This window comes from Dipteris shenzhenensis, chromosome 27 (assembly GCF_047967505.1).
Source record: "Dipteris shenzhenensis isolate YYH24624 ecotype China chromosome 27, Dip_SZ_1.0, whole genome shotgun sequence".
NCBI classification, from domain to species: Eukaryota; Viridiplantae; Streptophyta; class Polypodiopsida; order Gleicheniales; family Dipteridaceae; genus Dipteris; species Dipteris shenzhenensis.
In genome coordinates this window covers 37,732,041-37,801,420 of record NC_141622.1, presented here as the reverse complement: position 1 = coordinate 37,801,420, position 69,380 = coordinate 37,732,041, and the positions used below count along the sequence as shown (strand labels likewise).

The following is a 69,380-nucleotide window of genomic DNA, read 5'->3' as shown; positions in this document are numbered from 1 at the left end:
CTCATCATTCACACACCAGTGGTCTTTACAAACAGGTTTGTTTGCAAATACATTTTTTGCTCCGTGTGTTGGACTTAGTGATTGGGACCATGGTTTTTAAAACCGTTTGTTCCATTGCATTTTGGAGGCCCAAAAACCCCTATTTATAGCTATTCGCACCTTATAAGGGTATGTGCCTTTGAGGCAGCACTAAAATCTTCATATACTCTCTTGATGTGGGCAACAAATCTTTGGGTTAGAGATACATCGGCTTTCCTTGGCATGATACAACATCGGCTATGTTGGATTTGGGATAATGAAGATGATGTTCACTTGGATGAAGGAATTGCGGGATATTGGCAAAACGAACTCCTCGTGTCCCTCATTTGGACAACACAATATTTGGGTATGATGAGTGGCAAGCAATGTTTGTTGTCTAGTCCTTTGGGTAGTGGGCATTGGTGGTGGCTCAAACTCCTAGGTCTCTTCTTTGTGGCTTTGTTCCTCCTTGAGTTCTTTGATGATGTTGTTCTAGTAGCAACTCCACTTGGATCACTTTCCTTTGCTTTTGTTCCCCACCTTATTTAAGATCTTCTTAATTGGGGTGTCATTAACACAAATATATTTTAGGGGTCATTGTGGTGGATGCCCGGTAGGATGGTGATAGAGTTACATGTATCAAGGAGCAACAAAATCCTACATAGAACTAAATGCAATCTGAATTAAAAAAGCCAAGATTATAGGGATGCTAGATACTTGGAAACAATCGACCCCATAAGGTATAAACAAGTCTTAAAATCCAATACATTAGAACTCAAAGAGTTAGAGAACGAACCCTCTATCTATCAACTTGTATCAAGTTTCTCCTAGCCCAGAGAGTTAATAGAAGGTAGTGGTCCAATAGGTCAAGTACAAAGGGAATGAAAATCCAAGCCAAAGTAGCTAGTATACACTGGTCCTTCTAGATCAAGAGGACTAATGGTAGTTATTAAAGGAACACAAGTCACTTCCCCCTCTTTGAGCATATCCATCTCCTTATGGAAAATGTGATCATCATCACTAGTATCCTCTTCTTCCTAGTGTTCCAATCCTTCCTCCTTGGAAGGACTTTAGGTTGGACTCCCGTCTTTGCATTGGGTGGAAAAGGATTTTGCAAAGATGTAAGAATCTCTACTAGGGTGTGGGATTTATGATCAATATTCCTCTTGCCTCTGGCTAAGAAGGCAAGAAAGTGAGACCTCATTTGTCTTAACTATGGGAGGAGGGATAAATTCTTGCTCATCTATGGGTGGAGTTGAAGACATCCCTAGTAGTGAAGGTCTTCTCTACATAAGCCTCAATCTCTTTGGAATAGGTAGAGATGGGGGTGGAATCTCATCTTCTCTCAGGTGGGTGCCTAATATGGAGGACTTGGGTGGCATGGTTTAGTAACAAGGAGTTTGGAAGAAAAAGATGATATGCTACCCCCACCTCCCCCTATTCCAAAGAGATAGAGGCTTGTGAAAAGAAGATCTTCACTAGGAACGTTTATAGCTCCACCCACCAATGAGCAAGAATTCCCCTCTCATCTCAAATTCAAGACAGAGGAAGTCCCACTTTTTCCGCATTCTTAACCATAAGGCAAGAGGAATTCAATTGTGAATCTTGCATCCTGGTAGAGATTCCTATATCACTGCATAATCGTTTTCCACCCAATGCAGAGGTGGAAGTGTATCCTGAAAGACTCTCCAAGGAGGAAGGATTGGAAGATGAGGAAAATGAGAACTAATGATAATGATTAGCCTTACACTTTCCATGAGCAGATAGATACGATCCAAGAGGTGGAAGCTACTGCAAAGGATTTGAATAGAGTGTGCGTGACCTCGATGGAAGGGAGGCAAGATTGATTGAGCAAGCACAATTGATAGTAGGCAAGTTTGAGAGCTATACTTGGTAGAGGAAGACAATGCAAATGACATCCAAAGATTGATTAAGGCAAACTAACAAATTGGGGAGATAATGAGCCATCAAGCTTGGCTATAGTAGGTCAAAATGCAAGTGCGAATTACTCATGACTAGAACTAGAAGACCTGTTTCAAATCAATGGAATTGCAATTTGAGTGCCCCAAGGAGGAACACATTTTGTAGGGGAAGGGGATTGTGATCCTTGAAAAGTAGTTCAGGAGGATCACAAAGAAGATTCAAGTAAAGAGATCAATTGCTACTAGAGAGAAGCCAATGAGAATGTCAATCATCCAAGACAATGTTGGCCATTACGCAATGATAGGTGGATAGTCCTACAAGAGGACATTGTGAAGGCAAAGAATGGACAAGCTCCTCTAGAGTTTGAGTTTAATTCAATTTAACTTGAGTAGGATGAATTAAAGGACAAGATCGTAGGCATTGAGAGAAGTGTTACAATAGCTTCTCCCGACTTTGGAGTAACATTTCATTTTCTACAAATATTTATCATTAAGGTTAATCGACATGTTGTAATGATGCCGCCTGTGGTGTTTGATGGTAACAATGCATGCCTGTAGGTGAGAATTTAGATAATTGATTGCTCATTGCTCTACAAACTACTTTTATGTAGTTTTTCAATATTATGGTATTCCTTTAATAGGATTAGCTAAAAGATACTATGGTATCCATTCAATAGGATAATTGATTACTCATTGTTTCACAAACTACTTTCACAACTTCGTAGTACTTTTGTATCACTTTTACAATACTATAGTATTCATTTAATAGGATAACATAAGAGATCTCTATCATCAGACTCATCCAAGGAGTGCAAGGCTAAGCACTAGGATGGGCAAGTGTAGGAAGAGTAAGCGAGACTTGAATCTTCTTATCATTGATCTATGTAGACCTAGTGGTTGCAGTGTCAACTGAAATTGAAGAATTCATTATAACATACATTTCCTTTATCAAATTGTTAGATCTTTAGTGCTTTGCTTTTGTCTTGCATTTGTCAAGTTACTAAATTAATGTTTAGTTGTGAATTTTTGCATTGTGCAACTTCAAATTGGTTTAATTTGATGTGGTGATTTTGATTTGTCAGATGACTAGGAAGTAGATTTGATGTAGCATATTCATATTAAGAGTCTTAGAAGGAAATTCCATCTAATAGAGCAAGAGATGTCTTTGAGTCAAGGAGCATATAGAATCCTTTTTTCCTTAACTCATAGCATAGATCTTTAAATGTTGAAGAGTTTTGAGGCTAGACAAGTAGTGAGATTGGCTTTCTCAACTATTGTAGAGGTCCTTGCCTATGTTGAAGAGGCATTTTGCCCTCTCTAATTATCTAATTCAAGTCTAAGTAATCAGAGTGTGTTGGAGACTTTTCCAAGATTTGGTGTGTTTTCCAAGGGTGCATACATCTTGAGCTTGGTGATGTTGTTGGATGACGGGCCATAGACTCTCAATCCCTTCCTCCCTGGAAGAACTAAAGAGGTTTTTAGAAACAATGTGCTATTATTCATCTTTTACCCTTGATAGTCCTCAACACTTGAGAACTTTGAGAATCACACTCTCGTTTTCAAACAATTCGCGTGGACCTTTAAACCCAAATAGCTTTCAAGGCTCTGACTAAAGGAGTTATGGGCCTGATATGAGCGAGTGATGATTGATGGTGAATTAGACCCTTCAACCCAATGAAGGATTCAACATGAAACAGAGAGCATTGATCCATGATTTCTACAATATTTGAATTTTTAGAATACTTTGGCTGGGATAGGCTAGCACATATGTCTAGCTCCAAAGATGAACACCCTTTCTAGAGATTCAATCCATATGAAACGTTTGAGAAAGGAGTGAAATAACCCTTTTTGAGCCACACATTCACCATTTGATCAAGTTAGGAAACCAAGAGAAGAGGAAAAGGAAGCCAATACACCACCAAAGATGACCTCATTGAATCAAGCACTCCCTTGTAGTTCATTTAGTTCCTCCCAGAGTGAGCTCATGTCCAACACCTTTATTGACAAGAATGCCAAATCCCCCCAAATCCAAATCCACTTGCAAATCCTCCTATCATTTGGCTATACCTTGAGTCCTGATAGTACTTCCACCTATGATGCCTACATTGCCCAAGGATCTAGCTTTTCCATTTCTAGGCTTTCATGGGGTTGTAGGGGAATTATCCTCATCTGCATTTAAAGGTGTTTAAATACATCTATTAGTCACCGCTATTACCAATGATATACACAAAATGGTGTATATGGCTCAAACACAACATTTAAAGACCAAGCCTACTGCTAGTATGTTTGAATATTACCTAGATCATTGGTTGATTTGTGGAGTTTCAAAGCTCAATTCAAAGATACAACTATAACTATGCAAGGCTTATTTTCTTGGTGGAACACCTTGGAACAGGGGCCCACATAACGTGTGAAAGACTATTCCCACAAGGTACAAGAATTGGTTTGCTAGAGTGCTGGTTGACTTACTCTTGAAGCAGCCATAGTTGCTGAGCTCTTCATCCGCAAATTGAAGAGGTGGATGTTTGCTCAAAGAGAATATTTTCAACCACTAGTAGATGCTATTGCTAGTGTAGAAGCTAAACAGAGAGGCACTACAATTTAATGATGGAAGTAGGAGAGCAACCTAGTCAAGTGGGTGCTCTTGTAGAAATTCTTACACCGCTCGCCTTGATAGCTATGAATCCTTTGATTTAGCATCCTCATCAGGCATATCTGATCCCACCTTATGATAATACCATGAATGAGAAGAAGAACAATCAAAAAGAAATTAAACCCCTACTAATGTAAATGCCTAAAGGAAGCACATAACACAACAAACAATAAAAGGCTAGATGTTCCCAATGTGGGTGTTACATGCTGAGCCTATAAGCTAAATAGCTACTACTCATACAAATTCCACAATATAATATGTGGATATTGCTTGAAATCAAGTCACAAAGAAGAGCCCTATAAGAAGAATAAATATGATGCAACAAAGAGTGAAATAGGGCCTATCAACCATATAGCAAAACATATTGAGATAGGATCAAATATGGACACCATATTGAAAGGGAAGGTGATCGATGGAGCCTCTAGTTCATATTCGATGCCTATCAACTTTGTGGGATGTGAACTAGTCATATCCAACCACAAAAAGTAGGCTCAATATAAAACTAAGAAATTGAATGATAAGGACATTTTATTCGAAGTTAAACTAGTAGAGATCATGAACAAGTTGACTATAATCATAAAGGATCTCCCTTTAGAAATGCAGGGTGTACAACCAAATGAGAACCCCCTCTGAAATGGGAAAGATGCTAGACCTCATGCAAGGAGAGAGGTGCCTAGAAGGTTGATCCATAGAGCCAAGGGGAAGAGAAAAGGTAGTCATTTGATGTATGTGAGAAAACCTCTATCAAATTTTATACTAAAAAGCACAATTTGAAGTATAAGACTAAGCAATCATGCAACAAATCTTCAATGGTTGGCTTGCTGATGATCATAAAGTTCTTTGTCTCAAATCTATCGCATTTTGAAGAGTCACTTGAAGAGGTATTGTGAAGCTCTCTTCCATTCAAATGAAGGAAGAATTTAGGTTGATGCCGATTTTTGATTTAAGCAGCAAGGAAGCACCTCTTTTGATGCATGTACCCAAAGGAGAAGACATACTTCATCAACATAGAAAGATAATTTCTTGTGAGCAAGAAAAGCACCTTACAACAATAGTGACATGGTTGAGCTAGCCCATTAAAGAAGAAAATAGCAAGCAACTAGAAAGAAGCTACCAAGGGTAGGCAAAGAGAGTTCGTGATCTCGCAAATCACACAAAAATCAGAGATTGCAGACATTGTGTTTAGTTGACACGAAGATATAGTGGATATGCTTTTAGGAGTTTATGCCTTGCAATTGGCAGTGGCTATTACGTTATTGCTTGAAGAATGTCTATGCCTTAATCCATGCCTTTCAGTTGAATTTTTTTAATAAATATCAATCCATTGAGAGGTGTCTGCTCGATAAATTGTTGAATTTGGACTTCTTGTCCTTATTGCACAAGCTGCAAATATAATTTCAAAGAGAAATTTGGTGACTCACACACATTTGACAAGTATAATAGATAACTCTGTGCAAATAGTTGTGGTAAGAAATTGGACTGCATGGACTTCCTAGCATGGAAGTCTCAAATCAATCATTTTCTTAGAGAAAAAGACTAAGTAGAATCTTGTTACAGGTGACAACAGTATTACACCAACAAGGACTTCCTAGCATGGAAGTCTCAAATCAATAATTTTCTTAGAGAAAAAGGCTACTAGAATCTTGTTACAGGTGATGACAATACTACACCAACAAATCCTACACCACAACAATTGGCTACTCATAAGCAATGGTCTATTTCATATATTCATACTTAAAGGCTATAGCTTTTTAAACAAATATAGCAAAAGTATAGACAATTATCAACACAATCTCTCCAAATACAATTGCTACATCAAATGAATATAAAGGCATGATTCCAATCCAAATACCTAAGCAAAAACAACCTTTTGAAAATCTTGATATCTCACATAACCCCCTTTGCATTCATTGCCTTGCTATTGTGGTTGGCTAATCCTTACCTAAGTGTGCCCATCTTATCTCTCTCTCATGGAGTTTCTTGTAAACTTTGAGCCTCCCAAGTCCCTAGTTCTTACACTCCACGATATCTCTTATGAACACTATCACTCTTGGGTCTACGAACTCTATCTCATAGGGACATGGTTTTCTTACCACATTCATTGATGCCAACTCGGATTGGTCCTCCTTGGTTTGCCTTGTGCCTAAGCAAATTGTTCAGGTTATCACAATAGAAGCACTTCTTTTGATTCTTTCTCTTCTTCTCCTTCTCACTATTAGGAGCGTCCCATTATCACCCTTTGCATCCTTCTTTTTCTGTGGCTTCCATTTGTCGCCCTTGCTCTTCAAGATGAGAGCCTTCATTTTTGCCATTGTCATTGTCCTTCCCATCACACAGGTTCATTTGAGCTTCTTCCTAGAGAAACAATGGGTTCAACTCCTTGAATGTGAGTGCCTCATTTGCTCTCCAATAGTGAGAAAACTATGAAATGGGACCATTGTTATAGGAATCAAGGGAAAAATAAATACCCATAGTTATTTTGGCTTTTAACACCCTTTTATAACGTCATGAAGTAGTCCTTTCAAATTCATTACCCAAATGTACCCCATTAACCCACTCTAAACCATCAATCATGGAAAGTCGACTAGTGTAATATGAAAACCACAAATCAAGGATGTAAATCAAAGGGGAAAATGGATTTCCATGCTATTTTAGACCTCCAAAGATCTTTCTCCCATCACAACACTTGCACATCCATGGCCCAACTACACCTTGTTAGCCCACTCTAAACTAATACTTAAAGCAAAATGCCTTGCATCATGTGAAAACTATGAAATGTGGCCATGCTTATGAAAACCAAACCTTATCCAATCATTGGTATGATCATTTTGATCATGGTGGTGATTTGGTATTTATTAAACTTTATCCAATCATTGCATAGGCAGATTCACATCCGTGGCCCAAATACACCCCATGCACCTATGTTAGACAACCCCATTCACCCACTCTATACCACGCATGTATAGGAGATGGCTTGTTATAGTATGGAAACTAAAAATTGAGACCATGGTTAATGGTTCCGATGGCGATTTAGCCTTGCACTAATCCATAAAGTCCTTGCACATCATTAGCCCACTCTAAACCATTAACTTATGAAAAAAATGTATAGAGTAGTTTGAAAACTACAAAATGAGACCATGGTTACAGGAATAAAAGAGGAAAATAGATTTTCGTGTGATTCAACCATGCATTGACCTTTTCTTATCATATCTTAGTACCTTGTACATCCATGACCTATTCCGTTAGTAGAATAAGGGGAACTACCCTATTTGATTGTACAAATACCAATTTTCTCTCATTTAAATGTATTGTACAATCAATTGTGTATGTATGCCCTCGTCTCTCTTTCAACCCCTTCTTCTAACATGGTATTAAAGCCTTATAAAAATAGACTTCTAACATGACCATTTTTAAAGGGGGGAAAAAAAAACATGGTATCAAAGCCTTCTTTGTGAAGGTGTGGATTTTCTAATCCCTTTTGGGATAAGCATTGTGTGTTTGAACACTCCTGAGTAAATCTGAGCAAGCTATCACCTATAGTGAATGTAAGGAGTCTCGTTTCTTGAGCTTTTGTGAGTGCTTGCAAATAAGTATTAGTGTTTCAAAGTGAAAAAGAGATGTATGGATCTTATCCATCCCTATACAATGTCTTGTTGTTTTTTTTGAAGCTTTTATTCGCTTTTTGATCATTTAACGCAAGCTACAATATGCCAAGGCCCCAAAATTAAATTTTCTTAAGAGCTTCATAGTTTTGAAGCTTATGAAGCTTTTACATTGCATTTGAAGACTTTCTCAAGAAGATTAAACACCCATAAGGAGAGTAAGTTCATTAGGTTCATTGACATGCATCATCACTAAGCACGATGTCCAACGAAGGGCTCATTTCCTTGGATTATAATTCTTTCCGAAAGGAAGTGCACTTCCTCTGCGCCCACACTATGTTTGGTTATAATAATTATATTATGTATTTATCATACAAATATATTTACTTCCTCTTTCTTAGGAAATGTCCAGAACTTTGTCCTCTTTTCTTTTCCAACATATATTTGCTTTCATTTCCTTGTGTGTCTTGAAATGCTTGCGATAAGCATATGCGATAATAGCACTTCATGTATTAATGTAACCACGATTCCAACTACATGTCTTCAATTGATTGAAACATTGATCAAACACAAATTTTAATGTTTCAAAGACGTTGAGATTAGTACAAAACACATCTCTCGTTCATTCTTTCTTCTTCCTTTATTTATGTCGTTACCCTAGTTTCCCCATGAAGCCAATCCTTATTAACTAGGTTTGTTGCCCATATGCGATTAATGATCCTGTGGATTTTTTCCCTGTTGGCACTTTGACAAGTGCCAACAGCGGGGTGAGCAAGACTCAGGACGGGGACGGGGCGCGCACACGCACACGTAAACGCTCCTAGTGGTGCGGTCACACGAACGCTAATACACCAGATCCCATGAGACCCTGTGGGTAATTGTAAAAGTAATTGATTCTCTCTTACAGTGCCACAATCGTTGAGGAAGAACGCTGATTCGAAGCCTTTGTGGTCTGCAACATGCGTGATCTCACAGTTACTCCAACAGCTGAACTTGCTCACAGTGATGAAAGGTTGGCCTTCCCAGTTCGGTCGCTTACGCAATCGTGCGCAAAATAGGTACACCAAATCCTTCATTCATGTACGCATTTGCGCAGAATTAAACCCGTTTGGCACATGGGACGGTGATCTTGTAATTAGACGTAGGTTTCATCAGGAAATTCGCTCATCTCCATCTTTTTCTCCTCGCATGCAGCCCCAAGAGTATCGGAAAGTCAGCAACTGAGAGACCAGCTATTCAGAATTTGGAGGTCTCCTTCGATCGATCTAATGAGGAGAGAAGATTGCAAGATCCTTTACCTTTAGAAGAGACGCCTCACGGGCAGGATGGGCGAGCTTCCTTGCAACAGCCTCCGAAAGTCGCGGAACGGGACCCTGTGGACGCCACGACTAACATTGTGCCCGTAAATCCGACGCACGTGCCTAGGTCCGAGGTTGCATCCGGTTCCTTTTTCGATTGTTAGTATGGCGAGTGTTTGAGTAAAGACACAATTTAAAACTTGAGCACATAGAAACTTCGGTGTCGGCCGTGAATGTTGGTCTTCGTGGGCATGGTATTGCTGCATGCATTGGAGATGGAATCGGTTTGAGAATCGGGTGGAAGGACTAAGAGACAGAAATTCGTCTTATCAAATTACGTTCAAAGGCGTAGAAGCGAATGCATCGTCTTCTTATGGTCTTTATCTACTGCTGTCAATCACGGATGCTCATCAATGATAGGGGCTGGGAGACCAGCTTTGTCCAAGTTGTACATGAAGAAGCTGTATGAAGATTAGCGAAGGACATAGAACTATGCCTTCAGAGAAACAAATGCGGACACACACATCTAGCAAAATTTCCATCTCACATTTGGGCTTCAAGGCTTAGCTCAATCAATGAGTTTTCCTCCCACAGTCCTCGTGCAGGTGCTGCATATCAGTAGTGACTCAAAAGCAGCTGCGTATGACCTACAGCTCTGATTCCATATAAACGAAGGCTGTGAGGGGAGAAGCAAGCAACCTGCACACACACAAGTAGGCACACATATATGGGATTAGGGAGAGGATAAAATGAGAGCACATGGCTCTTGTCTTCTTCAGTGCCTTTTTAGAACTGTAACGTCGTAATGATCCATAAAATGAGTGGATGAAATGAGAGAGACCATGGCTCTTGGCCTCTTCGGTGCCTTTTTAGGGCTCTAATGTGCATAGAACAATATACACCCATATACACACAACATCTCTATATTAGCCTCTTGAAAGTGTGTTTCACATTAGCACTCAGATGCTCATTTGGGAGAGACTAAAAATAGCAGTTTTAGCTTGATTGAAGAAATTTTGGACTACTTTTTGATTAGTCTTCTCCTTTAGTGATAGCCTATGTCATGGCTGAGTGTGCCCTTCACCTCCGATGCCAACAGAAACTTAGTACAAACACTCGGTATAAATGGATGCTCAAGTATGTGTGGGTGTGTGTATTTGTTTGTGTGAGAGCATATGGTTATACTATGTCCTACACCCACTGTTGGGCACTGATGATGTCAGGGGGATGTCATAGCAGCTAGTCTTTCCTAGCGTGATGGAGTTAAAGGTGTTCAACCTTATGAGTGACTATCATGAGATTGAAACTGCTCTATGTTGTGTTTGTAGAGGATGAGTTTGGGCATGTTCCATACACACACACACAACAACTGCACTGGTTCAATTTTAGTGCGGTGGTTGCACAAAATTAAACATTTTCCCTCGTTTAAAAGCTAATCCTTAACGAAGGAAATACATTTTTCTTTGTTTTAAAGTTAATCCTAAACGAAGGAAATGTGTTTCCTTGTGCAACCATCGTGCTGATTCTATTTTGGTGGGGGTTGCAGTTAATCATAAACCAAGGAAAGTGTATTTCCTTACAACCACCACGCTGGTTCTTGGAACTATTTTAGTGCTGCTTGCTGCTGTAGCTAATTCTAAAACCAAGGAAAATGTATTTCCGTGTGCAACTTCCACGTTGGTTCTATTTTAGTGTGGGTTAAACTAAGGAAAATGTATTTCTTTGCAACCACTGTGCTATTTTAGTGCTACTTGCAGTAATCCTAAAACCAAGTAAAATGTATTTCCTTGTGCAACTAGTGACTGCTACCAGCACAACGATATATGTATGTATGTATGTATGTATGTATACACATACATATACATTTTATATGTATGTATACATATACATACATATATATATGTGTGTGTGTGTATGTATGTATGTATACATATACATATACATGTACATATATCTACACACTTTTTTTTTTTGGGGTGAAATCTTTGATTGATTATATTATATGAGTAGCAACCTCAAAAAAGGTGCTACAATTACATCAACTGAAAATTTCGGTATATGCCAAAAAGATCTCATGATCTATGCAGTGGGTCTGCAAGCAATCAAAGAAAGATTGCTGTAGAGAACGCCTAAAAAAGCCAAACAGAGAGAAAGTAGGATCACCAGACTTTACAATTCCTATATGTCCATAAAGTCCATAGTGCCCAGTAGCGAACCCAAACGAAGAAAAGATGAAACTGGTCTGGATGGATGAAACCCAAATAGCCAGAAGAACTTCCCAAACGGAACAGATGGGAAATCTCGCTCGCAGATGCTGTCGAAGCAGATAAAAAAACTCACGAGAGCACGGACAATGCAAAAACAAGCGAGGCACAGTCTCCGAAGAAGTAGAACATCTATGGCAAAGTGCAGGAGCAATGTGTTGATGAGCTAATAGCTGTCCAGATGGAAACTCCCAAAAGAACTCGCTAAAAGAAAACTTGTTGCCGAAGTGGTACTTTATAGGCTCAAAGTTATTGTAATCTTTTCCTCCACTTTAATCCTTTCCTTCACTACTTCGCTCGGTGATGCATTTGCCAAACAGAATCACCTCTCTTTGAAACCCAAGGTTGAGGTAAAAGGATTTTATACAATGCAGGTACAATAATCTGAGATAGCCTCAAAGGACGAGAAGAGGACCCTGGAGAAGTCAAAGTCCAATCTTCCAGCCAGTCCTGGAGTTCCAAAGGAGGAATCGGAACAAAAGACGAAAGCATAGAAGTAATTTGTCGCCACAAAAGACAATAATGAGAGCCCAATCCATATGTAGTGGCTGCTAGAGAAAAGGGGAGCACAGTACCAGCATCATCTATAACATCAGCAACCGAGGTGATGCCTTTAAACGAGACAAAGTAGGAACGTGGAGGTTTTTGTAAAGCCAAGGGAGGCTGAAAGGCTTTCGACGAGTGAATACTTTCAGCTCTCAAAGGATTCCCAAGCAAAGATTGCCGTCCATTCCATTCCAGATGAGAAAGAACATGCTTCCAGTTAAGAAGCAAGCGGGAGACAAAAGGGCAGCCAAGCAAAGTGCCATCAGTGCAGCCAAAAAATAAATCCCATTGATCGAGTTGCCAATGACCAAACGCAGAAATACTGATATGAGTGACCAGAGTCCTAATCATAAGAGCCCAAGGCTGATCACCTTGCAGAAATTGCAGCAACATTTCCCCCCTGTGGGCAAGAATATACACATGAATATCCGTGATGTTCAATTCACCATTCATCTTAGGAGAACAAATGTGATGCATCGAAAGCAGCTTGAGACTTTTTCTGCCATGTTTGGATTGCCATCAGATTTCCATAAAGACAGACATGAAAGATGTAAGATCTGCCTTAGTGAACATGATCAATGGCAAGTAAAATTGAATATATGCTACAAGGATGGATTGCACTATTCGAAGACGAACGTGCAAAGGCCAGGTTGCCAATTTCCAATACTCAAGCTTTTTCCGAAGCTTAGCCAAAACCTAATCAGTTTGTTGTCGGCGAGTGAGTTCCCACCCCAAAGGGTAACCCAGATGACGAAAAAACTGAGTGGGTGGAATGATATCCCCGGGCCATAATAGACTATGCCAGTCTTTGGAATGCAAAGGGAGCAGCTTGCTTCTGAAAATTAACATGAAGACCAGCTGCCAAACCATAAACAGAGAGGGCTTGCATCAAGGCACCAAGATCACGGGGCATATTCTTCGTGATAAAGAAAGAATCATCAGCATAAGCTTGAGCAACCGTGCTGCGATTAGCATGCTGCGATTAGCATCCAATTCCAACCCATGAAGTGATCCTGTAGCCACAAGATGATCAATATATTGCAGCATAGGATGAGTAACAATGGCATACAGTAAAGCACTGAGAGGGCATCCCTGGCAGACCGAACAACGAAGAGTCCACTCATCAGAGATATCCCAAGAAATAATGCAAGCCGCATTGCTATCTCTGTAAAGCCAGTAAATAACATGCTGCATTTTTGGTCCAAACCCCAAAGCTCGCATAGTTTGCGAGATGAAATCCCATTGAACTATGTCAAAGGCTTTTGCAATATCTACCTGCAAGAGTAGAACATCTTGCTGCGTGTATTTGGCATACTCAATCCCAATATAAGCATTGGCAATGTTATCTGTGATATGGCGACGTGGAACAAAGCCATATTGGGAGGGATGCAACCCATCATGGAAATAACCTTTAATCTGATCAACCACCATTTTGGCAATGATCTTGTAAATGACTGGCATGAGCGTGATTGGCCTCCAATCACCAAGTGAATCACATAGCTGCTTTTTTGGAATCAGCTTGAGAAGACCCTTTTTCCATGACACAGGCATTTGCTGATTTTGCCATGCTGTATTTACCATTTGCAGCAAGGTGAATTTAAGAAGATCCCGGAATGCAAGAAAAAATTCAACAGTGAGACCATCCCATCCTGGAGATTTCCATTTGCCACAGGATCTCAGTGCATCAGACAATTTCCTTTCAGTGAAGGGATGTTCAAGTTCCAAAGCCTGAGCATCAGACAGAATTGGATGAATATGCTGCAAAAGAAGCTGACGTGCAGACACGACCCGAGGAGAAAGAGTATCCAGATGCCCAAAGTGAGTGGAGAAGTGTTGCACACATAAATCAGCAAGCTTTGAACGAGATGTTGACCAAGAACCATCAGGCATCCGCATCCGACAGATATTGGCAGCCTGTCTTTTGTAGTGTAAACTCCGCGATCATTGGATTGAAGAGAGAATTGAGCCTGACATAAGAGCATGCTTTCCTCTGAAGACAAAGGTCGAAGATGAGCAAGCTCAGTCAAACTCTGACTAGTAAGTTTGGCATGTGCTACAGTCTCCCTTGTGGCTTGCATATAGGATTTGCCATAATCTCGAATAACTGCTTGCATCCGAGCAACAAAAGCCTGCCAGGCATAATCCAAACCAATGCGTATTTGACGAGAGAGAGGTTGAATAGCATCAGAGACCAAGGCTTTAAAGTCAGCATGCTCTAGATAACTATTATTAATCAGCAAAAGCCTTTGGCAAGGCAATCTGTCAGTGGGAAATTCATGTAAGGAAAGCCTCAACCAAAGAGGAGCATGATCCGAATGTGTGAAAGCATGATCAACCCAAATTTGACAAGTAAAGGCATCACAATGCTATGGATCAATCTGATACTATGTGTCCAGGCGTGCCTGATAAGACGATTGAGCATTATGCTGAAAGGTATAACCCGGAAGCATCGGCTGTAATTCCTTCCAGAGATCAACCAGGCGCAAGTGAAGCAAAAAATCAGACCATGCTTGTGTTTTAGAAGCCAACATATGAGTGTGGCTTGAGGTGTTGTCACCTGATTGAGGGGCATTAGTAAAGTCAGCACAAATGAAGGCATGTTGTCGCTATGGATAAGTATGCATGGCAGCCCAGATCAAAGCTCTATCACGAGAAGACGCAAAAGTGTGTTAACATGGGAACGTTTTGAACACGTGCTCCGTAAGCAGTTCATACCTGCCAATGCGGACTTCCAAGCACGTTCAAAACTCCGACAGTTGGAGCAAACGGGCTCCCTGTCTTCCTACATCTCTCAGTTCACCACATTGGTACTGGAGATTGATGGTTTAACTGAGGATGATCGCCTTCATGCTTTCATCTCAGGCCTAAATCCCTCGTTACGCATTGATGTTCTTAAAGCAAACATCACCACCACAGCTGGCGCTATTGCTTACGCAGAGCGCATTACAGATTTCCAAAACACAGGGAAGCAGAGTGCTAATCGTACATAGAACTCTACTATGGCCAAAGGTGCTCGCCCTCAAGATAACACCAGGTTTCGAAAAAACTCCGGTAATCAAGGTCAGCGACAGTCTCAAGATCCCCAGAAAACTCAGAAATCATATGCTGGATTCCAACAGAAGCACTCCTCCAAGGATCGCGCCTCTTCTTCTTCACAAAGTCATTACCGACATCCCCAACATAAAGGTGCGGCCACTGACAAGAAGAACAACTCCAGCACAAAAGGACTTTGTACCATCTGTACAGGCGACCATAGATGGTTCGATTGTCCCAAGTGACCAAAGCAAAATTCCAATATGGAACCTAGCACTTCCCAAAGAGAAGATGCTACCCCAGCACAAGACAAGAAAGGCAAAGCTGTTCGAATGGCAAATACCATCCACCTGAGCCTTGCCAGCAACCCCGAACCTTCCCTGGCCACTCAAGTACTTTGTGTTCAAGGATCAATTCGTGAAACAACGGTCACTATCCTCATCGACAGTGGCTGTTCTCATAATTTCCTAGCTAGTTCTATGGTCGACAAACTTCGGTTGACCACCAGTCCTAGTCTCATGGACTATCAGATTGAACTCGCAAATGGAACTACTTTCTTCTGCAACACCAGGATCAAAAACTTGTCTTTTCGCATCCAACATTATACGGACAAGTTAAATTTCGACATCATGCCTCTTTCTCGGTACGATGTCATACTTGAACAACAGTGGCTCTACGACTATGATCCATCAATCAGTTTTCGCAACCATACTATCCAGTTTGTCCACCAGGGAAAACTTATTGAGCTAACTGGTTCTAGGGACTCTCCTTCAACCCCGGTTGCCTCTGCCCTACAAGTAAAGAAGTGGGTTCGTAAACGCCAAGTAAAGACTTCACTTCTGTTGGTTACGACAGTCAAGGAGACACCAACTAAGTATCCTCCTGAATACCTCAACCAACCTTTTTTCCAGCCTTACCTGGATATTTTTCCACAGGAATTGCCAAAGCAGTTACTACCTCGACGACCAGTGGATCACCCAATCGAACTTATTCCCGGCAGTAATCCACCGTCGAAACCTCCTTATCGGGTTTCTTACACTCAAAATGAAGAAATCCAAAGACAGGTGACCGAGCTACTCGACAAAGGTCACATTCGGCCCAGTCGCAGTCCTTTTGGATCTCTTGTACTACTTGTGGAAAAAAAGAATAAGTCAATGCGCCTTAGCATCGACTACTGAGCCCTCAACAGGCTCACTATAAAAAACAAGTATCCATTGCCTCGCATCGATGACCTCTTCGATTAACTTCTACATGCAACACAATTCTCAAAGCTTGATCTTCGTTCAGGTTATCATCAAATTCGCATACGAGAAGGCGATGAGTACAAGACAGCTTTTCGAACAAAGTATGGACACTATGAATGTTTGGTCATGCCCTTTGGGTTAAACAATGCCCCGGCCACATTCATGACACTAATGAACGACATCTTCAGGCCTTTCCTTAATAAGTTCGTCATCGTTTACCTCGATGACATTCTCGTTTTCAGCAGATCCCTACATGAGCACAAACAACATCTTCACCAAGTTTTTGAAGTTCTCCGCGCAAATTCTCTCTACATCAACATTGAGAAGAGTGAGTTCTTCAAGATCCAACTCGAATATTTGGGACATGTTATTTCAGCTCAAGGCATCTCTGTGGATCCCAAGAAGGTCGAGGTAATCCAAAACTGGCCTACTCCTAAGAATGTTCATGATGTCCGCTCTTTTCTCGGATTGGCAAACTTCTACCATACAAAGGTCTATCAGCTTTCCAAAATCGCAGCTCCTATGTCCGAATTATTGAAAAGCACAGCAGTTTTTCAGTGGCTTCCCGAAACAGAGTATAGTTTCCAACAACTCAAGCAAGCACTCACTACCACACCAGTTATGGCTATTGCTGACCCAAACCGTCCGTTTGAGGTCATGACCGACGCTTCCGATATTGCTACAGGAGCAGTCTTGATGCAAGAAGGCAGAGTTATTGCTTTTGACAGCCATAAACATTCTGATATCCAAACCCGATACCCGGTTTATGATAAGGAGTTTCTTGCTGTTGTACATGCTTATCGCTCTTGGAAACATTATTTCATGGGAGCCGACTCTGTGGTCAAGACAGATCATCACTCTTTAAAGTATATCTTTACTCAGCCAGTCATGAACGCTCGAGATCTGGACGACTCCGACGCTACTTGGCAATCTGATGAAGACTTACAACAGTACCCTGACATTTTATAGCAGTATTTTCAGAATTTACAGTGATATCTTCTACATCAGTTCATTATCTCTACCAAGGTCTTATTTTGAGTGGGAGGGGATGTCACGATCTGTGACGTATTCCTTTCTCTATTTCTAGACTTATGGATGGTTTGATGAATGGACACTTGTGGAAGGGTATGCCCTTTCGACGGGACACTTCCTATGAGGCACAACCCTTGCCCTTTCGACGGGACACTTCCTATGAGGCACAACCCTTCACAAGAGACATTCTATGAAGAGACATTTCTATTGTAATGTACCCTCTCATCAAGGGTCACACCCTTCACAAGGGGTACACACCTCTTCATGCACATACCCTTTGGAGTACACACCTTTTCATGTGTGACTCTTCACTCTCTATATAAGAGAGGCCCAATTGTATGGATGACACTACATCTACACTACAGACATTCAAGCAATACAATTATTCCTTGTTCTCTGCTATCTCAGTCTCCTTTCTGTTCCTTAGCACATTTCTAAATATAGTAAATCTAGGATTTCTTACAGGTTTGGTGTCGGCAGTCTTGAAAGGCATCTACTTTTTCTTTCAGCCTTTTCCTGGTTTTTCTCCATACTCAGCACCTTCGGGCTTGCTGTTTTGTATGTCTTCCTTTTGTTTTTCATAAAAGTTTTTGTTTACCTCCTTTTTCTTCTCTTTCACTTTTTTCTTTTATTTTATGTGTAGATTTTTTATCTTTAGAACAACAAAAAATCTAAATTTGTATGATTGGACTTATTCTAGTCTTACAAAGGTATATATGCTGTTTTGTATGAAGTTTTTCAAGCATTAATGGAAGGTTCCTTTCTTTGAAAAAAAAAAGAAAAAAGAAAAAAGAAAAGAAAGGCAATCTACTCTGACATGCGACTTTCTAGGCTTGTGTATGATTCAAAAGTTGAATTCTTGTAAGAACAACCTCCAATGTACCAGTCCTCCATGATTGCCTATTCTGTTGATTAGATATAGCAATGCTTGGTGATCAACATAGAAAATAAAGTGGTTGCCAAGCAGATATTGCAGAAATTTTTGGATACTATAAACCATGTAGAGAGCCTCTTGCTCTGTGGCGCTATAGTATCACTCGAGGGGGGAGGGGGGGGGGGGAAGGATGGTCATCATGTGGTTGGGCATAGTAGATCGGGTAGTCCATTCAGCCATCTGGTTGTGCCAAGATGATAGCTGTGACATATCCTTAGGCATCAACATGTATGTGAAAGATCACATCCCATCTTGCCTTGGCATAGAATGGGTTTGGTTGTCGCTTGGTGTTTCAGGGCTTGAAATGTCGAAGACAAGTTTTTATTCCAAAGGAATTTCATCTCCTTTTTTTTGTAAGCTTGTAAATCAGTTGCTACGACCTAGCAAAATCTTTCACGAAGCTTCTATAGAAATGAACAACTTATGAATGAGTGTAGTTGGGTTGGATTCTTGGGTTTTGGCATTTGTTCTATGGCTTCTATCTTTGATTGATTGGTTCTGGTCCCATTCCTAGAGATAACACGCCCAAGCAAAAAGTCAACACCTACGCAAAAAACACACTTCGTTAGATCCCTACTTCTCGCTACTTCTTGAAGACTTTTTCGAGGCAGGGGAGATGACTCATTTCTTTCGTGTAAACACAAAACTCATCTAAGTATTAAGTAACTTGGTTAGATACTCCTTGAAGTGTTTTCACTTTGGATTTTGATTGTACATTTAAGATTCTAAACCTAAACCCCATCGGACATCCGAGCTTTGAATCAAGGCTGGTCCCTGCGAATCCCTCACGAAAGCATCCTCTAGGGTTTAGACCGCAAGGACTCGGCCGAAGATAAGTCCGAGCGAGTGTTAGCCCTTGGCAACCACACGTGGACTGGCTATCGACATGGATGAGGTGGCAACCCGGGCAACCATGTGCGGACTCACACCGAGTGGCGAGGGAGTTTACAAACTTAGAAGTTGGCAGAGGTGGTGCTGGAGCATAAACAAGCAGTACAGACGAAGAAGATGAAGAAGCCGGTGTAGGAAACACAATTAGCTCATGGGCAGAGGCTGAACACACCCTTTAGAAGAGAGAGGGGGTGGGCAACGACTAAGTGGAGGCTAGACCTTGAGTGAGAGCTAGTGCTCGAAGGATTTAACCTTAAATGCGTTCTCTATTGCACCAAGGTGAGATGTTCGCACAGAGCGCACAACCTTAGGCTGTTTGTAATTGGGCCCAAAGCCCCATCTATAATACAACTGAGCTTTTCCTTTGGTTTATGATTTATTGTTCATTTTGCATACATCTCCATAGCGACGCTCCTTTTGTTAACACCCTACGGAGCATTGGTATTATCACTTGGTGTATAAGCTAGTTGGATATGTGCGTGTGTGCGGCTTGCACCGTGTGTGTAAATGTATGTAAGGGAATTTTAAAGTTAAAAATGACTTTCTTGCCACTAGCTTACAGAGAGTTTGACTGCCATATGTTTTTCAAGATTTCTCCTTGACAATTATGGTAGTAAGAATCAACTTTTTTTTTCTCCTTTAGTGCTAGCCTTCGTCATGGCTGAGTCTACCCTTCATCTCCGGCTCAAGTATGTGTGGTGTGTGGATTTCTACGTGTGAGAAGCATATGTTTGTATTATGGTATGAACGACACCCATTGTTGGGCGCTGATGACATCCGTGGGGACATCATGGTAGCTGGTTCCTACTATGCATGATGGAGTTTATGGTTTTCAACCTTATGAGCGACTATCATGACATCAAAACTGCACACTATGTTGTGTTTTTAGAGGATTAGTTTGGACATGTTCCTGGATTCATCTATATATATGCTTCTGCCGTATTAGCGGATATGCAAATATCACCTTGTGAAGTCTTCGTTCATGTTGTAGCCTGCTGGTATTGCGATAATTCTTTCTATCTTAAGTGCTGCGTTGCCCTATCAGCTAGATTTAGATGCTTGTCTGAGAGACTTGTTTAGTCGTAACAAGCAGTTGTAGCTTGAATGAAGAGATTTTGGACTACTTTTTGATTAGCCATCTCCTTTATTGCTAGCCTTCGTCATGGCTGAGTCTGCCCTTCACCTCCGGAGTGCTGTCAGAAACTCAGTATGAAGACTTTGTATAAATGGAGGCTCAAGTATGTGTGGGTGTGTGGATTTCTATGTGTGAGAGCATACGTTTATAGTATGGTCTATACCCAATATTGGGCATTAATGACGTCAATGGGGACGTCATAGTAGCTAGTCCTTGCTATTCATGATGGAGTTTATGGTTTTCAAGCTTATGAGCGACTATCATGAGATTGAAACTGCACTATGTTGTTTTTAGAGGATGAGTTTAGGCATGTTCCTAGATTCATCTAGATATAAGCAATTTAGAAAAACCCATTGCGTGCACATTAAAAACGTAAACTAGTCTTGAGTACCAAAAATTTAAACATGACTTCTATAAATATTTCAGCTCTCATTGTTGGATGCAGGGGTACAATGGAAGCAACTTGGAATGTAAGAGAGTCGAGAAGCAATTGAATGTACTTGCAAATAGACAACAGTATATGGCCCAACCAAGTTAGGACTAAGTGTCCTAAGTGAACTATGTAGGAGTAATCTTAGGGAATGGAGGGGCTCTCCCTTCTTCTTTGGAGGGGCTCTCCCTTATTTGGAAGGTGGAGATTCGGAGTCATTTAGTGGCTCGGAAACTATGGAAACTGACAACAGGAGCCGAGGTGAAGACGGAGGATATGGTGGACAACAAGGGGGAGATACACTTACTAGTAGATGGAGAGGAGCTCGAAGCTTGGGAAGATAAATGGCTGCCCATGCCTTGGCATTGATCATAGGGACTATGGCAGAATCTGTGCTTCCTCACATCCAGATGATCGACACGTCAGTAGAGGCGTGGGCCATTTTGAAGGATCTGTACGAGACAGATAACACATCCCGGATCTTGCTTCTTCAGCATCAGCTATACAACTTGATATGGATGAGGGAGATTCGGTACATGACCACTTGACGAAGGTCAAGGTGGTGAGGGATCAACTAGCATCGGTTGGTCAAAAGGTGGACTCGTGCCAATTGGCCTTGATGGTTCTAAGGAGGCTACCTCAGAGTTTGAAAAGCTTCGTGACGACTGTGATAGTAGGACAGAGGACCAAACCTCTGACTTTTGAGGAGTTGGGGTCCATTATTGCTCTAAGAAGAAGCTAGGGGATGTTACGCTCTAGCCGAGGTAGCATGACCTCGGAAGAATCAGTCGACATTTCCCTTATAGGATCTATTTTTGTAATCTATGTGTTTGCGCTCTATGTAAATGATCGGGAGGGATTAATGTCAAGGTCCTAGGTGAGGGCTGATAGCACCAGACTAGATAGATCTGAGACCAGGGGCCTAGTGCAAAGAATGTGCCTAGGGGCAAGGAATTAAATGCATCCCAAGAGAGGGGTGAAATGTTGCATTAGAAAGGCCCTATATGGATGACATGTGGCATCTAGATCTATCTAGGGATTTGGGGTCTGTCAAAGCTTGAGAGAGAAGGGGAGAATAAAGGGATTTACGTGATTTTGAGATAGCTCTCTCTCTCTCTCTCTCTCTTGCTGTGAAGCTTTGGCAGTTTGGCTGGGTGGAAGATTAAGGTGCTACTCCCGTGATCGGAACTAGAGACTAGGATAGTAAATAGTGGTAACAATTTGGTATCAGAGCGGAAGGTTGGAAGGAGAGGAAGAATCGACGGACGGTAGTTGGTGACGACGAGGTCTGCGACAGTGCAGCGCTCACGTGGACCCACGAACGGGCTGTTGGAGCGATTCGACGAAGTTAATTTGTGAGATGTAGCGCAGGAACGTGGGGACCTACGAATTGGCGGGGTGCTGGATTACTTCAAGGGCAAGGATCCGTCTGATCGCGTGAGCTGGTATCACCGGACCTGACGGAGCTTCTTTGAAAAGGAAGCGAACGAAGAAAATGGTGGAGAGCGACGCAGGATAAGCAGATGGGCGACGAGCTTTGTTAAAGCTACGTAATTGGAGCAGATTTGCCATTTTTACGCACGCGTCCGAAAGGGTGCCTAGGCACTCGAAGGATCGCCAGGCGTGGAGCGCAGACCCATGTCACGACGCCCTTCGTGGATTTAACGGAGACGTGGTGGCTGACGATTGGCTTCGGGTAACATTGGTGTGGGCATCGCTGAAGGCACGGCGCCGATCGGTGAATTACAGACTACAAAGGGTAGACTAAGCCCGTAGGTTGATAGCAGACTGTACGTGCAGGCTGCAAGCAGCAGGATTCGAATTCCAGGGGGCCTTCTATCTATTTTCCCTTTTGGTTTTGGATCAGAATTCATAGACCAGGAAGGCTCTTTGTCATTTCTGTCGATTCTATGTTTTTTTTCCTGGTTTGGTTTGCTGATACTCCGTTTGCGTGAAAAGTGACAAGTATGCATGAGAGTTTGATGCTGTAGCAGGGACAGATTGTGCAGATGCCTGTATACTTGAGTCTGAGTTAATTTGCAGGAATCTCCCTAGTATAGGGAAAAGCGGGATTCGGATATATGCCTGTGTCAAATACGTAATTAGTGTGCATGTCAGGTTGCAGGAATTCCCTAGTATAGGGAATTGTGTTCAGAGTGTCAGTTTGTGATTACAGTGTTCTAAGGGTGTTAAAAAAAAAAAAAAAAAAAAAACCCCAAAACAAAACACCTACTGAACAAATGGAAGCAGAAGAAGGAGCTTCCAGGAGGGACCCTGGTGAATCAGGAGTCCAGCCGACCCAGCAGGGATCGCGCCCAGTAGCTCATACGTTATCTGGCAGGATTGCATTGCTGGAAGATGCCTTGCAACAGTTGTTAGCACAGCAGTTACAAGCCAATGCAGGGCAGTCCGAACTTAGGAGAGCACTCCAGAGTATGTCTGCCAGACCTTCTCGAGAGGAGAAGGGAAAGGCTCCGATGGAACCGGAGTCTAGTGTCCATACGGTCGAGCCTAGGAAGGCTAAAGTGCCAAATATTGCTAATTACAGACCGGAAAAGTATTCTGGTCGGATGAACGACCGTAGCTCCGATGTCATTGAGACCTGGCTACACAAATGGGACGAGGCGTTCGCCATTTGTGAGATCAGAAATGACATCAAAAAGATCCGCGAGGCCACCCATATGTTTAGTGAGGCGGCGGATCGGTGGTGGATTAAACAACAAAAAGACGGTATAGCATCCACTACCTGGGAGGGGTTTAAAAGAGAGTTCAGGAAACACTTCTTACCTCCTGACGAGGCATCCCGAGCTTGGGATCAATATAGGAACCTGCGTCAGAGAAATTTATCAGTGGCAGAATACACTGATAAGTTTCGAGAGAGTGTAATGAAGGTTGACGAACCCCTGCCTCAATCAATCCAAGTGAAAGATTTCATATTTGGATTGAATGACCGAATAAAAATGGAAGTTCGGGCTAAGTACGCGAACACGCTAGATGATGCAATAGCTATAGCCTTGAACTACGAGGATGCCAAGGGCAGCAAGCCAAGTGGGTTTGCACAGGTCGGAACCCAGTATGGGTATCCGAAGAAATCTGGGTTTAAGAAGAAGTGGACTAGTAAAGGGAGTGGTTCGCAGTCGAGTGGTCAAGCCAAGCAGGCGAGACCGGCTGAAACTCCCAAACCAAGTACCACCATTGGAGTGAAGAGAAAAGTAACTCCAATGGCAGCCCGGGCTTGGTCTAAGTCTCCCTTGAACCCGGAACAAAGGGAAAAAGCGAGGAGGGAAGGCTTATGCTTTGGTTGCCTTCAACCTCATCAGTGGAGAGATTGTCCACGTAATAAAGATCGTCGGATGGCTGAGATGGTGATCTCAGAGTGCGACGTGGAGATGCAGGGAAGTCCCAGAGCGGAAGAGATGCAGATTCAGCTAGCGGGATCTTCTCAGAGGTTAGTACCTTGTTTGTTCTGTGTGTCTGTTACTAAGTTAGTGACGAGTGCACCTGATAACATCCTATCTAAGCCCGCAGCAACGGGGTATACAGCCTTCAATGATACGGAGTTAATCAAAATGAAAGGGCAAGTGGCCAGTCATGATGTCATTGTGTTGTTTGACTCAGCGTCAACTCACAATGTGATTAACTCCAAGCTCGTGAAGAGGCTGAAATTAAAGACAAGTCCATCTGACTATGCGTATACAGTCAGGATGGCTGATGGAAGTTCAACTGAAGTATGGGACCAAAGGGTTACCCAGTTGGAGCTTCAGATTCAGGACTATACTGAGAAGCTTGATTTTGAAATAACCAAGCTTGCTCATGCGGATATAGCCCTGGGAATGGCGTGGCATTCTAGGAAGAATCTAGCCATTGATTGGAAAAAGCACGTATATCAATTCAAGATGAATGATGTGCTTTATGTCTTGCGAGGTGAAAAAGATATACCTCAGGGACCGTTGGTTTCCGTGATGGAAATCAGAAAGGCTCAAGTAGAGTTTTTATACCTTTGCACAGCATCGGTAGAGTCAGTGGATGAGTCTTCGGCTAGCACTGATGTTATGCAAAGTGATGAGATGGCCAAGTTGGCTAACCTTATAACAGAGGAGTTCTCTGAATGCTTTAGGGATGAACTACCTTATGGGTTACCTCCAGAGCGGAAAGTTCAGCATAAGATTGAACTGATCCCGGGGGCAGAACCTGTAAATAGACCTCCCTATAGAATGAGTTTTACGGAAGAAGCGGAGGTGCGTAGACAACTGGAAGAATACCTCAAGCTGGGGCAGATTCAACCAAGTTTCTCACCTTTTGCTTCACCAGTGATATTAAAGAGGAAAAAGGATGATACGTTTCGCCTCTGTATAGATTACAGAGCATTGAATAATATCACTGTTAAGCACAGGTATCCGATGGCTCGGATTGATGATTTGCTAGATGCATTACATGGAGCCGTGATTTTCAGCAAGATAGATCTTAAGTGCGGCTATCATCAGATCCGGATTAGAGCCGAGGATGTGCATAAAACCGCTTTTAGAAGCAGGTTTGGTCATTATGAGTTTTTGGTAATGCCCTTCGGACTTACCAATGCTCCAGCGACCTTCGTCATGCTTATGAACGATTTACTACGTCCGTATATCGGAAAGTTTGTAGTACATTTTATTGACGATATCCTGATATTCAGTAAAAGTGTTACTGAGCATTGTGAACACTTAAGAGTAGTGTTCAGTACTTTGAGGAAAGCCAGTCTTTATGTAAATAAAAAGAAAACTATACTGTGTATGGTTAGGCTTGAGTATTTAGGGTTCATAATTACTCCACAGGGGGTAGAAATGGATCCGAAGAAAGTGGCTGCGATACTAACTTGGCCAATCCCTCAGAGTCTGACCGCGTTGCGATCATTCTTGGGATTTGTCCAGTTTTATAGAAGGCATATCAAAGGATATTCCGGAATAGTATCGCCCTTGACTGATCTGACCTCAGATAAAGTACCTTTTATTTGGGGACAGAATCAACAAGAAAGTTTTAACACCATAAAACAAGCTGTGGTCACAGGACCGGTGTTAAAAATAGTTGATCCCCAGAAACCGTTGTTCCTAGAAACCGATGCAAGTGGCATTGCGGTAGGAGCAGTCCTCCTTCAAGAGGGAAGGCCAGTAGCCTTTGAAAGCAAGAAGCTTTCTCCCTCTCAAAGGAATTGGCCAACTCATGAATTAGAGTTGTATGATGTTATCCATGCTTTGAAAACATGGAGGCATTATTTGTATGGTTCAGAGTTTTATGTGGATGTAGATCATGATACTCTGAAACATTTTTGTAAACAGCCTGACTTGAGGGGCCGCCAAGCTAGGTGGGCAGAGCTCATGCAGGAGTTTAATTTAACGATTCGGTACCGAAGAGGAAAAGACAATAAGGTAGCTGATGCGTTGTCTCGCATTATGCACAACCTGAGTTTCACGGTATTAGAGAGTGCTCTAATGACCGAGATCAGAGAAACTCAAAAGGTGGACGAGTTTGTCCAGAGCTTGTGGCCTAAAGCTCATGTGTTAAAACCCGGGGAAAGTGAAAAGGATGACCTGGCATCCAGAAAAGGCCAAACTTATGCAAGATATACCATAAGGGATGGTATGCTAGTTAGAAATGGCAAGGTTGTAGTACCTGGTCAGAATGATCTCAGGCAGAGAGTCATTCGACAATGCCATGATAGCCCGTGTGCGGGACATCCAGGAGTCGAGAAGACATATGATCTCGTGAAGCGAGATTTCTTTTGGCCAAAGATGAAAAAGCATATTCATGAATATGTGACACGGTGTTTCTCGTGTCAGGTAAGTAAGGCCGAGCGGGTAAAGCCACCCGGACTTTTACAGCCCTTGGAAATACCACTAAGCAAGTGGGAGAGCATTTCCATGGACTTTATTGTAGGGTTACCTGCAACACAAGGAGGGTATAATTCTATCCTTGTGGTGGTTGATCGTCTAACCAAGATGGCTCACTTCATTCCGACTAGAGAGTCTATTAGTGCCCCGCAAGTAGCGGAGTTGTTTATTAGACATATATTTCGTCTGCATGGATTGCCTAGATCCATAGTGTCAGACAGAGATGTCAGGTTTACCGGTCACTTTTGGACAGCGGTATTTGAGACACTGAGGACTGAGTTAGGAATGAGTAGTGGGGATCATCCTGAGACGGATGGTCAGACGGAGAGAGTCAACCAGACTTTAGAGGATATGCTGAGAGCATATGTGTCATTGAGGCAACATACATGGGACAAGTGGTTGCCATTGTTGGAGTTTGCCTACAATGATAGGAAACATTCATCTACTGGGTTCAGTCCGTTTGAGCTGAACTATGGTTATAGACCAGCCAATCCAACTATAGTTGGAGTACCTCAGAAAGTGCCTAGTGCCGCGAACTTTGTAGTTCAGATGCGGGAGATGCTAGCACTTGCGAGAGCTAACATCCGCCAGGCTATGGATAGAGCCAAGGTGTATGCGGATGAAAATCGGTCTATAAGAGTATTTGAAGAAGGAGAAAAAGTTTTTCTCAGAATTCCTTCGCACTCGAAGTCGTTGACTTCAGGAGAGTGTGCTAAGTTATCACCTCGATACTGTGGGCCGTGGTTAATTCTAAAGAGAATAGGCAGTGTAGCCTATAAATTAGAATTGCCACAGGGGTGTAAGGTGCACCCGGTTTTTCATGTTTCACGTTTAAAGAAATTTTTACATACTGGTGACTCACTAATCGAAGGTGTGGTTTTGTTTCAGGAGATAGAGGATATTGCAAGGCGCAAACCAACAAGAATCCTGGACCGAGGAACAATGCAAATACGAAATCGGAAGATACCCACGGTGTTGGTTGCATGGCATGGTCAGCCTCTATCCGAAGCTACCTGGGAATCCGTATATCAGTTGCGGAGAATGTTCCCAGACTTTATCATCGAGGACGCTGATGTCTGAAGAGGGAAGGAATGTTACGCTCTAGCCGAGGTAGCATGACCTCGGAAGAATCAGTCGACATTTCCCTTATAGGATCTATTTTTGTAATCTATGTGTTTGCGCTCTATGTAAATGATCGGGAGGGATTAATGTCAAGGTCCTAGGTGAGGGCTGATAGCACCAGACTAGATAGATCTGAGACCAGGGGCCTAGTGCAAAGAATGTGCCTAGGGGCAAGGAATTAAATGCATCCCAAGAGAGGGGTGAAATGTTGCATTAGAAAGGCCCTATATGGATGACATGTGGCATCTAGATCTATCTAGGGATTTGGGGTCTGTCAAAGCTTGAGAGAGAAGGGGAGAATAAAGGGATTTACGTGATTTTGAGATAGCTCTCTCTCTCTCTCTCTCTCTTGCTGTGAAGCTTTGGCAGTTTGGCTGGGTGGAAGATTAAGGTGCTACTCCCGTGATCGGAACTAGAGACTAGGATAGTAAATAGTGGTAACAGGGGAAGCTCTACAACAACGACAAAGATGACAAGGCGTTGCTGGCAAAGGAAAAAGGGCAAGCCTAACAGTGGCAAGTCCAAGAAGGATGACTCTGATGACGAGGACACTTCCAAGAAGAAGCAGAAGAAGTGTTTCTATTGCAACACGCTAGGCTATTTTGCGAAGGATTGCAGAAAGAATAAGGCGGATAAAAAAAACAAGGAGTCCAACTCAGATTCAGAGGGTGACACAAAAGCCAACGCTAATGTGGTAATCAAAGAACTGTTCTTAGTGACATCTCTATGTGTTACTGAGGTCAAATATGCCAACCTAGAAGCCACAGTGATGATGTCCGTCATTGAGATGTGGGCCGACGGGGAGTCAGAACCCTTTGTGATCAGAGCAAGCACACATGCAATATGATGATTTGGTATGTACTTGATGTTCTTAATTTGAGCCTTTATAGCATGCTGTGGAGAGAATCTGCTCTTCATATGTCTCAGATAATGCGAGATTGGAAGGAATTGGCCTTCTTCGAAGGCAGAAGAGGAAGTGTGGGTGCTTCTTCAAATCTCTGACATAGACTGCTAGAAGATTATGGACAAGTTGTACTGAAGCCGGAAGAGTACCTACTTGAGAGCTCATTGAGAGTTCGTGGTCTAGGTTATCTGGAGATATTCTTAGGATTTCATTTCTCGAGATGGTTCGTTTGTTGTGGACCTTGCCAAAGGAAGGACGGGTTGAAATAGACCCTCAGAGCATGGTGCCTAGAAGACTCCAGGTTGTTCACTCATTATGAGGGACACAACTAGAAGACCGTGGTGATTAGGTTGCTCGAGTTCGAAGGCGGGAACGTGACTGAAGGTGGTGGTGCCAGGAGGTGCTACCGGATATGGACCTGTGTACCAGGATGGTGTGCGGAAGCGAAACTGGACCTGGTGGAGCAGGAGCCACTGTATGAAAAGCTAGGAAAAGATTTCGACATTGAAATGTTCCAGAGGACTACGACTAGGGAGTTACTAGAGCATCGTCATCGACGTGTTGGCATTGGGCCGGGATGTGTTGGTCAGAGGGGATATTGGAAAGGTCACCTCCCCATCTGTAAGCCCCCAAATGAGGAGAGCGTGGGGGAGGGAGACCTAGGGCAAGATCTGCCCAAAAAGAAGAGAGAGGTATCTGAAGAAACCAGCATGGTTGCAATGGACGGAACCTGTGGAAGGAACACATGGCGGGACAGCAAGTCCTGGATCTGGCCTGGCAGGAGATCAATCAAGAGCGGCAGACATGGCGGGGGATTCCACAGATAGAGGCGCCTATGTGGAGGGCATCTGTGAGCAGATGGACAGCCTGCAACAAAGCCTACAAGTGGCGCAACCATGGGAGGAAGCAGCAGCACCTGGGTCAGCCATTGGCTGAGGCTGGTGGGGCTGGTTGGAGCCAGCCAACCAGATCTGGAGATAAGCTGATCAAGGGGGCTGGACCCTGCATGAAGGAATGGGGCCCTGGACCCTGCATGAAGGAATGAGGCCCTGGTTTTATAGCCCCACAAAGTTGGTGGGGGGCAAGAGCTGGTCGGCCATTCTGGTTGGCCACATAGGCCAGCCCACATCCCCATGCATAGGGGGGAGTGGAGGGAGCTGGCACACAAAGCAAAGGGGGCTGGGTGCCCACTTAAAGGCAGGGGGCAGACAGCCCAAGATAAAAGGCTGTTGGGGGTGGTTTTTTGACAGGCTGAGTCGGCCAATATTGGGCAGACCAGTCGGTCGTTTTGGAGCCCCTTGGGGGCCTATAAATAGAGGCATTTGAGCCTCATAACATTATCCAGCACTTCAGCAGGAGTGGGCAGACAGGAGCAGCCAGCAAGTCTCTCTCTTGGGCCTCAACACTGGATGTGAAGGTGAGCCAGAAGTGTGTTGCAGAAAGAGTTCACAGGGCTGAACCTTAGGCTGTCTATCAGGGCAGCAAGAAGCTGAGATCTGGACGGAGAGTCTACATATGCTTGAGGTGGAGCACGCGGGCTCAAGTCTAGAGATATCCGGCAGATAGTAGAAGTACCTTGTGGTAAGATCAAAGGACCACGCTCTGGTAGGCCTTTGGATCTCTCTCTTTTTTATTGTGCCCATAGTTTTGGACGGAAATATATTGTTTTTGGTAGCTTCTATATCTGGCTGGATCATCGTCTATTAATGAGTCTGCACATCTATGTGATGCACTTAAGCTAAAGAAGTTTGTGATTCCACACCCCACACACACTGTGTGAGCTCCTGGGCTATTCTATCAGACTTCCGCTGTGCGTACCCCTCTGTTGGTCCATTTCTAACATACTAAGTGCTGAGACTTCAGAGACTGACTTACGTAGCTCATGCCTGACTCGTCCCCAGACTTGGGCTCACAATGGGGCCACAACATACGACAAGAGGCCTACTGTAGGATCTACTGATGTACATTATGCTGCATGCACTTAATGCAGAGTCCAGTGTGTCACAATGCACCCTAATGCAGGGGTGCATGTGACACGTATAAGGATTGCAAATGCTTTGTATGCAGTGGAGGGCCTCACAAGGGATGTTTTACACGTGCATTCTTCCTGTGCCTTGGGAGCCGGTCCTTGACTAACTCAGTGAACTCCGCCATGTGCGTAACCCTCTATTGATCCATTTCTAACATACTAAGTGCTGAGACTTCAGAGACTGACTTACGTAGCTCATGCCTGACTTGTCCCCAGACTGGGGCTCACAATGGGGCCACAACATACGACAAGAGGCCTACTGTAGGATCTACTGATGTACATTATGCTGCATGCACTTAATGCAGAGTCCAGTTTGTCACAATACACCCTAATGCAGGGGTGCATGTGACACGTATAAGGATTGCAAATGCTTTGTATGCAGTGGAGGGCCTTACAAGGGATGTTTTACTTGTGCATTCTTCCTGTGCCTTGGGAGCCGGTTCTTGACTGACGCAGTGAACTCCGCCATGGTCTTTGTAGTCTTGTTGGCTTCAAGGGATGGAGAAAACATCTGAGTGAGAGGAGATGAGAATTTCTTGCCGAATGCAGCCTCATAAGGCATGCTACCAATATTAAGGAATGTATGTAATTGAGGATGGCCTGCACCAATGGAAGATATTGCTTCCACTTTGACTGTGTATTGTGACAGTACACTTTGAGAACATCAAACGCCAGCTGGTTATAGATCTCTGTTGGTTCATCTTTTGCGGGTGAAAAGCATTATACAATTGTGTTTTTGTGCCAAAATTGCCAAGCAAGCTCGCCAAAAATGAGAAGTAAATATGGTGTAGCTGTTTGACGTAATGGTTCGTGGTAGATTGCCAATGGGGTACTAATATCAAATGATAGGTGCGCTACATCTTCAGCATTGGCCGTCTGTTTGCAAGGTACAAGTATAGAAGACTTACTGAAACGATCAAGAATCCTTAAGCGTTGTATATTTTGCGTACTTGTTGATGCTGGAAGAGATCCCATGAAGTCCATGACTATGTCTTGTAGGGATCTTCGGGAATAGGCAAAGGCTTGAGTAAACCTGCCGCCTTGTGGAAAACCTTTAGTAAAAGAGTAGGAAAACATAGTTTAAAATAAGAGGACGCATTGGGGGACTGCAAGATGGCTGCCTTGATGATGAGGAGGGTTGAAGATGAAAAAATCATATGGCTGAAGAAGAAAATTCCACAAGTTGAATGGGATGAAAATGATAAAAGCTGTGTCACTCAAAAGGAACACAAGTATAGGTTTTTTTCAGAGAGAGACAAGAGTTAAGATTCTTAGACAAACAAAGAAGCTGAAAGGTACAAGGATCTGGATATCTGAGGAGTTCACTCCAAGCCAGCTCAAACAAAGGAGCATCAAATTCACTAAATTGAAGGATGCACGTAAAGCAGGTAAATGAGCGGTCTACCGAGATGGACAAGCATTAATTAGGGATATCAAATCCAACCCAAAGACTCTGTCTTAATTGATTTAATGAAAGCCACTTTATGATAGGACTAGAACATAGTCATATAGATATCTGCATAGGCTTTCCAAAGACTAGGGTCCTGGAGGGGACATGGTGAAATCCCTTCCAGGAGTAGGACCCTCACACAATTAAGTCATACCATGCTGTCATGAACTCAGCTGCATGTTCCTAGGATGCAACTTGGGACACATACTACTCTCAAGCTCAGAACAAATTTCTGCATAGTTATGGCAATCTTACTAAACATCACTAGCCAATAAGTAATTAAACTTCACAAACTACAGTGGCAAGGCTTTTGGCTTTTGGTTAATTTATAACCATCACATTGGATACAATTTTATTGTTTTTTGCCCTCCTTGATAAGTAGTTAAAACTTTTTAGTGACAAAATCTGCCAAAGAAGCTTCTTTCATTGTAAGATATCTATCTGTTTTTATGATTTATTTATTTTTTGGCATTTCTTTATTCTCTGCTCAAGAGATTACTTGTCGAACAATTACTTTGTGGGCACCGCTAGTATGTAGCAAAATGTTTTTGCTCGAAGGACAAAAGTATAGTTTGTGGTGCACTACATCGACTTGGTTAGCCGTTTATTCATTCGTGTTATCACACACTTGAATTATTAATATCTATAAAGCTCTGAACTCTTGGAGCTAAAGAAAACAGCAAGCCCACGTGTTTAATCTATCTTTTATTAGAATTGAGGATATGTGATGATTTTTTGGGTGGTTTTGTAGGTTGCATTGGTCAAGATGTCTGGAGACCTTCTTGGACGACTTCCCCACAATGAAACAATCCAATTCTCTAAAGGTAAAAGTGTAATGATATGAATACCAAATAGCGAGCTTTTTGTGAATCCCTTCTAAGTGTGAGCAGTCAACATGAATTGCTCGTGGTAATATTGCGGAAATGTTCCACCATACGCAGATTTGGATGCATCTTTTTCAGTGCGGTTGTTCCCCGAAGGCTTCTCAATTGGGAAGCCTATAGAGGTATGGGCTTCTAGGCTATTTGGTGAAATTCCTCTGGGTTAAGCTCTCATTCATGTGAATGATGATTGTGCCTGTGCCTGATTAATTTTTTAAGTATTTTCCCTGTTATTTAAGCTGTTTGTTTTTCCCTTTTAGGTTGAAAAAGCAGCACTATCTGCACATGACATCATGGACCCGATGTATCCATACAATCGCACCAGCGAAAGTTTTTTGCGGGTAGAATAGCTTAAACACATTCATGCACCAAGTTTTACGTGTTTCTTTTTATGTCTTTGCTGCTCTGAGAACACTATATAGCTAGAATCTTCACACAAAACTCTCGTCTTATATGCTTTATTGGGTTCTTTCTTGCACGAAGACCCTATCTAAGATTATCATGTTATGTTTGCACAGGCGCTTGATGGAGGTTGTATCCCAGGAGATCTTCTTGAAGAAGTGCCTTGTAAATATGTGGATGGCTGTGTGGTGTGTGAGGTATGCATTTCTAGCCATGGAACAGTGTAAATGCTATTTCTTCCTTTCATCATGGCTCTCTTTGTTGATTTGACCTTTGATATGGGTAGTAAGACGGGAAGAATTATGTTTTACTCATAGATATCAAGCAAGGTTTGTTCTGAGTTTGAGCGTTGATCAATTGGAGTTACTATCTTTAGTTGCAACGGCACCAGCCAAATGTCAATTGTGTTGGAAATATTGTAATATTTAAGGGAGTGGCCAATGTAATAATTAGTTAGAAGACTCAAGGGCCATTTAGTGGTTGAGTTTAGGATGTATGGATTTGCCCTAGGGTTTTGTGATGTTGACAAGCCTTGTATTCTTTCACTCTTTAATTCTTGCATGTTGTGTTCTCCACCCCCATCTAGCTGCTGCAGTGCTAGACAACCTATTTTGGAGGGGTTTTTCTCAGATTTCGAGCTGGTGTTGTAAGAAACACTGCTTCATAACAGACCACCTTTAGTTTGAGAATTTGTACATCTTATTGAGGTTGTCAAATTGTTGGATGGCCAATTTTGGGACGCTTTTTGGCCACTGAGTGCTGTGTTTTTTCTATTCTAGACAGGTCACCACATTTGGAGGACATTTCCAATTTTACCTAACTGACTCTGAATTGGCCGCATCAGTTTCTGAGAGGTTACGTCTGTTAGAGCTCCTTTCAAACCTGTTCCAACCCTGTCCTTGTTGTACCTTCTGTTCCATTGGCTTTGCCTGACAAATATCCTACTTGCCATGTATGTAGTAAGGTATCCCGGACCTCCTTGGTTCTAGACTTCTGCTCTCACAAATATGGATCCGGAGTGATATTCAGGCCCAACATAGAAGCTATGACATCCACGTGAGTAAGAGTCTGGACGGTATTCGTCATTAAGGTGACCTAACTCTGTAGTGCTTGAACCTGTTGAACCAACTGGGTATGATTCAAGGTAGCTGCATTAAATCTCGTTCCAGAGTTGTCAAGAAGTCTGGGAAAGTGACCTTTGTGACCAGATCATTGTATAAACCTTGATCATCACTTCCAGACCATGATGCATACGCTGAATTTCATCCTAGGGAGAGTGATTCGGATCAGCCATAGGAAATCCCTGCAAATCGTCTAACTTTGAAGAGCCCAGGCAGATAGAAAACTGAAATCAGGAGCCAATTTCAATGTCGAAACCAGAAATTGCCCGAGATGCAGGGCAAACAGTTCTGGTGCAAGTCAGAAGCTTCGGGTGTACGATTACCACCTCTGAGAGAGAGAGAGAGAGAGAGAGAGAGAGAGAGAGAGAGAGAGATTAATGTCCTCGGGAGGCCTCACGGGCCTATGGGACAAAATACACATCAAAAGGATAAACACCAAACATCAGTGATAGACTGAGAGTCTCTTGGGAGTGTGTATACCACTCATAGAGTTATTATAGGTTAACTATGGTCTACTTCAAAAGATAATCAGCCTGCATTACATCAGTTTAAGACTGAAAGTCTTTGAGTTTGGATTTGAAGTCTTGATAAGTGCTTTTCCGTCTCTATAAACAGCCCATTTTCCTTCCTTGCGGACTTCTTCACTTTAGTCCAGAGATCCATATTTTTGTGCCACTCAGCTTGTTGGTTTGCTTGAGAATCTTACTTCTTGCTTTCCTATCATTGAGAACCACCTTGGCTTGTGTCCCAACTTGGAGAGCACCAACTATGTCCTTTGAATCCCATTCGATATGAGGGGTGGGTGCTATAATATGGTCAATCTTTTCTTCCATATTCTCTTCATGCCAACTGTCAGGTAGTCCTCCAATGCGTAGGCACCGGGTATTACCCTCTCTCCTTTCCTGTTCTTGTACCTCTTCATATATTTCGCTTTTGTTGATTTTATTATCCATTGCTGCTGTGATTTCTTGTTGTATTGACTTGACTTGATTGGTAACCACGTGCTGGACTTTAGTCACGAATTGTGGTGCAGGTTCTGCTTCACTGTGAATCTGCATGACCTCCTGTATGATTTCCCTCTTGCCATTGCTTTCCATCTCATTCACTTTCCTCCCTAGGGCTGCAACCAAAAGTCTGAGCTCCCTTACTAGCTGCTGTAGATAATAAATCTGCTCATTTGGATCTGCGCCAATCCTTTGTTTGTACGTTAGTGCGAATGGGCTAGGTGTTGCTGCAATAGCAGAATATGAAGGCTTGTTATTTGGGGTAGAAGCAAAGAGTTTGGTCTTGGGAAACTCCATCCTGGCCATCGTGGATCTGAGAGCCCCTTTGCTGAGTCTAATGCCCCAAGCTGAGCCAGGGGCTCAGCTCTCAGCCTGGGGCTGACTCTGGCGGGCTGGAGGTGGCACAGAGCTGTAGGACGTCGAGTTGATGAGGCGACTGACGAACTGCTGAGGCGATGACCTAGATCTACGATAGGCGACAGGATCTACTACGGGTGACGTAGATCCACGACGTCCGCTAGAGATCTACGACGATGACGGGATTGACAATGATGGAGATCTGTTGAGATCTACGGCGGGATTGACGCGGGGGGGAGAGAGAGAGAGAGAGAGAGAGAGAGAGAGAGAGAGTATTAAAGTCTTCGGAAGACCGATGGGTCTATGAGACTGTGAAAATCCTGGTACAAAGGAGCTGTGATGGTGGAGCTACTAAACGAGCATCCACACTAATGCAAAATGCAAAAAATGCAGAATTGTAGTACCAAGTACTAAGTACAACATGAACATGATGATGACGGCGACGGCGACGGGATTGACGATGACGGAGATTTACTGAGATCTATGATGGGATTGATGACGGGATTGGAGAGAGAGAGAGAGAGAGAGAGAGAGAGAGAGAGAGAGGGAGATTAACGTCTGCAAGAGGCCTCGCGGGCCTATGAGACAAAGTGCGAATCCAAGAAGTACCTCATACAAGCCACTGAGGGCTGAAGCAAAGGTTTCACCAAGACCTATGCTAAGAACTAAAAGCTGAAAAACTGAAAGCAAAAGCTAAAACGCCAACATGCTCAGCTAGTGAACAAAATACTAGAGTAGCAAAGTAACCTCTAGCATGTCAGGCGCTCAGGGCTAGCACGCCTAGGACGTGCTCAGGTTCCATATATCCAGGTAAACTGGTGGCACTTTGATGAGATCTGAGAAGCTCTCATATATGTCTGTCGAGCTGTCTCGCGACGTGGGGGAGGGCATGGTCTCCTCCATCTCTGGATCCAGTGTGCTACGTCAAGGGTGATGCCTCGACTTTGGCGGTCGCCTCTGAGAAGGGATGAGATAGATCGAACCTCGATCGTGCGTACTCTGGGCTCTCTCTGTGTCGCACGTGGAGAGTGCGTCCCTCGTGCATCTCTACTGCTGATCCATGATGCTCTCATCTCATCAAGCTCCTCTCCCTCGGCTATGCTAGCAGTTGAGATGCATTGAAATCTGTGACAAAAGTCTATGATCTGTCAATGGTAACTTGTGGCATCAGCCCATGCTGCTCTTTGGCCTGTCGCATTAGTGTGTCTCTCTGTCGGCGCATCTCAAGCAGGTAGAGCCCAACACAGACCTGATCGTGAATATGTATCAATCGTTTGAGTGGACCAAAGCCCTGTCCCTCCTGAAAGAGGCAATGATATCGTCCTCGGATCTCATAGTAGGCTAGGCAAACACATAGAAAATGTTCCTCTGTCTCGATCTCCCCCATCTGGCATAGTGTGCAAGTCCTCTGCTCTCTGGGTATGCCTATAGCTCTCCCTACCTCAATACATAGCTGATGTGATGAGACTCGTAGTTGACCAATGGCGATGCTCAGTGCATGTGAAACTCTCTTGTCCTCAAGATATTGAGGTCTGATAACAAGACCGTGCTCTGAGATCCTCAGGAAGTGATCACGGTAGAACTGGATCTTGGTGGAGAGCTCCTCTCCCCCCCAAGCCCTAGATGTATGGAGCTGGAGGAGGTCCAACCGTATGATACGGTTGATCTCATCTCGTGGGATCATCTCGGGTGGTGCGTCAAGGCTATACTGAAAGGGAGGAAGTCTGTCCATCTGAATGCTATGACTACCAAACCATGTGGATACCCGTGCGTACCATGCTGTATCGACACCACTCTCTGCTAGTCGCCTGGAGGAAGGACTCTAATGCTAGTCTCGGTAGTCTCCACTGGGGTAAGGACCAAACCCTATGGAGAAACGTCACTGTCTGGAAGATGGCATCAACCCGGAGGGGGGTCATGGCGAATTCTGCCTGTATAATCTGATGAGGGACTGAGGGTTTACTCCGAATCATCCTGGATCCCATGGTCACCTGTAATCTCTCAAATCTCTTCCATTCCATTGTTGAAATGTCACTCCCCTAGAAAGGTGCTGCATACATGGCAGTCGGTCTCACCCGTGTGTCAAAGAGCCAGCCCTTTGTCGGGGGGGAAGTGTGCCTGGAAGCATCATCTCCCTAGTCGGGTCAGAGCACCCTGTCCTTGTGTGAGTCGTGCTGTACCTGCATGGATCATTGTGAAACCTGGTCCAATGAACACTATCCCCAAATATGTGTAGGACTGCACTATCTCCACAGGCTTGCCTTGGTATGTGAAACTATGGTGATGGGATACTATTGCTCGCGAGGTGTTGAAGATCATAACCTTGGTCTTCCCAAGGTTAACTGTCAAGTCTCTCTCTTTGCAGAACATCTCCAGAGCCTCTAGATGTTTCTGCAGCCCCTCTGTTGAGGATGATATGAGGACTATGTCATCGGCGTACAACACTATCTACACCATCATGTCAGCTAGGAGCGAACCCTCTCCGCCTAATCGATCGACAAAAGAAGTGATCTTGTCGATATAGAGCCCGAAGAGAGTTGGTGATAGGGGGCAGCCTGCTTTACTCCGATGGTGCTCTCAATCCAGTTTGATAAGCCTCCTGGGGCGCGTATCCTCCCTCTGACAGACTGTCACCACAATGTAAATATCCTAAGTCAAAGTATAGTTGACCATTTATATGATCATAATTAAAGAGTTTTCATATGTGTTAATTATGGTCAAAGAGTTCTTTTAATGGTAAAAGAATTGACTATGGTCAAAGATACTTGACTCTGGTCAAGTAAACGTGACTTCGGTCGGGGAGATTTGGTTTATTACCAGAAGGGTTGATTGCCGTTAACTAGAGAACCACAGAGCTGGCTACGGTCAGAGTGTTGACTTCGGTCAACGAGACTCGGCATGCGCCAAGAGGATTAACTACGGTGAATAGCTTCTACGCTGAACTCACGTACTGCATTTTCTCTTTGATGAATAAAAGCCTTCAGGGGGGTCCAGCCCAACCATTGTTCTGGGCCCTAGTGTATCTGTTGAGAGAGGGAGAGAGCGAGAGAAAATGAGAGTGTCTTTGCTGTCATTTACAAAGTGGGATTTCATTGGTATAGTGGTATTTCTTTTGGCCATGGATGCGGAAAGATATATATCAGTTTGTTACTGAATGCCTTACGTGTCAGAAAGTGAAGTATGATAGACGGAAGGCACCTGGCTTACTTATGCATCTTCCCGTGCCTCAGGCACCGTGGGAAAGTATTACAATGGACTTCATTTTTGATTTGCCAAGATCAAAGTCAGGGAATGATGGGATTTGGACTATCAGCCAGGTGGCTCATGTACACCGGGTCAAGAGCACGGTCAAAATGAATCTGGACACGAGCGGGCGGTGGAGGGGTCCTCCTCGTGACCAACGTGGCGACCAATATGCAGAAAGTGAGATATGAGTGGTCAGCTCCAAGTGGAGGAGGTGGCACCATAAAATCATGTATCCGTGGGACCAATGCTAGTGAGCCGAGCAGGTAGTCTACCGTACTACTTCCCCCTCCATGTGGGAAACATGTGAGGCCACCAGACGATGGCCATCTACGAAGACCACTATATATGATTGAGTCATGTATGGCTCCCAGCTCGAGTAAATGTCTCCCATATGCTGTCATTGGTGCATCTGCATCTGTTGAGTGCCTCACGATCCCCAGCTTTGCTGCATCTCCGGTACTATGAGGGAATCCTCATCGAAATCTAATAGGCCCACTTGTCTGTTCCGAGTTCGTGTCTGGAGAACTCTGTGATATCATCATGAATAGTGTCATATGGGCTGTGCCCATCAGTGGTGACCTCTCATGCATAGGATGATGTTAGAGAGAGAGAGAGAGAGAGAGAGAGAGAGAGAGAGAGAGATTGGTCCCCCTCCCCCCTCAAGCTCGAGATGTATGTAGTTGGAGGAGATCTGACTGTATGATATGGTTATTCTTATCTCGAGGCATCAACTCGGAGTGCATCCATGCTGTATTGGAAGGGGGAAGCCGGTCCATCTGGATACTATGACTGCCAAACCATGTAGATACATGTGCATGCCATACTGTGGTAGCCCCCCTCTCTGCTAGTCGTATGGATGACTCTAGTGCCAGCCTCGGTAGTCTCCAGTGAGGCAAGGCCAGACCCTGTGTAGGAATGTCAGTGTTTGAAAAACGGCATCAACCTGGAGGGGTGTCATGGTGAAATATGCTTGTACTATTTGATGGGGATCGAGGGCTTACTCCGAATCATGCCTAGTACCCATAATCACCTGTAGCCGCTCAAATCTCCTCCACTTTGTCACTGAGAGGTCGCTCCCTCGGAAAGGTGCTGCATACATGCGAGTCGATCTCACCAGTGTGTTGAAAACCCAGCCCTTCGTCGGTGGGTCCTGAAAATGCACCTGAAAGCATTGCCTCTCTAGTTGCGGGCCAAAGCTCCCTATTCACGTGAGTCATGCTCTGGCTGAGAGAGAGGGGCGGGGAGGGTTGATCGAGGGGGGTGAGCCAAGTAGAGACACAATATACAACAAAGGGCAAAGGAGAGAGAGGGAGAGCTAGGAGGAAGAAGGTGATTTTGAACTATTTTAGATGAGGTGGAACTGAGGTCCATCAGCTCAAGAATTCCCTAGCAAGTTCCATGTATTTGTAAATGGTGATAACCATATCCTTTCAATTTCCATGTTTTATCTTACACGGGTGCAGAAGCCTCAACAGCTAAAAATTCTCAAGACTTTAGAACAACAAAAATTGTATGATTAGAAAATTCAAGTCTTACAAAAGGTATATTTCAATTTCCATGTTGTTGACTCTAGAATTCATTCACTATTCCCGACTCATATTTTGATGCATATGTGCCTGGTCTTTCCATAAAATTGAGTCTTTTGAAGGGAACCAGGAGTGGCTTTGCCTGGGTATTCAAAACAGCCACTTTTAATGAATCTGAATTTGTATGATTGGATATATTCTAGTCTTACAAAGGTATATTTTTTAATCACCTTAGCGGGCATGCGAATTCTTTGAATTTCATCCAAGTGATGAGTAGCTGTTCAACTATATCGAAATCTCTTACGCGGGCACAGAAGCTACAACATCTAATTCATTGTAGATTTTAGACTTTAGAAATGAAAATCTGAATTTGTATGATTGGATATATTCTAGTCTTACAAACGTATATACATACCTTTTTTTGCAAGTTCACAGATAGAGCAAAGCCCCAAGAAATGGGAGTCCTAACTTTTTTAATGAAGGCTAAAAGATTTCTGCATTCTATGAATGCAGGATTCCTCTTTTTATTGAGTGAGAAGGTTTAGAGTGGAGTGGTGTGCAATACATTTTTAGCCATCTGGATTGGTATTTTAAATTTTGCATTAGTCGAAGCAAAATGGTGCAAAATAACAGTCAATTGTGGTCATATGTGACACTAGTGAGGGTTTTAATATCTTTCAGATCCTCGATTACCGTGTCAATGCTCCGTCTTCTGCTGATACTGTGTCACCTCAATCCAAGTCATCTGTGGACTGGATGCCAGTCGTATACAAGATCACACTGCAACCCACCACAGAGAGTATTGTGAAAGATGTTGCTTCAATGGTAGATGAGACATGGACGTACAAGGACCTATTGGTAAGTCCCATCCTTTCGTTGAGAAGTCGAATAGTTTTTCTGGCTAAATGCAAGCAGTTGCACCATGTAGTGAGCTGACATACATTTTATTTGGTTTGGCAGGAGATTGAATCTAGAATTTTGAAGATTGCATGGCCAGCATTGCACCTTGATCCCAAATCCACATTTAACCAATTAGAAAACAAATCCGTGGTACTGGCTTGATTCCTTTCAATGTTACTTTTCATTCGTTTCCATCCCTTTTTAAGCCTGTGCGATCTCTAAATAAAGTAAGGGTTCTCAATTTAATGTCATGTGAATTGTACAGCTCCGTTCTGGTCACAGAATCATCAAGCATTATAGAACTCCCAAGGGTGCTTTGATGGATCGACGGTTGCGTCTGGCAACCTCAGGAAAGGCTATGGTCAAAGCCGGTAGTCTAGCTAACAGCAAGAAAATTTCTTTTGAAAAGGATCCAAAAGAACTAACAGGTGAAGCAAATTCAGAGGTGCTTGCAACTAGTCCAGAAGTTTTAGCGCAGAATGCTGTGAAGTCCAAGGTTACCAATCTCACAAATTCAGAGGTGCTTGCGACTAGTCCAGACGTTTTAGCGCAGAATGCTGTGAAGTCCAAGGTTACCAATTTTGCAATCCCACCAGCACCTCCTGCTGCTGGTGTTAAGAGTGAAACATCCTTGCTACTTGCAGGACAAAGAAGAGAGCCCATGGACAGCTTGATGGCCTTATTGGCTGTGGCCCAGAGGTATGGTGCCTTCTCTGCCCACCTTATATGATTGTTTTCTTGATATGATGTAGTTGTCAATGAGCTGAGTCCAAGTCTTGACTGTGCATATAGGCATGGGCTCCCAGCAAAGAAAAGAAAGGTCGAGCAGCTGCCAGAAGTTAAGAAGGCACCTCCTCCTTGGCAAGAGCTGTCAGTTGCTCTTTCAAACACTTCAAGTGACGACATCAAGGATCCCAAGGGCCCAAGAAACATGGCTGATTCTCTTGTGGGAGGAAACGTGAACGTCCGAAAGACACGTGTTTTACTGTTCCGGCGTCAGATAATCCAAGGTCCATCATTATATGTACCACTGTTCATTTCAAAAATTTCTTACAAACTGGCATGAAAAAGTTTATATCTAGTTATGTTTGCATGTGTACAGGGCCATACTTGCGTCATATTCGTGTCCGTCTGGTTATGTGTGAGCGAGGTAAGGATGCCATGGTTGAGGCAGTGGTGCAGTTCGGGGATGATCAAGATGATGAAACATTAAACTCAGTGCCACATCACTTTCTTCCCACAATGGCCAATGCTGTAAGTTTTCGTTAGATATCTTTGGGTTCTCGAAACGATTGTTGTCCATCTCACTTGTATTTCAGTTTGTCTGCTCTGCTGTCTATATTTGCATGCAGGTTTGCAATCCCATTGTTATTAAGGTATTTTGTGGATGGTTTGTGTGCAGTATGCTGCAGATCTTTTTGCAAAGCAGTTCTGCGCACTTGTAAGAAATTTTTTTAACTGCCTGACTTTTTGAGAAGTATCAGATTCAAGTTTTAGTGTCTGATTTCTTCTTATTTTGTCGCTTATTGTCTTCCATAAAATGTTTATGTGATTCTTTCTAAGGGTCTCTCCATCTGGTGTAGTTGGAGAAGGATGGGTTTGAGCTAGTAGAGGATCAAGTCCAACCTGCAATGCCACGTGGCACGGCTCCGATGAATGCAGCTTCCACTGCACGTCCACTGCCAGCTGGTGCTTCAACTCTTGGGAATAGTCTTGGTCAGTTATCTTCCCCTCGTGCCATAATGAACCAGCACATGCCGTCCATGGCAGCTGTGGGTGGAATGACTGGGATGCCTCCAATGCAACCATCTTCCCCTGGTGCCCTGTGCACAAGTCGCATGCATCCACCAGGAAATCCTTCTAGTCGACAGATTTCTGGTGGCTATCTGGGGCAGGCAGGAGTAGGCACTTCTGCCAAACCACTGCAACTAGATGTTAACCCCTCTCAACTCACAAGTGCTATGCAGCATCCACAACAGCACCGACCACACATTCAACGTGCTCAGCAGCTTGTAACTTCAACTCAGCTTGCTCAACTGAATGCTTCCAGCCATAACCCAGCACAACAGATCAATCCACAGATGGTTGCAAATCAGGGCCAACTGCAGCAATTTTTGCAGCAGCAACAGCAACAGCAGCAGCAGCAGCAGCAGCAGCAGCAGCGCCAACAGCAAACAAATGCAGCCCTTCAAAGGAAATTGCTGAGCTTGGGGGCAATGGGGAATTTGGGAGGAGTGGGCATTCCTGTAAGTGGTGGAACCCAAGGTGGCCTTGGAAACATGGTGGGACTTAATAATATGAATAATGTTGTGGGTATGGGGGGAATAAACAATGTATCAGCATCCATGGCTGGTATATCAGGTCTTGGCAATGTTGGACAGTTGCCGGGTATGGTGATGGGGCAAAATGCAGGATTGGGTAATCTGATTGGGCCACAGCTTCGGCCAGGTAATCTAAGTCCAGCCCACATGGCAGCATTAACTTCTAAGGCACACCTTCCACAAGGACGAGGTGGTCGTCCTGTGGGTGCTGCTAATCCTACGGGAAGAAATACTGTTGAGAACCTTACTGGTATCAGTGCAGCCAATCCTGTTCATATTTCTGCAGGCTTGCCGATGATTGGACAATCCTTGAGCAGGGTAGGAAGAGTTGGGCTCGCAGGAATGGGAAGTCCAAAAGTGTCCACTCCTACCATGCCAGCTCAGAATTTCTATTTAAACTCCCAACAGTTAAACTCTCAGCAGCAGTTAAACCTGCAACAACAGCTGAACCCATTGCAGCAAAACAACCAACAGCCATTGAATTCTCAGCAGTCACAGCTGACACCAACACAACAGGTGAACTCACAGATGCAACAGCAGCAGCCGACAAATCAACAACAGCAACTCTATCCACAACAGCAGAAAACCTCTCAACCACCACAGCCAGCATTGAATTGTCAGCCACAACAGCAACAGCAAGTGAATCCTCAGGGTCAAATCAACCCTGTGTCACAGCAACTCAATCCACAACAGCAGTCTGCTGCACAAGCGAGCAGCCAGCAATTAGTGGTTGGAGGCCTTGGATCATTAGTTGCGGGCCCAGCAAGTCCACAGCTTAGTTCTCAAAACCTGGGAAGTGGTACAAGCTCCTCCATGGAGTTATCAAGTGCTAACCGTGGTCCACCTTTGTAACGATTGAGACAATGACTCCTCTTGGCAGAAGATTTTGTTTTGGTGTATGGAAGGCTTTTGATTTTTTGACCAAGAGCCATTTGAGGTAACAGGCGGCTCACTTTGTTACTTCCATGTAAAGATGATATATTTATAACCATGCCTTGTCTGGATATTTGTAATATCAATCCACAACAGCAGTCTTCTGGACAACTAAACAGCCAGCAATCATTAGTTGGGTGCCTGCCAAGTCTACAGTTTAGTTCTCAAAACCTGGGAAGTGGCACTAGTTTCTCGAAGGAGCTACCAAGTGCTAACCGTGGTTCACCTTTGTAACCATTGAGACAATGACTCTTCTCAGGCATCTTGTCTGCTGAAGAAGATTTTGTTTTGTATATGGAAGGCTTTAGATTTGTTGACCAAGAACAATTTGAGCTAACAGGAGGTTCACTTTGTTACTTCCGTGTAAAGATGATATATTTTTCTAATCTTGCCTTGTCTGGATATTTTGAAATATCTGTCTCACCGTGTGGAAAGTGTATACAAAATTCGTACTTTGAGTCGATTAAGTATCAGCTCAGCTCAGCTCCGAATAAGCTCAACTCAAGGTCAATCTCTAGTCTCAAATTCTACATCATTGTCAGCAACAGAAATGGAGTTCATTTTGAAGATGGAACTGAGGATTAATGTCATGGAATGTGCCATTTGGATCTTCAGAGTGATATTGAGTAAGGGACGATAGGTAATGTGATGCTTATGTGTAGAGAAACCATTTAAACAACAATTTTAAGCTGGTCTAAAGCTTTACAAAAGGTGTACACACCAACTATTTGTTTGTGTCAATACTAAAATGAACTGAAAAATCTATTCATGTGAGCAGTATCTTTCTATGGATTATTCTTATGAATTGCAAGCGGAATTTGGCAAGCACAATAGGTGCTTGCATATTGGAAGCATACAAAAATAAATCTTCTTTTGGATGCGGGGCACACTTAAGGATGTGGGTAAAAGTAAGCATTTTTTTGTCTAATGCCATATATTGCATCATTTATGGCGTATGCTTAGGTGAATAATGCAATGTTTATTCTTATGAAAAAGAAATTTTGATGGTGATAAATGCATAATTGGAGATAAATACAAAGGATATCAACTTGTGGGAAAATTAGTCAAAGAATGAATACTATTCAATATGATGCAGAGTACACATGCTACTTTCAAAATTGTGGAACATATCAAGATTTAATTTTTTAAGTTGCTGGCTCTTTTTGATCAAGAAAAACCAAGGTTTGGAAAAAAAACCCATCAAAGCTACAATCACAACCATACATGTAGAAAGATCAAAGTATTAAGATGATAGATCAAAATAGTGGTGGCGAATACATTTTCAACGCGAATTTTTATGGAGAAGTATGGAATAAGAAGGCAATTGAATTTGCAAGAGTGTTCAGTTCACAAGGCCATGAACCATCTGATTGTAGGCATTGTATTTCTTGTAGAACTATTGGATCGACTTTACATTGTGCGGCTCAATTTCACGTAGTAGGAGTGTTCGAACCTTTTCTACATATCTCGTTTGTGTAATTTAAATTAGTCTTATCAAAGTACAGAAAGCAATACTTATGCATTAACTCATAGATTCATTTCACTTAACACACTCAAACAAAGAAACACATAGGAGAAATGTTGAAAGATTAAACAATTTAATAAAGCCATTTGTAAATCCATTTAGATTGTACAGAAAGTGGGTACTACCAAAGTCAGGTTAAAAGGAGGATGAGTGAACGTTCAAGTATCTCTCGTGCTTTGCTCTCTCTTGACTCAGCTAGAGCTTTGAGTTCATCTACAATATGTGTTTCATCTAAATGCTCACTCATACGTAGGTGATTTTCCTAAATTGCCACACCTGACCATGTTGTTTGACATCATATTAAAATAAATTGCTAATCAATTAACCTTGCATACGTGGATTGGAACCCTAGCGTTGCTGTGTGAGAGAGAGAGAGAGAGAGAGAGAGAGAGAGCTCCTTTTGGTACATGCATTGATCGGTTCTTAAATTGCTAATCAATTAACCTTGCATACTTGGATTGGCTTTTGAAATTTTGGCTTTATCTCCTCCTTTAATTCTATTGACCTTCCATCTCCTCCTCCATCCCAAAGTTGCCTATTGTCTTTCCACCTCCTCCCCACTCAAAGCCTGCCTCTTGTCTTTCCACCTCCTCCCCTCTCCCAACCTCCATCCAAGAGCTCCTTCTTTGTGACACGTGGCACGCTCTTCTCTTCCAAGCTGCCACGTGTCCTTGCTTTTTTTCCCCTTTGTCCATGGTTCATAGGTTAAAGATAAAATGATCCTAAAAGAATCAGACACTTTATATCAAAATATATCGACCACTCAAAATAGACTTGAGGTCACTAAAGCAATTGCTTCTATGTGTCCAATTTGGTTTTCAATTTGTTCCTTCTGGATCACAATTCGACTATAGAGGTGCTAGAGGGAGAAGTGATTGGCCAATGCTACATTGGCAATTGAGAAAAGGTGAGTCACAATCGAAAGGGTCACTATGTGTAAAGCCTCTATGTCACGTGCAGTCAAGGTCTTATTTTAAAACCACTTATCTGTGAATTTTTAATGAATAAAACACACTCTTTTTCTATTCAATATGTGAATAGCCCATTTTAATGGTAACCTTGATAAAATATGAAGAGGGGAGAGGAGAAGAGTGGAGATGAGGAGAGAGGGCACAGCTAGAGAGCACACCACAAATGACTAACTGTACACTAGATTTAGTTGAAAATGTAGAATGTATACAAACCCATTTAGGGTTAGGGTTAGGGCATCTAACCCTTTCCTTTATAGCACTCTATATGTGTTAGTGCTATGCACACGTAATAACATGATGTTGAGCGTGGTCTCTCAACACCTTCCCTCAAGATCAGCATCATGAAGTAGGCCTTCCCTCAAGTTGATGATTCTGGGGAATCGAAGAAGGAATGAGCATTACATTCCATCACATCCCTTTAATGGGAAGTTCTTCCTTTGCGTCAAACCAAGAGCTTGTCTGTGTTTCTCGAAAAGCTCTTTACTGAGTGGTTTGATAAAGATGTCTGCAACATTCTCTTTGCTATCACAATGCTATAGTGTGATGTCACCTAGTAACACTCTTTCTCTAATGAAGTGCTCTCCAACATCAATGTGCTTTGTGCTGGAGTGATATACTGGATTCTTGGCCAATGCTTGCCGATTGATTATCACAGTATATTATTGTTGGCTTTGACTCATCAAAGTAATTTGTTTTTGACAATAGTCTTCTGAGCCATATAGCCTCACATGCACCTATAGTGAGTGCTCGATATTCTGCTTTAGTCAAAGACAAAGAAACAGTTGGCTATTTGTTAGACAACCATGATATAGCACCTTGATTAAGGAAAATGCATATCCTTGCGTCGATCTCCTGGTCTCATGATCTCCGGCATAGTCACTGTCACAGTATCCATGCAATCATTAGATGACTTCCTTTGTATTCTATTCCAAACTGTCTTATACCTCTGATGTATCTCAAGACTCTTTTGGCTACATTCCAATGAGATTGTTTTGGATTTGCCACAAACTATGCTAGTGAACTTACTGCATAACAAATATCTAGCTGTGTGATAGTCAAATATATAAGAGATCCAATGAGGTGCTTGTAGTAGCTGTCATTGACTGTAGGCTTTTCTGAATCTTTGGTAAGTTTCAAACTCTGTTCCATGGGAGTGGCTACAATCTTGCAATCTGCCATATGAAACTTCTTCAGGAGACTGTCAACATATTTTAGTTGACTCATAAAGGTGATGTCTGAATCTCTCTAGAACTCAATTCCAAGACGAGTACACAAGTCCAAGATCTTTCATGTCAAACTCTGCAGATAAGTCTTGTTTCAATTTCTTGAATGAATCTATCCTTGCTTCCGGTCACAATCAGATTATCTATGTACAAAAGTGCAATAGTAATGTCTTCCCCTTGAACTTTGTAGTAGAGAGTATGATCTGCATTGCATTTCATGTATCCCAGATCAACAAAATACTTGTCGATTCTGCTGTACCAACTTCTGGGTGCTTGCTTTAAGCCGTAGAGACTTTTCTTGAGATGGCAAACCTGATTCTCCTTTACTGGTTCAACATAACATGCTGGTTGTTGCATGTAGACTTCCTTGTCTAGATAACCATTGAGAAAAACTTTCTTGACATCAAGCTGGTACACATTCCATCTATTGAGTGTCGCTAGTGATATCAAGGACCGTATGGAATCCATCTTTGCTACTGGAGTATAAGTCTCATCATAATCTTGACCATATTGCTGTGCAAATCCTTTTGCAACTAGTCTGGCTTTGTATCTTTGAATACTGCCATCTGGATTGTACTTCACTTTGTATACCCATTTGTTTGCTATGGCCTTCCTTCGTGGTGGAAGGTCACATAATTCCCAAGTATTATTATTGTACAAAGCATCCATTTCTTCATTCATAGTAGTTTATCATTCTAGCTTGTCTACTGCCATCGTCGAAGTACACTGGCTCTTCTGTAGCAATGATGGTAGTCATAAGAGCATAGTTGGTAGTTTCAACCTAAATTTCTTTTCCTTTTTGAGCATATGTCAATTTGGCTGAAGGTCTACTTTCCCTAGTAGACCATCTTAGTTGTTGTGGCTTTGCTCGGGATGCTTCTGGCAATTCTTGCTCTTCTTCATCAACCGTTTTTGTAGATGATCTGATTGTGACCTTGATGATGATTTGGTTGCTGATGATGACCACTTCGTTGGATTGATCTACCTCTACCTTTGCTTCTATCTGAAACTATGAATGCTTGATCATTGGAATGACCTTTGTGTGCATGAATGGCCTGAGTCTTGAGTTCTTCACCAAGTAGCACTGACTGAAGTTCTTCTAGTGTCGGAATTCACAGTTGAATGGCAATACTCTAGACTAGATTCTCGTATCCCTCTCCTAGTCCATTTTGGATGACTTGAAACCATTTCTGTTGGATTCATAGTCTCTCCTGCTGGCTGCACATTGATTGTTGTAATCTTTAGTCCTGAGTACGTAAGCATGACCAGTTTCACTGTTGTTGTGGAAACTCTGGTTGATTTGGTTTCTCAGTGTGACAATCCTGGAAATGTTCTTGGACTTGTAGAGAGCTGCGAACATATCCCATGCTTCTTTTTTGAGCTGTCCTAGCATGACATCTTGCACATTCTTCTTGATCAGATGATATGCATACTTATCTTTCTTGTCCCATTTTGCCTGTGCTTGGGCAATGGCAGCATCTGCTATAGGTGCGAAAACTATTGGTGTAGCTGGAGATCCCGCTGTAGATCTCATTGCTGGTGCTATGACAACAGGTGGAGTAGAGCTACTGCTAGTTGGATCGTCCAATGGTCTAGGTGTAGATCCATCAACATACTCCCATTTGTCCTAAAGTATAAGAATGGTCTCCATTTAGTATTTCTATGTACCGTAATTGGAGTTGTCTAGCTTAGTAGATGCCTCCAGATTGAGGTTGCTAGTCGTAGACATGGTGCAAGAAATGTACTCAAAGTGTCGTGAAAATCACTGTATGAATTAACTGCAAAACACTGTGGCAAGTGAAATCTGACCTGTCAGTGAAGATAGAATTGCAATATATAATCCAATCTGTTACAAGGCTTGTGGCAAATGATGCCGAGAATAGCCAAGAGGATTTACAAGACTGGAATAAAGTGCACAATGCCATGAAATAGCCAAATAGGCTTTACAATGATAGCATGTGTGTGTGAAATCAAATCATGTGCTATCTACCCACTGAACAATCGGTCAATGCCTCTGAACACTCTGAAGTCTGCTCACTGAACAAATGAACGTCAGGTTTCAGGTAATGTGATTATGTGAAACTATATGTGAATGTAGGGACTGACTCCGAGTAGGAACTAGTTGAGAATTTTGGGCATGGCTTAGATTGGCAACTTGGAGAAATTCAAATCGTCTCTTCTATGGCGATCTAGTCTACTTTGATCTAGATCTAAACCAACCGTCAATCGATGAAAGAACAACCAAAATAATTTCTTTTTCTTTGGTTCTTTTTATGTGTTGGGTCAAATGCGTTGATGTAGAGGCTGATGTGCGTGCAAGAAGTGGATTTGTCGGTGGGGCGGTTCAAAAGTGAGTGATAATTGCATGGAAATATGCGCGTGATGTGATGAGTGCGTAGAGCACAAAAAATCGAGTGATTTTTCTTTTTAGAGTGCCCTCAAATTCTTCCTGGATCAAGACATACGACTTGATCTAGGAGGAGGCACAAAACGGCTCAATGATGATGTGGAAGAGTCAGGGGTCACATGAAGTGACTGTGCCTGTGAAGAGGTTGTGCCTGTGGAGCGATGTGTCACCTGTGTGCACATGTAGTGTGCACAATGTGCTTGTAGAGGGGTCAGAGTGCCTGATAAGAGACTGCCAGGTGGCACTTTAATTGGTCAAAGGATGATGTGGCACTTTGATTGGTCAACAGATGATGTGGCATGCCATCATGGCAGATAAGATGATGTGGCATGCCATCATGGCATGATAAGATGATGATGTGGCCTGGGGCTCGAGGATGCTAGCGTGGCTTTGCTTACGTGCTTGGTGGTGTGGCAATGACAACTGGACTACTGACATGGCAAGCGGCTGCCGTGTGGCAGTTAAGGTAAGCTGACATGGCACTTGGCGATAAGGGTGCCACATGGCACTTGGAGGACCTTGGTTGAGTGGTGACCCTAGGATAAGGTTCCAAGGGTTAAGGGATTGCCACGAGGAAATCCATGTTCGGAGCAAGGGGTGACGGAATTCCAGACGAAAATCGAGCTGTTGTCGAAGCTCCAGCATCGCCATCTCGTCTCGCTCATCGATTACTGTGAAGAGTACTCGGAGATGATCCTCGTTTATGATTACATATCAAACGGTCCGTTGCGAGGTCATCTGTATGGTGCTGGTCTTCCGCCTCGCTCTTGGAAACAGAGATTGGAGATCTATATCAGAGCAGGCCGTGGGGTCTCCACTACCTGCACACCGGTGCTGCTCACAAAATCATACGTCAAGACGTGTGACCTTCAAGGCTATGTAGAACCTGCGAACCTGAAGTCCGTCACGTAGGACGCCAAAAGGGCCATTCTTTCTGTGCCCAAGATCAGAGTGGGCGATGACACAGAGAGGCCATTTAGGAATCTGATAGCTTACGAGAGCCATCTGGTGGACAAAGTACCAGTCACAATCATATAATTTGCATGCTATGTTTTATTATTGTCTAATTGATAACAACACAATAATAGCACTATGCTACATAGGGTCGAAGCAACATAACAGGAGAGAGAGGATGCAAGCAATTTGATGAGCACATCATACATATGCTTGACACAATACAAGTCAGTATGTCCTAAATGTCATTGCATTAAGATAGGCTCATGTGATTGTCATAAACTGGCCCGATGATCAAAATTGGTATTTTGTAATAAGTGAATTGTTTAATTTCCATGAGCCTATGATTCGGTTCAAACACCAGGCTGGTCATGGACTTAATGTGTTTGTACTAAATTAGCCCGGTGGTGAAATAGCCATATAATCAAACTTCAATTAAGCAAAGTCAATATGGCCCTTGTCGGTAAAGGGGACAACTCAAGGGCCATATAGACTTTGATTAATTGAAGGCCAGTTACATTGCTATTGTAACCACTAGATGTGATTTGATTCAAACATTGATCTGGCTTGGAAATAATGTGAATCTTGTCCTAAACAAGATTGGTGGTTGGAACAACAATGTAATTGGCCTTCAATTAATCAAAGTCAATATGGCCATCATGATGGTTGTAATAGCAATGTAATTGGCATTCTATTAACCAAAGTCAATATGGACCTTTAGGGGCAATGGCCATCTTGACAAGCCATATATGTTCCATAATTTTAGAAACAACATGTTATTGTTTACTTGATGTTTAAAACTAGCCTAGTGGTTGGAGATTCTCCATGTACTATGTTTTGTTATAGTTTAATGAATGTTCTTAGCTTGCCCAGATTGCATTTCCAAAAACGAGCCCAATTGTTGAAATAGATGTGTTTAATAGTCTAGTTTATGTCCTTAGTTTTAGCATTTAATATTCCAACTAATATGTTCTTAGTTTTATGTTTGAAGCTAGGGTCACTGATTGGAATAATGATGTTGTTATAGGTGTTCTTTTCATGCCCAAAAATTTATTTCTTGCATGTTGGATGAGAGGACAAAGTTGTACCTCATATTTATGGTTGAGAATCGTGACTTTTCAATTGGGCAAAGGTGCTTTGAGTAAGCCCTAGTACGTCAACCAAGTAACTCAAAGACAAGAACATGCGGTTGTTGCAAAACACATATAAACTTTGAGCTGGATCGGCAAGCTCTGAATGACTTGAGATGTAGCCATGCTAGAGCAGTGCTTCATGGAGATAGATGCCCATATCTCATAGGTGAATGCTGAATTTGTAGGCCACATGGATCCTTGTCTTGTGTTGCAAGGGAGACTAAGTTTGGTAGCCTAAGGTCTTTCTAGGAGCCATTTCTTTGTCCAAAGGGAGACTCTAAGTGGCACTCAATTGATTGCATTCATGAAAAATGCTCACATTATGGTGTGAAGGTGAAGCAACATGTCTATCCAAACAAAATGAGGGAAGACAACCCTGTTTCTTTAAATGAAGGATATTTGAAAATGTTCAATTTGAAGGATTTGACAAAAAGAGATGGCTACTATCATACAAGATCACTCAGCCGAGGATCTTATATATCACTTGGTTAAATCTATCCCAAAATATGTGCTTCATGATTTCATAGCTAGCTAGCAAGAAGAGAAATTCTGAACATGCCTTGCAAATCTCCCCCATGACAAAACTATCTCTGTGATAGATTTTGCCAAAAATTACTCATTTCAAGATCAAGATGAGATACAAAGTACTCATTGGTACAACACACAGATAAGAATTTTAGTGCATATTACCTACATATCATTTGCTTGATTCTTCTATGACTGATAACAATCTACCTATTATATCATAGGATTTCAAGAAAGTGCAGCGCACATAACATTTTTACATTTTGGATGATAGGCAACATAACACCTTGTTTTTTTGGCATGCTTTTCTATTGCATTAGGAATGGTTAAAATAATATGTTCCCTACATACAAGAAATGATAAAACGACATTGGGTGTGCTTAGATGATGCTTCCTCTCAGTTTAAATCAGCCCATAGATTCTACTTTGTCTCAAGGTTTAAATCCCTGACCAATCTAAACATGATGTGGAATTTCTTGGGGTCTAGCCATGGAAAAGGGGAACATGATGGATGCTGGTGCTATTATAAAGCAAGTGCTTTATAGGAAAAATCTAACATGCCCTCAAGAAATGTTATAAAATGTCCATGATGTGGCAACATGGCTTGCAGTTAACCTCTCCGTAGGGGGACAATCAACATACAGTAAACAAAGCATCAAGAATTGTTTAGTGTGCAGAGGGCTCCATGAAGTGCAAGTGGATGAATTGCAAAGGAGAAAAAAACAAGATTGTGAGATAATTAAAGGAAGGAACATCTCTGCACGGTGTATGGGGCTTTTCAAACAACAAACTTTTACTCAAAATAAGAAAGGTTTCTTATTTTGCCAGTGCGTGCATCAAGGGTCATGATGATTTATGAGGACATTGCAAGTATTCAAAAATGGTAGCTAAGCCATGTTTTACCTCAATGTGGAGACCATTCAAAGAGAAAAACAGTGACACAACACAATTCAAGGAGAGTTTCGATGACCTGACGGACTTTCTATAAGAGGAGGAAACTTTGCAGTTGTCGTTGTTGCTTGTGGGGAGAACAAGGAAGATGACCCATGGTTTGTGTTATAGTGTACCAAACTCTAACATAAGGTTGAGGAAGCATTTCAAGATGGGGAAAAATATATGAGAAATAGGATGTAATTCTTGGAGGTATTTGATACCAAAAAACATCTAAGAGAGGCCATAATTACAAGCTGTTACATAAGAGTCCACAGATGCATCTAGTAAGAGCAATTAAGTTTCAATTGCAATCTATGTCTGGACAAAAGAAGGGCCAACGTGTCTTCAAAATGGATTTAGATATACATGAGCACATCATGGGCATCTTGGAGTAGAGGACTAGCATAGTATAAGAAAATGTATTCTCATGGTATATTCAGTAAACCAAGGAAAATGTTATTCAGTAAATTCTAAACTTTACATGGTTGCAATTAATACTAAACTACTTAACTTGTACAACCACCATGCATAGTGAACTACTTAACTTGTTACACAACCACTATGTTGGTTGTTGCAATGAACTTGTTATGTTGACCGGTTTAGTTAATAGTATGACACTGCCGGTTGGTAACATCACTTGATTGATGGTGACAAGTCCATAAATCTATTGTGCCTTGGGGTCGGATGGTCCCATTATGATTGTAAACAATGAGAAAAAAGAGTGGTAGAGAGAGTATAGGGTTGTCCCTCCCTTCAAAAGTTGGCATTATAAATTGGCCAAGTAGTTGACTTTGGTCTTTAGTTGTTGTATGCAAGTTTTGAGGAATACAAGTTCTCTCTTCTTTTCAAGATTTGTGTCTTATGTTCTTCATGCTCTTGCCTATTGTGAATTGCATGTACCACGTTCCTTTTTCTTCCCTCTCATTGCCTTCCCCTTCCTCCTTCCCGTCCTTCCCTCTCCCTTATCCCCTTCCTCTCCATCTCCCTCTCCCTTTCCTTCTTGTGAATTCATGATTGCAACAACTGTGGGAGCCATTTGAGTGACACAAGTTGACCATTCATGCTTGAATTGCTCTCACATGGAGTAGATTGGAGTCAAGTAACCATTATCATTCTTCCAAGATCCCCATGACATGTAAATCACCGCCAAGACCACATTTTTGGTGCCATTTCAAGGGAGTTAGAGGTATGCTTTTGCTTGCACATTATTCTTTTATTACTTTCCCATTTTCCAACACTTAGTAGCTTAGAGAAAAGTGGCTGGTTTTTGGAGTATAGGAAACGTGTGAGTGGAAAAGTGTAGAAAGAAGAGTGTGAAACAAAACTCGAGTTGTTTGTAGATGCTTTGTAAGCTTTTTTGGTTGTTTGAAAATAGGAAAAGTTACTTTAGAACATTGCTAAACTTGTATGCTATCAAATCCCAAGCAAGAAGCTTCAAAATGATGATGGTGGGAGAGTTTCAAGGCCTTGGGAATGACAAAACAATCCCTTTTTTGAAAAACAACCCAAAGAATTTGTTGTTTTTTATTGTTTCTTATTTGCGGTAAGTAGTGTAGCACCTCTAGAGAATAGAAAAGCCTAATAATTTTCCAATATGATGGGTAGTCACCTCTCTTCCAAAGAGGTTGAGCAATGCAAAAATGATGCCTACCATGGTCGTTAACATTTGAATTCCAATTACTTCCTCAACACTCCCTTCTTTCCTAAAACCGTTGATCACTCCAAGTGTGGGCTTACTAAGGAGATCTTTTTTTGCTCCAACTATGCCAACCGACAGGACTCTGGCTTCTCAAACAAAGATGACAATTACTATGTCAAAAACTGATGGAACGTGTTTCTTCCTTACATTAAATGTACCTGCCTTATCAAGAAGACCAAATTCTCCTGTAAATCCTCTATTCTTTGGCTTGACCATGTCTTATGGTATATGCTAAATCACCTAGACATCTTTTTTCCTCTCGGCTCCCTTTAAGCTAAGTTCTTCGCCTTTCTCAATTGAATGTCTCAATTACCGAAGGAAGTCATTTTCTCCCTTATCACCTTTTATCATTTCAGAGTCATACTTATTGAAACAGCCAAGTCCCTTGCACCCTCCGTGGACTTTACCTTCCCCTCCTCCTTCCAAAACCTTCCTGGACCCTCTCTTGCTCTCAGTCTCCCTTCCCTCCTCTTCTAAAACCAACCTCTCTCTCAAATGTAGACACACTTCCCCTCCCAAGTATACCCCCAAACTTCAGAAGACATCCCCTCTTGCTCCTGAGGTTAATCTTTCACAAGCCTCCTTGGTTAAAAACTCCCTGTTAGCCTCCTCCACTACTTCAGTTCCCAAAGTAAAAGCACTTGATGGACGATGATCTGCACAACTCCATCAACTAGGATAAACATTGATCTACTTCGGCTCTTTGATTTTGTAGGTTGCCCCATTTGGTTCACCCGAGGTACGCACTACTACTCTTCTCAACAATGGTTTACTGCATTTACAGTTGTCTCCTAATCAAAAGAATCTGAAATATTTTCATATTCTTTACGCTAACAAAATTCTAACTAAAATCCCCCCCAAATCCCTTTACAGAAATACTCTACTTTTACATTTCAATTCCCTTTCAGACACTGTTTAAGCTTTTGACACTTTTGCTTTTAGTTGGAAATATACACCTCCCCTTAGATCCCTTCTCTATAAAACTAAACTTACCTTCTTAGCTAAAAGCTTCACCTCTTCTTGTCTTTGCACGTCTCTCAAGAGATTTAAACCCTTTCTCAAATCCTTTCATAACAAACTTCATGTTTGTTCCTCTAACCCTAGCTTCTTTCATCATCCTTTTCTCCGCTCCCTTATTCATTATGGCCTCAATCACATTCCTATCACACCCTTAGACCCACATCTCGCTCTTCAAGCACTCATCCAAACCTTCCATGACGTCTGTCTCTCCCTAAGCTTGGACCCTACTCCTCTATTAAAAAGCCTCTCCCATCTTTTTTGGAAAGAATTCCGTTCCTTCTTTCCCCTCCTTAGAATCCAAAAGTCTCCTCTTAAAGACAAAACTCTTCTTAACGAGGTTAATTGGCTTCTTGGCCATATGTTCATCACCGGTCTAGATAAGGCCTCCCAAACTCCCATCATTCTTTGTAAATTTTTAGTACACACCCTGACCCTTGAAAGATTAAACTCCCTTGAATTCCTACCCTCATCGAACCCCCCTTCCAATACTCTTTCATCCCTTTCTATTACCCTTGACTCTCTCAATCTTCCTTCTACTTTCAATTATTTACCATATCTCATGTGTACCTATAAGGCACAAAAACATAGCTTTCGTTGGCTTATCGATGCCCATAACTACATCTTCTCCTCACTTAATAATCTGTTAGCCTCTGGGCTCAAAGAGCTAAAAAATATCATCTCCCTAGAGGGAGAAAAACGACCTTCCACTTATAAAACTTTTCTCAATGTATCCACAAACATGCTTTGGGGCATTGATTCTAACTTACAGTTCCTCATCAATTTACCCCTTGAGATTCACTCATTATATTCTGCTAACATAGCAAACTGCTATGAAGCTATTCCCCACTTTGGCCCTTTTAGCCTTATGGAATCCCTCACCTATTTTTGCGAACTTGCTTCTAAAGTAGGCTACAAAGGCTTTTTCCTCAAATTTGGTAGTTTCCACCTCATAAAAAGGGATAATGTAAAAACCCTTTTTAGCTTTGATACCTTTCTAAGCTACAACCACCTTCTTCTTGATTCATGTGTTATCTAGGCTGGCTCTCATTGCTACGCCCAATCTAAAGGCATCCCCATGGGCTTCTCTTGTCACCTCTTTGGTGCCACCTTTATCTCACTTCCTTCAAATTCTCCCTGCCCATCTCTCCTCTTTTTTCTAAATTCCCCCAATAAAACGTCTCCCTTCCCAAGCTTCTCCCCGCTACTATCCTTAATTGTCCTTTAAAGTTTTACTATTTGAATTTACTTGATTTTCCTAATTTTCCTAATTCCTCCTTAAAATTTTACAAAAAATAAGTTCCCCTATTTCGCCCCTAATTTTCCCCTATTTTACCCTACTTTTCCTAATCCCCCCCCCCTTTTTTCCTAATTTCCCCTAACCGCCCCTAGTTTCCCCAATTTTTCCTATTCTCCCCTAATTTTCCCTAATTTTTCCCTATTCTCCCCTATCTTCTCCTAATTTTCCCTATCTTCCCCTAATTTCCCCTATTCTCCCCTAATTCTACCCTAATTTCCCCCTTTTTCCCCTATTATGCCCTTTCTCCCCTTATTTTCCCCTATTTTTCCTTATTTCCCCTATTTTTACTATTTTTCCTATTTTTACCTTCATTCCCCTTATTCTCCCTTATTCCTTCTTAAAACCTATATACCCTAACCCCCCGAAAACCCCTTAAACCTCCTTAACTAGTCCTAAACCCTTTTAAATAAACTCCGTAAAATTAATGCATTTTTATCTATTAACTAACCCTTAAAAATACCTGACTTTTAGCCCTCTATCTCCCCGACTCCTAACCCTCTACCTTCCTATCACCGACCTATGCAATCCCTCCCCTATAAATTACTGCCTCCTCTCACCTAACTACTCCTGCCTCATTCTTTGCGCTCCCCTACTATCTTATAGCTATACCACTCTACTCTTGCACCCTTACTGCCTCAAAGCATCTGCATTTTACTACGCCATGCTCACTTGCCCACTCCCCAAAGCAACCTCTATGCATGTCTCTCCTCACTTCTATGCCTTAAATTACCTCCATGGATCACAGTCGCGGCCTCTTCTGCATCACTATTCACGATCAACGCCTCCCCAATAGTACATTGTTCCTCTGCAGCCCGCTGTTCCTTGTGCATTCGTGCCTCTCGCTCGATCTTTATGCACCCCCATGACCTGTGCCTCTTGATTCCCTCGTTAGCGACTTCTCATCCCGCCACCTATGTACTATGGACTCTCAGGTCCCTGTATTTTTCTTTTTCTCTCTCCCTTAATTATTACCCCCCCCCCCTCTTCTCTTTCTCCCTATTTGTCTTTGCCCCTCTCTTTTTACATTACTCTCACTCTCCTTATATATGTTTCCCTTCTCATTAAAGTCCACTTTATCTTCCCCACTTAGCTAGATTGTTTATTTTAAATTTCCCTTTTCTTTTTACGTTATGTCCCCTCATAGTTAGGTTTTTAAAACTTACTTTACTCTTCTTTTACTTCTGCTTAATCTATGGTACCTTTTTCCCATTATTCTCTTTAAAAATATTTTTTTCGATGGTCCCTTATATGACTCCGCCTCTCTTACATTTTATTCCTCTTAGCTTACAACTTTAGATTATTACCTCCTTAATTTCTAAACATTTTGTTTTATAATTAACCCCTTTTCTCTACTAAAATTCATTATTTTCTCTCCACCTTTAGACTGATCATGCTAACCTTTTTCCCAGTATTTCTATTAAATGTGCATTAAAATTTCCTTTTTTGATAATGGTTCACTACTTTCGCTCCTTAAGCTTGATAAATGTATGGCCTAGCATTAATTTTATTGTGACTCCGATAACAAGGGAGGGGTGTTGATGACACCTATCTTCCCAACAAAAGTTAAAACTCGTTCTCGCTATTTTGCTTATTGGATGGTGGCAGGTAGGCAGACTCCCCTCTTCAATAAAAGTGATGCTGCTAATGACTTATCAAAGCTCTACTGCCATCCTCTTTTAGAAAAAAATGTTCATCCTTTAATGATGCTACTTCATTTTTTATGGATGTTTATTTCAAATTTTATCTATTAAACATTTCTCTTTCCTACTCCAAATTTGTCTACTCTTCACTATGGAAAGGGGCATTGTAAATGTCTTCTACACACACACACATGTGCGTGCACACACACACACACACACACACACACACACACACACACACACACACACACACACACACACACACACACACACACTACATGTACACCTTGTTAAAATTTGAACAAGCACAATATAGTAATGTAATTGAAAATTATCTTTGGAGGTGACCTTTATAACTAAAATAATTAACTCATGCATGAATATACACACAGGGAGATTGCAAAAAATTCCAAATCATGGAATGACAAGATCAAATTTATGTTAAGAATTCTCATGATAACTATATGGAAAATTGTAATTTATACAAACTAAGAGAACTTGAATGAGATCATTACAGGTTGATGAATTGAAATTGATGTTGCTTAGTTTGTCATTTCCTAATACAAGATTAAAGACTCCTATCTAAGGGTCGTCTACCCAATCACCCCTTTACCACTCCTTTGGGATTCTTGGCCCAGATGGAGAAACATGAAATCCATGCCTTCCTCTTGATAGGTCCTTTGAAGTCTTCACCTTAGGATTCACAATACTATTGACTAACAGTTCTGCCTCCCTTGAGCTTAGAGCTTGTTCCTAGCTCCATGCATGATAGCAGCTCTTGACTAAATCTGCTATAGACCACAGAGGGTCACCTTACCATTTCATAGTCTCTCATATAGATGGGTGGTTCACAAGATAGTGGATGGGACAGAGGTGGATCCCTCTTGGCTTTCTTGCTACTGTTCCTCTTGGAATCGAGCCCTTCTTATAGAGAGCTAGCTAGATCATGCTACTAGAGTGTGCATGGAAAAGGTGTCCTAATGTAGGGATCTCCTCTATTCCATGCATCTCTTATTTCAATGGCCCTCACGTACATTGCAACTAACCAAATGAAGAGATTAGTATATATATCCATAAAATCATACATGCTTTTTCTCCTTTTATCCCTTATCTCTCTCCCCATGATTTGTTTCAGCCCCACTTTACAATAAATTCCCTTCCCTTTCTTGAGACTTTTTAATTGATCCTTATTGACCTTTTTAATTCTATTCTAACCAAGAGCAATTCCCATAAGGTCATGTGTAAGTTTACTTGCTACTTCTCCTAAATGGGGAAAGATCAACGAAGGGTTAGGTACATTCTCTACCTTTTCCATCTTTGAGCTTAAGGGGGTTGGTTATAGGCTAATCTTGAAATACAACAATATCCAATCTTGTGGATCTCCTATTTGTGTACATTATCTTTAGTTTTCACCTTTTTTTTAAAATAATCAATTGCCAACATCTCCTTATCACCTAAATTCACCTTTTCTTCAATGTAGTGAGCATTCTTTAGTACAATGAGCATCAAAGAATCTTGGATGATTTGGGTAGTACATGATTTTCCATCTCTAGAATGACTATGCAAAATGTTATCTCTAATGACACATGCCATTCTTAAATTGAAATCATCATATTTCCTCTTTGGAAAATTACATGAAATGCTTGGGAGCTAGGATATTGGAAGTCTATAAGCCTTGTTGACACTAGAATAGGAACTGGTAAGGTAGCCCGAACAGACTCTATCAAATCCCAATTGAACAAGTGGGCCCATGATGAGATTTAGGAAGTCTATCACATCTTTAGTGATTTTGTGTTGATTTCACACCTAGTCTGTCCATTCTATGTTAACCTCATGATCAAACTCTAGTAGATCTCATCTTTTCTACGTGCATTGGAAGTAGTTGCTACGAACTGGTGGTAGGTTAAGCATGATCTGGCCATCTTGGATAGTCGTTTTGCATGGAGGCTTTCAATTGATGTTTCTTCAGGCCATCTTCTAACAATGCATTCTTTGATGCTGAAGCCATCACAATGGATGACAGAACAACCAGGATACACTACACCAATGTACCAAATTCAAGCCCAAAAAAATATCAACTGCACTGACAACAGCCACACTGTCACTATCACAAATACATGTTCTGCTTGTTGTAAGTGACCTCAGGGAATCCCAAAACTAGCCAATAGCTTTTGCACGGTAGCTCCGATGCAAAAAGTGTAAACAAAAGAAATGTTGCTTGTAGAAAACTCTACAACTTCTCAGTTTACAGCAAGTCCAAAATCCTTATAGATTTCCTTATATCGGCTGTTGGAAACCACCACCTGCAAACTTTTACTGCTGTAATAACAGTCTACAATAGTTTTGGCCTGTTTTGAATTGTTAATATCTTCCCAACCATAACTCGGTTGCCTTTGCTATAAACACCAAATTGTAGACAACTAATAGATTCACAAACTTCTAGGTTACTGCAGGTCCAAATTCATTATGAATTTTTTGATATTTACTGCTGAAAGTAGCCCCCTGCTCACTTTTTTTAGCTGCTGTCATAAACTGTCAAAACTATAAATCATGGCCATACCGGGCATCATAACTTTTTCTCTAAATCTCGAACTGAAATGATTTCAAAAGAAAGATTGTAGATTGTCCAGAAAACTAAAACTTCTTTTGCATCAAACCTTCTTTTCCATAAGTATACATTGCCATATTGACCTTTGATCTAAAATATACATGAGTTGAAAGAAGTCAACTTGAGGAGTGGGGATAAGGAGGAGATTAAGACTCTCTCATTAGCTGATTTTTTTTTCATAAAACAAAATTTTCATTGAAAAAAAAAGTTCTCCCTTCTATTAGATTGAATCTTGCCATAGCTACAGATATCTTACTCATAATTAGTTCCCTTCCATTATTTGATAGTCCAAAATCCCTTGAGCTATGTATGTGTTTACATTTTAAAATATCTACATATATAAATTACATTAAGTTGCTATTTTATAAATCCCCTCATGCACACAAACAACATGTAAGTCCCCCCACTAAAAAATACCCCTCAATGCACAAAAGTGGTATGTTACATGTTTATGAGTGACCCCCAGGATAATTGCCAAACCCAAATGGGGTCATGTTACAATAGTCCTTAACTTTAGACTACTCAATTTCAAGAAATGTGACACAACCACTCTTTTGAATACTTTATACTTCAAGCAATTATTTTATAAAAAACTTAGATTCTTTCTTTGCTTGCTTGATTTTCCAATCACTTCAACTAATTGTCGCTCACTTTTTGGGCTTGCTCGCTTTTTCTCGCTCGCTCTATTGACTACCTCCACTCCCCCTCGAGCTCAATCCCAATTCCTGCACACCAAGCAGGTCTCTGAACTTGCGTAGCTTCTCTGTGCCCAATGCCTTCATGAATATGTCAGCTACCTGATCCTCTGTGCTAACATAAACTAGATCAATAAGACCTAGTAAAGCCTTCTCCTGCACATAGTGATAATGCACCTCAATGTGCTTTATTCTAGCATGATAGACTGGGTTATTTGCCAAGTGTATACTACTCATGTTGTCACAATAAATGACAACTGGTCCATCTGTAGACTGATGCATATCATAAAGTAGCTTATCCAACCAAGCTACCTCACATGCAGCCATTGCTGTACCCCTGTACTTAGCCTCTGTGCTCGACAAGGCAACTGTAGGCTGTTTCTTGCTGCTCTAAGTGACTGTAACACTCCCAAAAGAGAACACATATCCACTGGTAGATTGTCTATCTGAAATACTACTAGCCCAATTAGCATCAGTGTATCCATGCAACTGTATCTGAACCCCAGCCTCATAAAATACTCCATACTGCAATGTGGACTTCACATACCTGAGTATGCATCTAGCCGCATCCAAATGCGGTTTCCTTGGAGCCTGCATAAACTGACTTACCAATCCAATAGCATAGCTCAAATCTGGCCTGGTAATAGTCATATAAATCAAACTTTCTACTATGCGCCTGTACATAGTAGGGTCTTCTAGAAGCTCACCTGCATCTGCGCTCAGCTTCACATTCTGCTCCAAAAGAACTGAAATAGGCTTACAGCCTATCATCCCATATTTGGATAGCATGCCCAATCCATACTGCCTCTGCAAGAGCCGTATCCCACTTGGTGATCTAATCACCTCAATGCCCAAGAAATACATAGCTCTCCCAAATCCTTCATCTCAAATTTCTACTTCAATAGCATTTTCACATGAAGGATATCTTCATCACTATCACCTGTGATGATCAAATCATCAACATAAATGACAAGCAGCATAATACTTTCTTTGTTTTTCTCAAATAAAGTGAGAAATCTGCCTTGGAAATCTGAAAGCCAAGAGTGACAAGATATTGTCCTATCTTGTGAGACCATGCTCTAGGTGCTTGCTTCAAGCCATACAAGGCTTTCTTCAACCTGCAAATAAACTCAGGATGAATAGCATGAACATAACCTGGTGGCTGCTCCATAAAGACCTCTTCTTGCAAATCACCATGCAAGAAGGTATTCTTTACATCCATCTGATGTAAAGACCATCCCTTTGATGCAGCCATAGCAATGACTACTCTTACGGTTGCCATCCTTGCAACCGGACTGAATGTTTCTTCATAATCAATGCCATATCTCTGTGCATACCCCTTGACAACTAATCTTGCCTTGTATCTATTCACAGAACCATCTGCATTGTGCTTCACCTTATAAACCCACTTATAGCCAATTGCATTCTTGTCTTTAGGCAAAGGCACCAATTCCCATGTAGCATTTGCTTCCAAGGCATTCATTTCTTCATCCATGGCTTTCTCCCATTTTTCTTTTCCCATGGCTTGCTCAAAAGAAGTGGGTTCTAGTTCCTATATCACTTTGGCCATATAGGAATAATGAGTGGCTGTAAATCCATCATATTTCAGCCTATCCACAGGATAACTAGCTCTGGTAGACCTGTGCAAAGTAGGCTCACTGCCAGATGCTCTCAAAACATCCATGGTCTTCCTTACTCCAGGTGTAACAACAGAAGGAATACCCAACTCATCATTAATGCTCTGTTCTGAGCCACTGGATTCACCATCCACATAAGAGTGACCTGCATTCACATCAAACATGGGCTGATCTACCTTCTCTTTTCCTTTTCGTGATACCTGCATACCACTATCTACATTGCTTTGAGAAGATTCTCCTGATCTCAATCTGCCTGTCCATGGTGAAGTATGTGAAGCACTGCTAGAGGACACTGTAGGTCCACTAATATTTTGTGACTGCTACTGTGAATTCTGTGCAGCATTACCATTTTGTGCATCTGTATCATTAATCACATTTACTGGTTTATACCAGCTGCTCATCTTATCAAAAACAACATCTCTGCTCACTATAAACTTACGAGTAGAAGGGTTATAGCATCTATACCCTTTCTGCTGTAGAGAATAACCAATAAAGATGCACTTCTCAGCTTTTGAATCCAACTTGGACCTCAACTCATCTGGCACATGATCATAGGCAATGTAACCAAAAATTTTTAAATGAGAAATATCTGGTTTCCTACCAGTATACATCTCCTTTCGCGTCATGCCATGTATTGTTGCAGTGGGAGTCGTGTTCATTATGTAAACTGTTGTAGCAATTGCTTCAGCCCAATAACAATCTGGTAGGTCTTTTTTATTTAGCATGGCCCGAGATACCTCTGTTTTCCAAATTGACAGGCTTCACATACCTTATGCATTTCTGCAACCTTGAATTTAGGCAATCCTACAAAAATATTTTGGGCCTGCATTGATTTAAGTCATTGTACATTAACATGACCAATGCATTTATGCCAGATATCAATATCTGCAACTACACCGGTCCCATGTGCAAACATTGCTGCACTCAATTCAGGCATGTCTGCATCTAATGTAAACATCCTGCCCTTCTTCTTTCCTTTTGCTATCAAGCGACCGTTATTTTTAATATCCTCACCAAAGCATCCATGAGGATTAAATCTGACCTGTAAGCCCTACTCAACCATTTGACCAACAGAAACCAAGTTCTTGGTGATATTCGGGACATGAAATACATCAGATAGGTATTTCTTTTTCCCATCCTGCATACACAAAGGAAATTTACCAATCTGCACAATAGGATGTGCAGTATCATCACCAGTCTCCACAAATCTTGGTCTTTCCATTTTCCTTGCATCCTGCATCCATTCTGCATGACCTGTCATGTGGTTTGATGCACCTGAGTCAACATACCACACATCATTACTTTCTTCTGCACTTGTCACAGAATTAGTCATGTGCTGCACCATAAACAAATGCTCATTTTGGTCATCACCTTGTCTACTAGAGGATGCATAATTGCCTTGCTATAATTTTCCATTCATAACGTCATTCTACTTTTTGTAGTAGTCTTTAGCCATATGACCCATTTTACCACAATAGTAGCATTCAACATTGTTGTTTGCATTTTGGCCTCTTTGCCATCCACCACGACCTCTTTGGTTCCCCCTGCCTCTAGAGTTACCACGTCCTCCTCCATAGGATTGGTTTTCTTGAGTTTGCTACATATTCTGATTTCTACCACGGCCTCCAGATCAGCCTCCTCTACCTCTGCCTCTACCTCTACCTCTTCTAGCATTTGAGTAGAAGACAGTTCTTTTGAAGTTCCTCCTGAAGAAGATGCACCACCATTTCTCTGCTCTTCAGAAATTAGAAGAGCAAACAAGTCCTCAAAATTAAGAAATTTTTCATGGACGGCAATGGATGTCCGGAACTGTGCATAATCCTTTCCTAGACCATTCAAGGTCATAGAAACTAGATCATCATCTTCCACTGGCGACCCAATGGAAGCAAGTGCATCTGCAATTTTCTTCACCTTCATGTGGTAGTCATTGATGCCCATATTTTCTCTCTGTACATTGTGCAACTCCTGCTTGAGCTGCATTTTCCTGGCTTGCGTATTTGTGTTGTACATTTTTGCCAAAGTATCCCATGCCTCCTTTGGCATACTTGCATCATGAATATGCACAATCATAGAATCTGAAATACTGATAGACAGCCAGTACATAACTTTTTTGGCTCTCTCATGCCATCCTTTAAATGCCTGCATTTCCGTTTTGCGAAGTGGTTTTGAGAGCCTGTTAAGTGTTTTCAAAGAAAAAGTCGTTTTTTGAGCTTTTTCCTGTTCTGTTCGATGACAGAGACTCCGTATTGACTTGTAGAGGCAACTATTGCTTGCTTTTGGTGTCCACTTTACTTCAGGAGCTTGGAAACACCTTCATTCTTGAATCTGGAATCATTTCATTGGATTTTTGACTCACTGTGTCAGTTTCTGTGTTTTTCTGCTCGGGTGTTGGAACTCAAGTTTGGAGCAACCATTTGTAGATCTGTTAGTTCTGGTGGACTCAGGAGGTCCTAAAAATTCTATGTTGCTCATCATTCGCACTCCAGTGGAGTTTACAAATAGCTTTGTTTCCAAAAACGTTTTTTAGTCCGTGTGTTGGACCTAGTGATTGAGACCACGGTTTCCAAAACCGTGTGTCCCATTGCATTCCGGACGCCCAAAAACCCCTACCTATCAGTTCTTACATGATTCGATGGAGGATTTTCAGAGTTATAGATCTCTGTGTATTGGATTTCGTCTCTCTGTTATGCATTTTTCATTCTAAGGTTTTGAAACCTTAGATTTATGCCACGTGGCAGTGGATAAGTGTTGACTCCCATTTCTCACTCATCGGTTGGGATTTTGGAGTTCTGGCAGAAGAGAGATATTTGTAGATTTTCTTGCTGAGTCCGATTATGCAATGGCGCCCATGTTTTGAGGCATCTCAGGTTCTATTTTCAGTAGCGGTCATTACCGTAGGACTATGATTTCTTGAGCATACCTTATGCAGATCACTCTGGTTCTAGTTTGAGCAGTGTGTGCTCATTCGTGGTGTGCATTTGGTTGCAAAGGATGATTTATAGGCCATTTGGATGCATTGCGGTCCTTATTGGATGCGCTGATAGGCCAAATTGCCTTGTGGGATGCTATTTTTTATGGACGCTTTGCATATGGATGCTATTTTATGCTGAGGGACAGCTTGGACACATTGCAGGTGATGCACTAATAGTGCTATGCTCTCTTGGATAAGATATTATTAATGCATATGCCAGTGGATGGTGTTTATTCTTGAGTCATTTGGCACTTATTGGCATTTTGGATTGCCATTGCAGTTGGCATTTTCTTTTGGGCCAGATTTGCTCATATGAATGCATAGTATATGCACATGAGTCAGATGCTTTGAGACATGAGTTTTGGTGATATTTCACTCTATTGTGGCATACACATTTGGGTGCACCTGGTATTTGGTGTGATTCTCTCTTGTAGGCACTAGCATTTGGGATTTTTGCTTCATTTGCATCATGGCATCCTCTTCCATGTTTGAAAAGGAGTTTTTAAGCATTAAAAAGTTTGATGGGACAAACTTTTCTTTATGGAAAGAGCAAATAAGGGATGTGCTTATTCAAAAGAAGTAGATTAAACCCTTGGCAGGGATTGAAGCTAAGCCTACAAATATGTATGAGGATGATTGGAATGAGTTGGATGCATTAGCAAAATCTACTATTAGACTTCATCTTGCAAAGTCAGTTTATTTCACAGTAGTAAATGAGCAGACTATGGAAGATTTGTGGAAGAAACTGTGTGCCACTTATGAAAAGGAAACTGCTTCTAATAAAGTTTACCTCATGAAGAGGTTTTTTGAGCTGCAGATGAAGGAAGGGGTCTCCATTGCTTCTCACTTAAATGAATTCAATATTATTTTTAGCCAGCTTCAGGCTTAGAAGATAAATTTTGATGCGGAGACTAAGGCAATATTTCTCTTATGTTCATTGCCATCCTCATGGGATACCTTCCGTACAGCTGTCAGTAACTTTGCACCTGGTGGAGTACTGAAATTTGATGATGTTGTGGGTAGCTTGTTGGCCGAGGAGACTAGACGGAAGTCTATGGACGGCAACAAGCAGAATGTAGC

General features: G+C 42.0%; 1 protein-coding gene across 1 annotated transcript; it reads left to right on the top strand.

Annotated features, from left to right (window-relative positions):
* The first annotated feature begins 9,090 nt into the window (after positions 1–9,090).
* Positions 9,091–45,459, top strand: LOC147884252 (uncharacterized). Its single transcript, XM_087398491.1, has 13 exons — positions 9,091–9,253; positions 9,390–9,597; positions 33,123–33,195; positions 33,313–33,377; positions 33,513–33,593; positions 33,771–33,851; positions 41,590–41,766; positions 41,869–41,958; positions 42,074–42,507; positions 42,601–42,818; positions 42,911–43,062; positions 43,211–43,249; positions 43,392–45,459. Exons 1-13 carry the CDS (start codon positions 9,201–9,203, stop codon positions 44,979–44,981), a joined length of 3,261 nt encoding a protein of 1,086 aa, XP_087254617.1. The 5' UTR covers positions 9,091–9,200; the 3' UTR covers positions 44,982–45,459.
* Positions 45,460–69,380: the final 23,921 nt, after the last annotated feature.

Excerpts from the sequence above, each read along its gene's own strand:
- LOC147884252 (XM_087398491.1), top strand. The coding sequence starts at position 9,201 with ATGAAAGGTTGGCCTTCCCAGTTCGGTCGCTTACGCAATCGTGCGCAA. Across the intron at positions 33,196-33,312 it reads AACAATCCAATTCTCTAAAG|ATTTGGATGCATCTTTTTCA; the intron begins GTAAAAGTGTAA and ends CACCATACGCAG. Across the intron at positions 33,378-33,512 it reads CAATTGGGAAGCCTATAGAG|GTTGAAAAAGCAGCACTATC; the intron begins GTATGGGCTTCT and ends TTTCCCTTTTAG.